Source organism: Acartia tonsa, chromosome 11 (genome assembly GCF_053477335.1).
Source record: "Acartia tonsa isolate MP-2025a chromosome 11, ASM5347733v1, whole genome shotgun sequence".
Classification (NCBI taxonomy): domain Eukaryota; kingdom Metazoa; phylum Arthropoda; class Copepoda; order Calanoida; family Acartiidae; genus Acartia; species Acartia tonsa.
In genome coordinates, this window is record NC_137270.1 from 23,334,840 (window position 1) to 23,406,928 (window position 72,089).

General features: G+C 32.1%; 3 protein-coding genes across 3 annotated transcripts; all 3 read left to right on the plus strand.

Moving 5' to 3' along the window:
* The first annotated feature begins 15,003 nt into the window (after nt 1–15,003).
* LOC145331198 (E3 ubiquitin-protein ligase HUWE1-like) lies at nt 15,004–27,748 on the plus strand. The gene is made up of 5 exons (XM_080175817.1): nt 15,004–15,071; nt 15,524–15,530; nt 26,305–26,403; nt 27,012–27,170; nt 27,538–27,748. Exons 1-5 carry the CDS (start codon nt 15,004–15,006, stop codon nt 27,640–27,642), a joined length of 438 nt encoding a protein of 145 aa, XP_080031943.1. The 3' UTR covers nt 27,643–27,748.
* Nucleotides 27,749–28,183: 435 nt separating this feature from the next.
* LOC145331827 (uncharacterized) lies at nt 28,184–29,091 on the plus strand. The gene is made up of 2 exons (XM_080176673.1): nt 28,184–28,298; nt 28,878–29,091. Exons 1-2 carry the CDS (start codon nt 28,273–28,275, stop codon nt 29,032–29,034), a joined length of 183 nt encoding a protein of 60 aa, XP_080032799.1. The 5' UTR covers nt 28,184–28,272; the 3' UTR covers nt 29,035–29,091.
* Nucleotides 29,092–53,340: 24,249 nt separating this feature from the next.
* Nucleotides 53,341–57,234, plus strand: LOC145332246 (uncharacterized). The gene is made up of 3 exons (XM_080177196.1): nt 53,341–53,450; nt 53,864–53,980; nt 56,501–57,234. The coding sequence occupies exons 1-3, from the start codon at nt 53,394–53,396 to the stop codon at nt 56,663–56,665; spliced, it is 339 nt and encodes a 112-aa protein (XP_080033322.1). The 5' UTR covers nt 53,341–53,393; the 3' UTR covers nt 56,666–57,234.
* Nucleotides 57,235–72,089: the final 14,855 nt, after the last annotated feature.

The window sequence follows — 72,089 nt, forward strand, 5'->3', positions numbered from 1 at the left end:
ATTTTGGGGGAGAGTACATACCACATTCTCAAGAGATATCTCCCCTAGGAAAAAGCTCCCCCCCCCAAAAAAAAAAATTTTAAACCCACTAAAATTAAAGAGGTCTCTAGGGGCTAGTTTGTCATTAAATTAAAAATATTCTTATTTTTCACTCTTAAAAAAAGCTAGCTTTTTTATTTGGATGAAAAAAATCTGATCTACATAAAATTATTGCAACACAGCACTGTTCTCATCTCCTGGCAGAATATTAAGAAAACAGCAAGTTTTTTCTCTGTGAAGCTTAAGATCCCAGGAATGGTTGGTCTAATTAGCAAGAATTAGCTAAATTATCTGAGACAAAGGAAGGATATGTGATGAGAAGGAAGACTTTGAGGGAATAAGGTAGATTTTCTTAGAATAAGGAAGAATGTCTTAGAATAAGGTAGATTTTCTTAGAATAAGGAAGAATGTCTTAGAATAAGGTAGATTTTCATAGAATTAGGAAGTATTTCTTAGAATAAGGTAGATCTTATTAGAATAAGGAAGAATTTCTAAGAAAAAGGAAGAATGTCTAAGAATAAGGTAGATTTTCTTAGAATAAGGAAGAATGTCGTAGAATAAGGTAGATTTTCTTAGAATAAGGAAGAATGTCTTATAATAAGGTAGATCTTATTAGAATAAGGTAGATTTTCTCAGAATAAGGAAGAATGTCTTATAATAAGGTAGATTTTCATAGAATTAGGAAGTATTTCTTAGAATAAGGTAGATCTTATTAGAAGAAGGAAGAATTTCTTAGAATAAGGTAGATTTTCTTAGAATAAGGAAGAATGTCTTATAATAAGGTAGATTTTCATAGAATTAGGAAGTATTTCTTAGAATAAGGAAGAATTTGAGGGAAAAAGGTAGATTTTCTTAGAATAAGGAAGAATTTGCTAGAATAAGGTAGGTCTTCTTAGAATAAGGGAGAATTTGTGTAATTAAGGTAGAATTTCTGAGAATAAGTAAGAATTTGGGTAAATAGGGTAGATTTATTAAGCATAGTTGTAATAGTGAGGAAAAGGAAGAATTTCTAAGAATTAGGAAGAATTTGTAAGATGGTGGACAGAGGTCACCTTCCTTTAGTGAGAATTTGTAAGATAGTGGACAGAAATCACCTTCCTTACTGAGAATTTGTAAGAAAAAGGAAAGTAAATAGCCTTCCTATACCCAAGGAAGGGAATTTCTGTCCTTTTTAGGAATGACTTCATTTTCTTCATATGATCCAAAAAAAAATATGCCCCTCCCCCAAAGAATTTTTTTATATTTTTCTTTTAAATCTAAAATACGAAAAATTGGTTTGATCAAACCTCTTGGGGCATAGCCCCTAGAGGCTAGGGGCAAAGCCGCTAGTTTTGTATAAAATGTTAATACTACTATATGTAAAGTATTAGCGGCTTCGCCCCTAGCTTTTAGGGACTTCACCCTATGAGGTAAGGGGAAGTCAACCCTCCTATATAGAAATTGTTTTTTAAAAATAGGCACTGCTACAGCCTACCTAAACAAATTAGGTGGGTGATTTTTTTTGTTTTTTGGGGGTTGGGGGTGTCCCAATTCCCAAAGAAAATAGTCAAAAACTAACATAGGATCAGTAAGTATATTCCCTGAAGATTAGAATCCAATCGGTTCAGTGGTTACCGAGATATTAAGGGACGGACAGACAAACAGACAGACGGACGGACGGACAGACAGACATCAAGCTACTTTTTATTATAGATTAGTAGGATTATTTGTTTGTTCGTTACGATCTCAATAACCCCAGAATCAATTCCATTTTAGGGTAGCTTTACATAATTTCCGAGAAGGTTTTAGGTTATTTATTAATTAATTCAAGTCTCGGGATGGTTTTAACCTATTTTACTGTCCACCTCCACTCCCCCATAGATGCTAGGGGCGAAACTGCTACAAGACAATAACCAATAAATTAATGTAATGTACATCCCCAATGATGATACCCCACCTGTATATTCCAATTAGTGGTTGAAACTCAGCTGAAAGAACCAACCAACCAAAATTCCCCAAAGTTGTTAAGTTAACGAATAATAATATGTTAACATAAAACTTTGGAGACTAATATAATAAACTGCCTAATTTCACCTTCCTCCTTGTATAAATGTAGTCATCATAATTTTAAACTATTTACATATTTCTTTATTGTGTATGTTTTCATCGGTCAAAAAATATCATGACGAAACCCACACATAAAAATAACATTATATGATATATGATGATATGTTTTTTCTTCATTTCAAAGTTTTCCATTATGTTCTTTTAAATCATAGAATTCCTATAAATGAATAACACTTAATTTTGATATTTTAATTATTTTATTTTATTCGATGAATTACTCTAATAGGTTCGACTCCCATGCGTTTAGAGTAAATGAAAAGCTTAAAAAGACTAAGGTGAACCAAATTAGGCTTATGGTTATTAAATTTGATTTAAAATACATATTTTCCTTTATATGTTACTCTAGGGGCACTAGATGAGGGGGGAGTTGAATTTGATCTACCAATTTTTTATTTTAGATTTAAAAAGAAAAAGTAAAAAAGAATTTTAGGGGGGGGGGAGATATTTTTTTGGGGGGTGAGAGAGTGACCCGCTCCTTATTTTTTCATTTAGGTTAAAAAATTAAATTGCAAAAAAAATTTGGGGGGGGAGTAATTTTTTTCTAGGAGTGATTTCTCTAAGGATGGTGGTTGTACCCTCCCCAAAAATAGTTATAGACCTTTCCAGGATCTGTGAGAAGATACCCTGTTAAGGAGAACCCGATCGGTTCAGAGGTTAGTGAGATCCTTCGGTACAAACATACAAACAAACAGACATCCTGTTACTTTAGTATAAGTTTATCCTGTTACTTTTGTTAAATTTGTTAGCCCTGTTTTGTACTAGTTATCCATGGCCTAAGTTCGACTACCTTGCCTCTAAGGCAACAGAAAAGCCCTTACTTACTACGGTGGACAAAATTAGGCCCGTGGCTATTGAATTTAATTTGATAATGGTATGCAAATCCTCTTGTTTTTATACACGGGTAAAGGAATATCACTTGGCTTCAACCAAAGTGTGTTTTAATCTCAAAAATAAAATAAAAACATACGCAATTTTTCAAATTAAGTTGAATTGCTACCAACATGACATGGTTTCGTTTCAATAATATAAAGGAACAGATGGAATCTGACCTTAACCCCCGTTTTATTCATTATTTCACTAAAGTTTTAAAAAATTTCTAAGTTCTAATCTTTATCATTTAATTATTTTTCGGAAAAGTATAACACATAAAAAGCATCCAACAATCGTAACGCTACACTTTCTATTGCTTCGTGTAAAATGTTTAATATGTGCATTTTACCTTACCTCGTAAGGGCGGGATTCTCCTTTGGTTTTTTAAGTGATCATCTAAAGAATCTAGAGCATCATATGCTTGGGATGTGATACTCTAACATCCAAGAATATTAGGTTAGGTAACATCCAACAGACAAACAACTCATTGATTGCGCGAATTTTGTCTGAGTAGTTCTAACTCTGCATGGTTTTCAGTTGCGTTTGTTTATAAATCAAGGCATACCCCCTACTCTAACTAATAATGTCGCGCACCTGACATAGCAGCAGTAGGTACCATTTTAACGTCTTTCGTTATGACGCTGTGTCTAGGCCGAGATTCGAACCTATCACCTCCATGACAACGAGCGGATGCGCATCTTCTATTTTACTATTACAACTGACTAACTTTGTAATTATTCTGAAGGCATATTTTGAAAAAGAATTTTAAATGACTGCTAACATCATATTAGCGAATTGTAATTAAAATCTTGTCAAGGTTTTGTTGCAGGTTTAGTCTTTTATTCATAGTTTCATTTTTATCTCAGCTTTTGTTGCTCTCTAATCCACTTTGCCTGTCTGTACGTCCATCTGTCCGCCATTCCGTCCGAACAAGGAATTGGGAATCATTTAGCTACACTGTGAGCTGAATAGCAGATTTTTTTGTAAATGTTCTGCTTACCAATAAGCACATTTTTTCTAACTTACATTATCTGTCGGTCTGACTGTAATGTCAGCTTGTCTGTACTGATCTGAAATATATAAAATTGTAAAGGAAATATGTGATTTTCTCAGCTGACATCAATGATATCAGCTGAGAAATTGGGCAAGAATATTCTGATAATTATTAAGCATCTATGTTGCAACTAATGCCCGTCTATCTGTCTATTATACTGTATGTATTTCTCTTTTTTTAACAATACCATTTCTTGACTATCTTTTTGGATAATAAATACCAAAGTCAACGTTTTAAAGCTAGACCGTAATTAAAAACCTTGATAAATATTTGATATTATACCTACTTACATGTTATATCCTAAAGCGAATTTTTTAACATTGGAAGTTCAGCTTCTATACCATTCATTTTATCCGGTGATTTCAAATAAAAGTGTTATTGGTCCCTAGGCCTATTTGTAGCTTCTTTAATATGGAGAACTAAATCGGTTTTGTGGTTAGTGAGATCTTAAATTGTAGATTAATAACTACACAAAATATTGACAGGGAAACAAATTAATAATATATTTGCGCTTGTCTTGTAAAACATTATCCTGGTAAATCTAGTTGATTAAATCAGTTTTTGTGCTTTTTTCATTGAATTATAACTTTGAAAATTGCATTAATAGAGAAATGTATTCATGAAACAAGTTGTTAGAACAGGAAAAACAAAGATTTGAGTATAAAAGAATAGTTTTCTTTTATGTATAGATATATAGTTATTTATTTATTAGAGAGATTTCCGCGGATATTAAAATGATTGAACCCATTGGTTTCTAAGCCATGCTGTAGACTTAAGAAGGAGGTAAATAAGTCTAAAATATGTCCATAATATGTAGCGATACAAAAAAAGCTAAAAATTTGTGAAATTATAGATTATTTTGATGTTTGGTATTATAAGTTATAAGTTTTAAGGATTAGTGGATGGAGGGCAAATTCTACCTATAAAGTAGATGCAACTCCATATAGTTTATAACTCTACAAAAATAAGTATTTGCCTTTTCAGGTAAGCTAGGATCTTAGGGATAAGACAATGAACAATTATTTTTTATGAATTCCAAATTATGAATATCTAAATTAATCCGCCTGTAAATTATAGTTTTTCATGCACAAGTTCAGACACTGCTAGTAAAAAGTGCCCAAGTTTTTAAAAGCGATGCTTTTCTAAAATTAGGGTCGGTCCGTCTGCTCTTACGTAAATCCGGAACGGATAACTTTTTTCGTTAATTTAGGCACGTTAGAATTGTCATATCGATTACAAACTTTATTTTTTATCTTTTTTAACAAAAAAATTTTATAATGATCCGACCGATTGATCTGATTTTTGGAATACTGATTCCTAAGGCATATCTATTATCAAGTACTAAAAATGTAAGTATGTCCTTAAACTTTATCCTGTTTTAAGTAGTTTTTCACTAAATTTTCTCACAATTTTGTTTCATTTTTTCATACATTTATATTCTGAATATTCAGTTCTGACACTCTACAAGTGTTAATGTTCGTTTGTCTTACCGTTTCAGAGCCACGCTTTTATGGATGTTGGCACCCTTGTTTTATTTCAAAGAATGAGATATCGTGTCTACAAAACTGTATGTACCAGTATATTAGTCCAATGACCAATGTACCTTCTGCCTACCTGGAAAATTTATCCCTCTCCATTGCAGGAGTGATAAAAAGTTACTTGGTGACTGTGTAACTTTGGGGCGATGCAGTTAGTTTCTTTAAAACTTTTAAAATGGCATTTTCGTAGCTGGTACTAACAAGAACCATCCCCCCCCCCCCCCCACCCATTTACTTGTCAATAAGAATTTAAACCAATCTATACAAAGTAGCTTGATGTCTGTCCGTCTGTCTGTCCGTCTGTCTGTCCGTCTATCTGTCCGTCTGTCTGTCCGTCTGTCTGTCCGTCTGTCTGTCCGTCTGTCTGTCTGTCCGTCTGTCTGTCTGTCCGTCTGTATGTCCGTCTGTCTGTCCGTCTGTCTGTCCGTCTGTCTGTCCGTCTGTCTGTCCGTCTGTCTGTCCGACTGCACCAATTTAGGGAGGCTCCACATGGGTCCCTGTATGAGCTTTTCTTGGTAGTCCTATCTGCTAGCTTTAACGAGATTTATTTATTTATTGGATCGGCAGCCGTGTCTTAGTTGCATGTAAGCCTCAGTGAAATCAATCTTTGAGAATTTTTATAATCAGTTGGCCGTCTGTACCTGTCCCAAATAAAGCAATATCTTTTTTTCTTAAATAATTAAATTTTTCTTTAAAGTAATAAAATTAATTAGAAGGGAGGTTGGATTTGGGAAGTGTGGGAGGGGGTCAAAGATAAATTTGAGGAAAATGGATGAAAGGTTTGCAATTTTCGTCTTTTAACAGTTTAAAACTTGTTAGCCTTTTTAAACTTATAACTTACATGAAAAGTAGCTTATTAACATCTTTTTAGTACAGCTATATTAGAGATTCAATATTTAAACTTTTCTGCAATCTATCTATTGAATAATAGATTGTTTTAGAGGGTTAATTATAAGGTTTTAGAGTTGTATTAAAATTATTTATGACAATTTTACAAAATGTTTATATTATTGTATTTTGATTGACAGTTTATTTATAACTAGTGGCTACGCCCCCTAGAGGCCTCTAGGGGCATTTAAGGAAGGGGGAGTTGTATTCGATAACCCATTTTTTATTTAAGTTATAAAAGAAAAAGTAAAAAAAATAGGGGGAGAGGGTTCGAACACCATCTCCATTTTTAATTTAAGTTTTAAAAAATATTTTTGAGGGAGACCGGAGGGGGGGGGTAATTTTCTTCTGAAAGGTTGGTGGTACCCTCCCTTAAGATATTTAACAACCCTTTCCAGGACCTATGGGCAGCTAACGTGTAAATAAGAACTATATCGGTTCAGCGGACAGTAAGATCCTCGGTACAAACAGACAGACTCTTGGTTTAAATGTTTGAACACTTCTAGTCTGAACCAAGCAATCAAAATATAAACCCTGAATTTAATGAAAGTGACCAAGGATTTTAAGCCAACGTATATAAAAGCGTAATGATTTAGTGCCCAATTTTCACTCCCACCCTTTGTAAACAACAGTAAGTTATAGATACTTTAAAGAAATGTAATTTAGTCGACACAAAAAAGATTTAAATTCTAAGTAAACACAAGGTTTTAGGTAGAACAGGGTATTTTCCTATAAAATTGGATACATTTTTACTTGTATCTTGTACAAGATTTTCATGATCTCTAATAAAGTGAAACTTGTACTGGGCTAAAGCAACGAATCCCACTTTCAACTCCTTTACCCCTTCCCCTCCTCTCCTACTGGTTAAACATACTGACCAATAAACAAGTTTATTGTTAGCAATTGACGACAATTTTTCCCTGTCATAATATCCACGTATATTCTACATCCATACCTGTAAACTAAGATGAAGAATATTGTAAAAATTGTCCTGCAAATATTCATACCTCCAATATTCCACAACTTTTATTGGAAAAATTGAGAAGTCATTCAGTTGAGGAAAAGGAAAGTTTTGGGTTGAAATTTAATAATCCTTTTTAACTTCGAGTGGTCCAACCATGAACGCCCCCCCCCACCTAATTCAACTAATCTTCAACGTTTAAAAATTGTGTTTGAAACCTTTGAAGCTTAGGTATCTCCAAACATATATATATGTGTCCAAATCTGCTGAACCCTTTATGTAGAAAAGCAATGTCTTTAACCCTTAACAGTCAGACCCCTTTTGCACCTTTATTTATCGGATGTGTTGTTGAGGGGGGGGGGCGGACGTTCAACACCCCCCCCCCCTGTTACATCAGCTCCTATTAGAGCTAGAGGAATAAAAAAACTTGTGCGATAGATAATTTAAGGCTATTGTTAGTTACTTGAAGCTATATTTTGCTTTTGCTTTTTTTACCTCCCCCCGCCCCCCTTTTATTTAATAATTATGAATTCACACTCTCCCGCGACGTTAAGGGTTAAACACAGAATTATATTAATGGCAAAAAATACCAAGATAACACTTTAATTACTGGGTAGCATTACATTCATTAGATCGTTAAAATAGATATGTAGAAATTTAAATTTATTCTAAACTAAGAGCGTCCTATTAAAAGCGAGGCTTTTCAATAATTAGGGTCGGTCTGTCCACCCGGAACGGTTAACTCTTTTATTTTTCGATTTCAAACTTTGCATGAAAATTTCTATAATATTTATGTATGATTAGAAAGCGTAACAACTATATAATCGTTACGTCCATAAAACATGTAATAAATATATCCTATTCATCTGATTTTTGAAATTCTGATTCATATTACAAAAAAGGTACAATGTAAAATATAAAGCCTTATCAAAAACAAAATATCATAGTTTATTAATATTTTAAAGAAAAAAGTTACATTATATTTGATTTTTAACGTTCGTCCGTCTATCTGTTCGTCCGTCCATTCGTAACAGTAAGTCAAAGAAAATTGTTGGACAAAACTGTCTACTGGAATATATTTATAAAAGGAACCCTACTAGTTATACAAACCTAACCTAGAACGGAAAGGAATAGTTATTTCTTTCATCGTATTATAAACGGCTTTCCGCGGATATAGAATGTACAATTATAAGATTAAAACCAGTTTTTTAGCCCCGAGATGCCGAAGGCACGGGCTAAAAAAATGGTTTTAATCTTATGATTGTACATTTCTATATTCGTAGGAAACTGGATATAATACGATGCTATACATAGTTTTTTCGTATGGATGAGAACCGGTTCCTGTCCACCGGATTCGAATGAATACGATAAATGTTTTTTTTAGACAGACCAACAATGAAATGAGCTTGTTGTCCTGTGGATGTTCATCGCAGGTTATACTTGATTACTATAGAAAAAGCAACCCTAAATTCGGCCCTTAAACTTTGAGGTTCATAAAGAAATAAAATTTCTTACACATATTTTTATGTTTCTCGGGGCTATAAACATGGAAATTGGCTGTGAGTTGGTTTAAAGCGAAGCTTCTCTGTAGTAAGGGTCGGTACGTCCGTAACGGATAAATCTTATCTTTATTTATTTATTTAAGTGTCCGTTTGTATGTATGTTCGCCTTTCTAAAACATTTATGATAGATATCTAAAAGAATTTTGTGCCTAAAAAATTCCCTGAAACAATGAGAATCTGTTATATAATCTACATAGTCTGTTGGTCTTTAGTTATTTTCTATTATTTTCATCATTATTACTCTGAACATTTGCACTATAAATAACATTGTCCGAAGGTCCATCGATCATTGTTACTTCCTCCTCCAGGTTGTTGTCCTGTTTTCAAATCATTGCAATAATGTTAAAAGATAAATACAAAGTGAATTATAGAGTTGCTTCGCTAATAAAAATGATAACACTTATAGTATGGTTTCTTAACCGATGAATGAACGGCTGATTAGAACCCGCTCTCAGCCGTACTCAAAAATCACGTAAAGCATCCAATTACAGACAATATGAATGGTGTATGACTGTCTTTGTTTGAATTGACGGGCTTCGCTTTGATGTATATCGCCATCCTTGTTATTCATACATATACAACCATTGGGTAATTAAATCCAAAAAGAAAACTCAACACATACAAAGAAGAAATGAGTTTTAAGTTTGGGTTGTTTAGATAAAGTTTACGGCATACCAAAGATAATCAAATTAGGCTCAGGGATCTAAAGGGATAAGACAATGGTCGATAAAATGATGTACATCCTAAATGATGCTATACAAAATTGCCCTTTAGTGGTTGAGCCGTTTGGACACTCAACTTGATATACCGACCAATCAAATTCAATAAAAGTCCCCAAAGTTATGAAGCCAACAAATAAGAAAACGTTATTATAAATCTTTGGGGACTAGTGTAATAAACAGCCAATGTCCTCTCCCTCCCTGAATTAGGCTACAGATTAACACACATGTTGTACTTGAATAAGTTGATTTTAGTTGGTAAAAGCTTTTCTATAATTAGGGTAATTTCATACGTCCGTCCGTAACGAATAGCTCTTTCTTGTTGATTTATGTATGTTTAAATTGTCCTATCGATCTCAAACTTTGCATGCCGATACCTTTAATAGTAAGGTACAATTACAACAAGAAAGTATATCAGCACGCTAAAAATTAATACTTGAAAGTAGGGTTGGGTCGTATATCCGATTTGTCCGGTTATCCGACCATTATCAATACCCGGCCGGATAGCAGTTATTGAAACTAACCGGATACCTAATATCAGGCTTATTTATAATGCCAGATATCCGGTTATCCAGCAGGATATCCGGCCAAAACAGTCCAATCCTACTTGAAAGTAAGTATGTCCATTTTAAACATATCAAATTTGAAACTATAGTGACTGAAAGAAATCTAGAATAAACCTTATTTTAAAATTGTCTGTCACAAAAAGGAGGGGAAGGGGGGGGGTAAAGGGGGTGGTTATTTTAGCCCGCTGTACGTTTCACTTTATTAGGGTACATAAAAATCTGATGTATAATCCAAATATCAATATATCTATTTCTGTCAAAAAAGATTACAGTGACTGAGTACACCGAGAATGTACGCATGTTCAAAAAGTACAAGAATGAATCAACATCTAGAAATTTGCTTTTGAATTTGTAATTGGTTTTACAAATATCTTTTTGTTTTGTACATTGTACATATTGCATATTGTTTAAAAAATGAAATAAATATTTTAAATGTAAGTAAAAAATTTTCTCGTATTCATTCGAATCCGGTGGACAGGAACCGGTCTTCATCAATACGAAAAAAACTATGTCTAGCATCGTATTATAAACTGCTTTCTACGAATATAGAAATGTAAAATCATAAGATTAAAACCATTTTTTTAGCCCGTGCCTTTGGCACCTCGGGGCTAAAAAAACTGGTTTTAATCTCATAATTGTACATTCTATATCCGCGGAAAGCGGTTTATAATACGATGACAGAAATAACTATTAATTTTTTTTGTAAAACTCGGAAACTGTATTTTTACACAATATGTAGTGTACACAACTGGACCCTGAATTAGCCTATGATCGAAAAAATATGCAACATTCTTTTGTTTATCAATCAACTCCTATCAAATTAATAAGGTGTATATTCACTTCCGCACTTGTATTATATTATCAAATCATCAGATCTGCATATCATTCCGGGATATAAAGGGATAAGACAATCGTCATCAAATTACCCCTTTCATAGATTACAATTAGTGGTTGAAACGTTTGGACACTTAACAAAGTGAACCAGCTAATCAAAATACTCTGAAAGTCCCAAGAGTTGTTAAGCTTACAAATAAGAAAAAGTTAATATAAAACATTGGGGACTAGTGTAATAAACAGCCCAATGTCCCTCATCATTATGCACCCCACCTTCTTTTCTAATTGCTATTGTGTCTTTCTAGTTTAGTCGGTTATGACTTGACGGTTATTTCAAATACATTGGAAAAAATTACTTAACTGCACTTTTAAATAGACAGCTGTTTTTTGGGGTATAGATTTTTCTGATTAAAGAATAATGCTTTAGAGAACCTAAAATTTCTATTAAATTTTTTTTTGCAATTTTAGGCTTGTTTGCTCTTAAAGGAAGCCTGCAAGAAATACACCACTTTAACTTCTGAAATACTGCCACTAGAAAAAATGTTGATTAATACCTAAAATTTGATGCTTTATTCACAAAAAAAAGTTATAGGATTAGGAATTGAAGGTACACTTTAAAAATTTGTATATAAAGAAAAGAAAACGTCCACCGATTTGTTATGGAAATTGATAGCTGAATTCAACATTAAACAGATGTTTATACATAATATACAATATTCTTTGTATTTGCACCAGCCAATTGTTAAATTCAAAATATCATACCAATTCAGTTTTTTGGCTTTAACAGCGTTGTTACATGGCTTTTGATTTTAAGAACTCCTTTTTAATTAGTTAGGTATCAACGACAAGCCTCCAATCCAGTGATTGCACTTTCCCCAAAAATAGTTATAAACCTTCCTAAGATCTATGAGACTCTACCCTGTAAAGGAGAACCATATCGGTTCAGTGATTATTGAGATCATTTAGTACACACACACAGATCCTGTTAAAATATAAAAACACTTAAATAGCAGATAACTCTAAAATAGTATGTAAATTCATGACCACTGAATACCTAACAATTTATTCATCTACCAGGGTCCGTATAAAACATCAATTTGGAAGCTATAAAAAATGACATAATACAATACAAATGACTAATGACAGGCCATTACATAGAATAAACCACCAATGGCAGACTAGTATACATTTTAATTGACCAAATGGTAGGCTATTTTTTAAAGGCACTATAAAAGCTTCAGCAATTTGTTAATAATTATTTATCACGGCTCAGAATCCAAATAATTTCTGCTTAATACAACACATTTGAAGCTTTTTATATTACCTTTTAATAATGACGTCATATTGGCCTTCCTTTGGTCAATTAAAATGTATACTAACCTGCCATTGTAAATTTAATGCGTGAATCGGCCTATCATTGGACTTTTGTATTGTATGATGTCATTTTTTAATAGGCACTATAAACAGCTTCAAACCAGTGTAATTCTTAGTTTGTCTGTTAAGAAATCGCTTAACCCTTTAAAAATTTACTTCTCTATTTTTTAAGCTTCTTATAGGTTTAGAAATGACTTAAGAGTTAATCATTATTAGATTTATTTCTTGGGATGGTTTATTCTAATTGTTTCTACTTTATTAGTTCTACATTCAAAATATAAATGAACATCCTTTCGAAAAAAATGAAGCATAACATTTATGTTGGAATTATATAACACCAAAAATAACCAAAAATCTTAAAACATTTTTATATGTTTCTACTCTTGATGAGACGCTCAAGGATAAGGGATACGTTAGTTGAAGATATCTATAATATTACATTTAATATCATAAGACATATACAGTTGGAAGTAATGATTTTAAATACAAACTGTTTAAATTTTTCCGCCATTTTAGAGTTTATCTTATATTTGTTTAAGGACATATATTTTAAAGGGTTTAACTACTCTGCAAAAAAAATATTCAATATCAATCACCCTTAAAAATTATCGACCTTTAAGGCACATATCAAACCCACGTACACATCCAATTACTTATGACATGACCACTTATCCTCAGTCTTTTGGCCCCTGGAGTTTTTTGGAGTGCCTTTAGCTCTCTTAGTAAGCTTTTCTAAATCAAATCCACTCAACTTTGCATGGTTTCCATAGTTCTATTAATTCTCGAGTAGAACAGCACAAATCATTCCTTGTGTATTGGCTTTAACATAAAGAATGTTATCTAAAGAAAGGGTAAGGTCATTTGACTGTAAATCATGCTAGTTAAATAAACACGTTCTCGGATTCGTTGGCTTAATACTATATAGACTTTTATTGAATATTGATTGTTTGGTTCTAATGTGCAATGTCTAAACTTATTAGCCAATAATTTAAATCTAGGTACAGAAAGGGGTAAATTTGTTAATCATAAATTGGGGTGTTAATAATGCTATTAGCTGATATTCAAAGAACCAATTAAAATTCGGCACAGGGTCAACGGAGTAGAGGCATACAGTTAGTTAACCCTTTCCCCCCCTATTCTTTTATTTCTATTCCAAAATTAATGCTAGTTTACTGAATGACCATGGAAACCGTCTAGTATAGGTCTGATGCATAAATTAAAGAAAAAATATTTTCATAACTGATTAGCGCCGCTTTTAAATGAATATTAATATATTACAAGAATGAGCTCATCCAAAACAAAGAAAACAAGGATAAAACAGTCCAAAATTTTGGAAAAAATTAAAGCTGTAAAAAAACAGTCAAGAAACCGCATAATTATTATTTTTTCGCTTGTTCCTTTGCCCCAGTATATATGTTCTATGAGATCTTTAGCTTGAAACAAACAAAAAACAATTATATGTAAGTGATATGCCTAATTGTTGTGGAAATCTCCAAACACTAAATTAGACGCCTACTTTACTAAATAGAATAGACCCCTATCTTATTCAAAACTAGCTGCTATTATAAATGGAACATGGAAAAAGATATCCTAAGTCTTGTAGAACAAGGTTATTTTTGCATGTTAATAATATGCGCTTGGTTTTAGTTTATGTTAATCTGGTAGATTTTTAGTTTAATTTCATTTGGCCAATTCTAATTTACTCATTTGTAATATTGCGAATTTTTTAGCAAGACGTAAAGATTTACTGGTAGCATACGGCAAAATACAATGCGCGTAAAATCGTAATTTTTAGCATTTTGCGTGCATTATTGAGTCTTGGCTTACATCACCTTATTTCAGGCTAGTTTTTGTCAGTTCTTATGATAGGCTATTTTATTTTTACGTTAGTCAATAAACAGTCTTTAGATTTTTTAAATATATATATCTTCTTTCGTAAGTTAAATATGATCCTAATGTCATTACAACGACATATTTATGTTGATATAATAACAATAAAAATTTCTACATGGTTTTTAGTAAGGAATTCTATATATAATATTGTTTCATATAATGTATAAGTTTAAGTAAATTATTTTTTAGGTAATCATATTTGGGTGTAGTAGATGTTTAAGAATTTAGCAATTGTGTATATCTTTTTTACAATCAGCGACTGAATATCATTAAAATTTATCTATAATACAAAGTAGAACTATGTCTGGCTAGCTGTCTGTCTGTTTGTTTGTCTGTACCGAAAGATCTCGCTTACCGCTGAACCGATCGGGTTCTCCTTAACATTGTAGCTTCTCCGGGAAGGAATATAACTATTTTGGGGGAGAAAAAATTTTGGAATAGAAAAAAATGGTTTTGAGATTCAACTCCCCCCTCCCCAAGTGCCCCTAGAGACCTCTAGAGGCGAAGTCGTGAGTATTTTTATACAGCAGTGTAGTTCAATGTTTGGCCGTTGATTTGTCCATCAGTCCTATTATATTTCTAAGGGAATGAACATCAAAATGGTCAAAGGAAATACCCTAAAAGCTAGGGGCCAGTATAAACAAAAGAACAAGAAGAACAAGAACAGGTAGAAGCAAGAATTACAACATTAGAAATTAACAAAGCACAGAAATAAGATATATTAAGAACATCTAAGAATCAGTCATAAGAGATAGATACCCTACAATATAAAGTAGTAAGTTTTTTTTGTCTTGAGCTAAATATCTCGAAAACTGATAGTACGAATGATTATACTTTTAAGAAAACTTTATAAATGTCTTTGCAGGTTTGACCTTTTTCACCCTTCCCCAGGGGCTAGGGGCGAAGCAACTAGAAGACTATACAGTGGATTTTCTTTATTGGTCAGCGGAAAGACTGACAGGCACTTCAGATTATATAGTAGCTTTGCTACTAGTGAAAGCTCTGTTTATATCATATTTAGGGATAAAATATGTTTTAATTTAAGTTATAATTACAGCTTTTAAAAAAATTCTATCTGCACGAAAACAAGAACAATATTATTAAGTAATTTTGATTCAGGAACAAGGTAAAGCCAACAAGCGAAATTAATAAAAAAAATATTTTGGGGGGCACATAGAATGGTCGTCAATTTTACGATGAGCCCCAATCCCCTCCAACGACAGCTGAAAATCGAGTATAGGTTTCGTGATTTTTTCGTATTAATTTCGTTGTTGGTATAAGCTGATTTTGATTAAGTGCCATATTGCTACCAGTTGGATAATACGTCAGCTTTATATCGAATCTTAGTCAGAAGGTGGTGGGGGGCTATCTAAACCCCAAAACACCAAAATCTGCATTGATGCATTGCAGCAAAATTGTCTGACTTCTCAAATGACACTAATACGAAAATTTTTACTAAACAAAGTTTCAATTCATTGTTTGTCGACGAATAATTTCAGCAGAATTTTGTTTAAAAATGTTATTATGACTATATTGATTATTGAAGAGAGGCTGCGCTCCCTAAAAAAGGGATAGCTTAAAATTAAATTGTTTCATCTGATTATTAATGCCCTACATACTTTCATGAAAGAAAGAGTGGCTACGTTCTTTGCAATAGTATTTTTTGTTATTAATGAAATCCAAAATGCAAGGATTGATAGATACCCCTAGATGCCCCTTATTTCACAAATAAAGATTTGGACTTATCATGTTAAAAAAATGAATTTTAGCGAGGCTACTCCATAAAAGATTATGCCGGTTCTATCTTTCTTATAACACTAATTTAAGCGGTTTGCGATGTCTTAATAGAAAATATAAAAATTGGCTACTTTATAGAATACCTTTTCTTCGCTCCTGTCAGGAAAATAGACTAAAACCCCTCAAATACATTTAAGAATCTGCTGAGATCTTTCCGAGATCTTTAGCAATGAAATTTTAGCAAACTTAATAATTCCTATTTTCGTGAGATATATCTGTTGAAAGACAGGACTTGTAATTAACATTTTTATATAAGGGGATGAAAAACAATATTTCATTTTTGATATTTTTACAAAGGGGATGAAATCTTTTTTTCCAGTATGACTTCGAAACTGATTAATGTCCGCTGCATTAGAACCGGTTCTCAGATTCACTGAAAAACCATGAATAGCATCGTATTACAGACAATTTTCTACGAATATTAAAATAAAATTTTTATAATTTTTTGTTTTAATATCCGCTATAAATAACTATCTTGATATTTTCTAAAACAACGCTCATGAATAAAAGAGCTATATTAAATCTATGATTTTTTAAAGAGTTTTACACATTTTATGAACATACCAACGGCCGCGCCTCAAGCTTTAGGGGGCCCATTGCGGAATTGACTCGTACTACGGAAAAAACTTATTTGTAGAGTAGTTTTGCAACTGAAAAGTGACAAAAAAAGTAAGATTAAAATTGACATTTAGATGTATAATCTTTTGTCAAAAAAAACAAATTTTTCAACAATATTTCTAAAGGTGTGCTACTGTTTCCACTAATGTGGCATACATAACAGGAATATGTAAAGGGATAAGACAATGGCCGAAAAATTTATGTACATCCCCATTGATAAGACACAAAATTACCTTCCTGTATAATACAATTAAAATTAAAATTCAAGTTAGTGAATCCAACGAATAAGAAATTAAGACTTTGGGGACTAGTGTAATAAACAACCTAATGTCCCCTCCCTCCCTGCATATATGTTTAAGAGTGACAATTGCGCTGTAGTAATAATTTGCGGTTCTTCTGTCATTTAATAATAACAGCGGCTGTGCACCTTATATTTAAAATAGCTTGAAACCTTTCTAAATAACTTATTTTTATTGTAGAATGAAGAAATAAACAAGCGATTTGTGGAATTCATAGCCTAAAATTTCTAAACTCTTTTTATAATAGAGATGCACCTTTGAAGCCAGAGAAAGGTTCATGTATTAATCTAAAGAAAATCCTTAGATTAGATTTTTTATAATAGCGTAAAACTTTCCTGAGACTTAACTAAAACTTTTCAAAAATGGATACATCAATTGATATATTTGTAAGCTACATATTAAGAGACAGACAAAAAGCTTATTATTGTATGTTGCACCAGATTTTCATGTACTCTGATTAAGTAATGCTCGCAGCTGACTAAAAAAACAATACCCCCCACTCTCTCTTTACCCCATCCTTCCCCTCCTATTGTATGAACGAACTGACCAATAAATGAGGTCCATATTAACAACCTAAATTGGCGAAAAATGTATATCCTATAAGCATTAACCTAATACATTTATATAATAAGATATCACTCATTGTAAACGTATTGGACAGCTTCATTATGCTTATTTTGTGTTACTGCATTGATTTTGAATAAAATTGTCCCTACCTTTGATTTCTTAAAACAGCGTGTAAAATGTAAATAATGATGGGTTAAAAAGTAAGAACAATTCTTTTTAGATAAAATTCTCTACACATTTTTCAATGTTGTAAACTTACATTCACATGGACATGTGTTCTGAAAGAATGGGAACGTAAAAAAAGAATATTAAGATGTGTGTTTGTGTATGTTCATTAATATCTTAAAAATCAATTGATTTTTAAGTAGTTTTTAACCTTTTTGTGTTGGAAAAAGTGCTATATAGCACTATAGAGCCTACCCCTATGAAAAATAAATAAAGGGGGGGGGGGGGGTTAATGCAACCATCTTGTAATCAGTGAGCAAATGACACTTAGAATTCGAATTTCGATCTGAACTTTTGCATGAGTAATCCTTGATAGGTCTATTTTCCCTAAATCGAACAAAAAGTTGGAAAAGTAACGGCTAGCGGCTCAGCCGTTCAGCCGTTTTTAGCCTATTTTCAGGGTAAATCCATCATCAATTACGTAGGAATCAACTTTTTAAAACATATTTTTGGTTTAATTCATGTTTAATAAATGTTTAATTGGTATTAAATGATGAGCTAACGCTCGATCATTTAATACCTTGGGATTTAAATATCCATTTATGCTAAATTTTGTTTGCTTAAATAACTCATTCTTAAAACTTCTAGCACCAACAACTACCGTGTAGAACCGTTTGATAGCGTTTTGGAGTAGAAAAGAGTATTATGTTGAGAGAGGTTTCGTGACTAATTTGTAATATAGATATCAAAAAAATGACAAAACAGCTGAGCCGAAAGCCGTTAGCGGTTACTTTTTTAACTTTTTGTTCGATTTAGGGAAAATAGACCTACCAAGGATTACTAATGCAAAATTTCAAATGGAAATTCGAATTCTAAGTGCCATTTGCTCACTGATTACGAGATGGTTGCATTAAAAAAAAACCCTTTTATCTGATAATTTTTTTTCTTGCAGGTAAGTGAGAAATAAAATTGACTTTCTGAGAAGAAAAAAATATTCGTGTTCAATTTTAAGATAGTTCTTTTTCTAAATGATTTCTCCCTTTCTGACTTTTACAGGATTTAACTTATTCTTTTCTTTTCCACAAAGGTTAAGGAAGGGTTACAAAAAGACGAAAAAAAGTACAAAAAATTGTCAAATATTACTCTCAGTAAAAAACTAAGTTTAAATATAAGGGCATAGGCCGGGTGTCAATATAATTGACAAAAAAAAAACATCTTATTGTCAAAATACAGAAACAGTATTTTCAGTATGGCTACGAAACCAATAAATATCCGCCGGATTAGAACCGGTTTAAGTTATACTGAACAATCATGTATAGCAGAAAATTTCACGAATATTAAGATAAAAATACCAATAGGTATATACTCTGAAGAGTAGAATCCAATCGGTTCAGTGGTTAACGAAATCTTAGGCTTCAGACAGACAGCCAGACGGACAGACAGACATCGTTCTACTTTGTATTATAGATTACTTTGTAAATTGTGTTGTCGAGCACTGAAATCGTCCACGTTCCTTATTTTGAAAAATGATATAAGATAAAGATAATATTCTTAATATATACCTTTTAGACTAGGTTAGTTTAGGTTACAGGGTAGAAACGCAGGGTTAGAACACTGCGATGTAAGCCCCGTAGGTGCCAGCAAAAAGGAATAAATACCTTATTTCTTATTTATTTGATAAAAGGGTTTTAAAGTTCCAGTGCTTGTTTGGGGAAAACATCAGTATATATGTTTATTAGATATTAAACAAACACAATATGATGTATTTGATCAATTTTATTAACCAATTTTGTTTATTTTGTATCAGCAGTATTTTTTCTCTCCAGCCTACAGCATCAAGCTCTGTTTTACTTTTATCCAGGGAGGGAGAGGACATTGGATTGTAATTTATAGTAGTACCCAAAGTTTTGAAATGTGCTATATCATCTGCTGGCTTTAAAACTTTGGTTACTTTTATAATACAATATTATATTATACAATAATTGTAATATTGGTGATGTATATAATTTTTTTTTATGTCTTATCCCATAATATTCCTGATATTACCAGAAATACACATTTATATTACAGGGACCAGGGGATGTGAAACATGAGAAAAATAAGCAGACGGATGAAGAAAGTAAGTTATCATTGGGTCATATCATTGGTCATAGAAATTTTTAAATAAATTTCAGACATATTAATTAATCATTCACTTGGACTGTAAATTATATGTATGTACTTATTTCAAAAGTTTTATAAACATACACGGGTAGGCTAAAAAAATTCCAGGTTTTTGAAAATACCCATTTAAGCGGATTGCACAGCCTTAAAGTCACATGTCTTGGTATACTAGAAAAGGTAAAAATCAAATTTTCTATTGGGGGCTTTTTGAGAAAATCCGCAAAATATTTTTTTTTTCATTTTCACCTAAAATCCTCTAAAAATAAGGTAAAAAATGTTAGGGTAGGCTTTTTAAAACTGTTATTGCTCAGCCCATAGTTATCCTAAAAAAATGTTAGACATACTAATGGAAAGCTTATCTCCTCTAGTTTTCAAAATGGCAAACATTTTTAACGTGCATTGTATTGTTTTGTGTCTATGTTACTAAATGTAAAAAGTATCATCAATTACATTAACATGTATATGGGCATGGTTTGATTGTGCACCCCCCCCCCATAATTCTAGCTAAATATTGCAACCTGAATAAAAACCTTGGGTACTAAGTTGAAAAACCTTGGGTACCAGAGTTAATATTGTTTACCCTTCTCCATCCTACAGAAAATACACAAACTCCATCCCTCCCTGACTGGTCTAAATTAATTGAAAGGGCAAGACTCCAAGGATCTAAAGGGATAAGATAATGGTCGATAAATTGATGTACATTTCCAATAATGATTACCTCTTATGCATATTAATATTAGTGGTTCAAACATGTGGACACTCAACTTAATCTAACAAATAGAAAAAACCTTATTTATTATATAAAAATTTGGGGACTAGTGCAATAAACATCCCATATGACCCCCTTCCCCCCCCTCCTTTTAAAAACCCAGAGAGGGGACATTGTACATTAAATTACACTGGTACCCAATGTTTTATAACAACTTTATTTTATTTACATGCTTAAAAACTTTGGGTCTTTTAATTGAATTTTGATTGGTTGGTTCCAAACTATCAGCGTTAAAATTTTTCTATTATAAATTTAATCTACAGAGGGGTTAATTTTGGGGATTTACATCAATCTAAATTTCATTGTCTTATCCCTTAATATCACTGAAAATTCCTAATTGTGCATGAAAATGAGCTGCGCCTGTTTACGGACCAAGGCCTTCCCCCATATACTATTGCTATTATTGTCAAGTGCCAGACATAGCAGCAGTGGATATTATGACAGGGAAAATTTGTTTAGGTATTTTTGCAAAGGTTAGGTTATATTTCAAGGGGCAATTTCTCTTGGGGGGTGGTGGTACCCTCCTCCAAAATAGTTATAAACCTTCCCAGGACCTGCTAAAGGAGAACCTTATCTGTTGAACAGTTCTAGGTCCTGTTTAAAAAATTTACCAGTAAGGTCAATGAACGGCACCTATGTGATTTTAAATAAAGACTAGGATGAAAACATCTGTAAAAGTGAAACATGAAAATAATGGAGGGACAAACGAACAACGTGAGTTAAATAGCAGATAAAAAAAAAAGAAAAAAAAGATTTTTGTTTTGATTTCTTTATGATCAGAGCGAAGTTCTTATTATACGTAGCCACCGTATCCCACCAAGTAGAAATACCTCATCAACTGCCTAACCCCTGTGAGGGGCTTATTTGTTAAAAGCGAAGCTTTTCTATAATTAGGGTCGGTCCGTACGTCCGTCCGTCCGAGATAGATAGCTTTTATTCGTTAATTTAGGCATGTTAGAATTGTCCTATCGATTTCAAACTTTTTAATCTTTTAATTGTACATTCTATATCCGCGGAAGGCTGTTTATAATGCGATGCGAGAAATAACTATTATTTCATTCGTTGGCGTAAAAACCTTTGGAACTTTTAATACCTCTTGATTGGGTTAAACAAACCTTGAGTGTCCAAACTTTTCCACCAATAATTTTTAATTTATCATCTTTGTCTTATTTCTTAAAATCCCTGGATTTATGGATAATCTGTACCGCAAATTTTCCAACAATCCGCAGCTGCAGCCGAGTTGTACTAAAACTGCGAATCTACCAAGCCTGACTTTATTGTCTGTCCTTATATTTCACATGTATCAAAGCAACGTATATCTAAATAAATAAAACAAGGATGACAATATTCATAATTAGAATTATCCTTCAAAATAAGTACGCAATTGAACCAGGGAAGGATGGGACATTGGACTGTAAATTGTACTGGTACCAAAAGTTTAATAAACAGATTCTCTCATTCGTTGGATAAAAATTTAGTTAACCTTTAATAATTTCCATTGGTTGGTTTAAACTAGCTGTGTCTAACCACCAATTATATCAATCTGCAGAAGAGGTAATATTGTTTATAATAGTTAGAGATGTACAATAGTGAACTGTTTATCATCTTGTCCATTAAGATTCCTAGTACAGACAGACGAACAAGCTACCAAGTGGCGAAGCTTTGCTTTTAACAAAAGGAGGGTTAGAAAACTAACAAAAAGCAAAGTCTACTTTATCAGAATTGATATATAAAAAAGATGTTATTTAGGGATGGAGAAAGCAATTCTTAAAACAAATTTTCAATAATAGGTTTAAAAGTGGCGCAATAGCAATATTAATTATGAATAAATATCATAATCAATATTGAATAAATTTGTTATCTCTAGTCTCTAGAGTAGGAAAATGGTCCAGTACCAAACTGGAACATTTGTGAAGCTTTGCTTAAAAGCACATATAATTTGTACCAGCATTTTCCGAGATCTTTAGCTTCAGACAAAAAAAAAGAACTACTTGTTGCTTCGTTCCTTGCCTCTACGAAAGGGTAAGGCAGGTCATAAAATAGCAAAATAGCCTAAAACCACTCCAAGATATTACAATAGTACAAATCCCAGGTTCTACGAAGTACCACAAAATTTCACCCTTTTTACCGGAAAAGTGGTAAAGCTGGTCAAGCTGGTAAAATTTACCAGTTTCGTGGTAAATTTTACCAGCAAAAATTTTAGCCAAGAAATTAGTAAAATTTTACCATTTTTTTTGTAAAATTTGACGAAACAAAAAAACCCGTTTTTTGTGTTTTAAATTAATTACAGCTCTTCATAATCAATTGTAGTACTTTAAAATAATGATTTCTATACAATGAAGCCTAAATTTAAATTTTTTTTTTTTTTAAATTTTACCACATTTGGAAGTTTTACCAAAAATGTGGTCAATTTTACAACTTTATTTTTCAGGTTAAGTCCGAATTTTCGGACTTAGACAAAAAAACGCAATTTGGTCAATTTTTACCAAAAAGTTGGTCAAATTTGACAAGGTATTTTTTTAGGCTAAGTCCAGATTTTTGGACTCTGACAAAAAAAATGAACTTGGTAAAATTTGACCAACTTTTTGGTAAAAATTGACAAGGTAAATTTTTAGGCTAAGTCCAGATTTTTGGACTTTGACAAAAAAAAACACTTGGTAAAATTTGACCAACTTTTTGGTAAAAATTGACAAGGTAAATTTTTAGGCTAAGTCCAGATTTTTGGACTTTGACAAAAAAAAAACTTGGTAAAATTTGACCAACTTTTTGGTAAAAATTTTTACTTTTTATTGAATTTTTTCGCATAAAAGAAGCTAACTTTTTTTTAAAACCTTGAAAATTATTTCATCATTTCTTTTAAAACATCCTCCCGCATCGTCAAAAATATATCAAATTTAATATTTACTTATTAGAGCTAGCTTCATACAAATTAAAATTAAAAGAAAAAAAATTCAGGTGTGTGTGTACGCAGATGTGCCGTGTGCATTTGAATTTATCGATTTTTCATCTTTAATATAAATATAAGCTTTCGTATATTCCCCTGAATGTTTCTAAAAGAAAGACAGAGATTTCGAATTATAGAGTAATTTCACTACAAAACTTATATTTTTAAGTTTTGAAATTTATGGAACCTCTGTGCGCGCATGCGCACTATTGATAAGCTTATGATTATTTGAATATAGAGTGCCAAAAATAATTATTAGTTTTGATTCAATTTAATCAAATATTTTGAATCAAGAAGTAAATTACTACTCAATTTTCTCTAAATATTTAAATTTGTAGAATTTACAATTTGTTTGGAAGATTTTTTTTAAGCAAGATGTTTAAAAATGTGGCAAAATTGTGGAACAACAATGTTTCATGATTTCTATATTTATGTTGTCTTTGCCAACCGGAAATACCACCGAGATGGGTTTTTAAAAGATGAATGCCACATTTTTTCGGCGTTTTTTAGACATTAATTGATTGAACGTTGACGATAGAATTTCAAACAGAGTATATAACATAAAAATACTGAATTTTAAATTATTTTTTTAGCAATTTTTCTAATGTCTAACACAGCTCTAAAAAGATGCATTAATTAATATGCAGCAAAAATGGATTGAAGATAATCTTTTTTTTCTATGAAGGCCGTACCATCAAAAGCGAAATAATTAAATAAATCATTGTATACTCTTTTATATTTCGCGAATGTCGCGCTTGTTATTCATAGCGTAAAAAATGTCGAAAAAACGCGGCATTATCTTTTAAGAACCCGGCCGGAAATAGATTCATATATATATGGTTAACAACTATATATATTTAAATATTTTTTTTAATATTGAATGCACTATATTTTTTTTATATTCTATCGAATATATTTTATATGTCATTACAAAACTATATTACATTCAATATTAACATTAAAAAAAAATAACATCAATTTAAACTTTCGTAACCCTGTAATTGGTTATTGGCTTCAGGAGTTCAGTTCTATATAAACCACGGTCCACGCTTGAGCTAGCATCACCAGCATGGCTCTGCCTAGGCTTATAATTAGAAAGGCCAGGGTATTATTATTGGTTGAAAAGTTTGTACATTATTATTACAGGTATTGTGTCTTTAAAGGGACTGTGAACGTAAATTTTTCTCATCTTAATATCAAATCTTAACATTATCTCATTCATAATATCTCACAGATAGAGCAAAACGCGCTTTTGTTTGCTTAAAAACGGCTTTTTCCGACGATTTTTATAAGGTACAGGGAAAGGAAGAAATTTTCCGTATTATATAAAATGTCCATTAAATTGATTTTTTCTCCCATTATAACTAAAATTAAACTTTTCACATAGTTCTAGATTTTTCCTAACAGTTAAGCTGACTTTTAACATAATCCTTGCTTTAAACCAATGTATAGTTACTTAGAAATTGATAAAATAAGCAATATTTTTTATTGAAAACCAAATACAATAACAAAGCCAGAAACAGGTTTTTTATTATTATCCAATTAACTTTAGATGGCCCATCTCTTGCCCACCTTTAATTACAAATTTGTAAATAATAAAGACGCAATATTTTTTTATAAACAGTCTGATAAAAGTGTAAACTAATTCTCCAAAGTGGGTTATTTATTGTCCAACACAATAAAAAAGGATATTATTATTTTAAATAACCTATGAGATTCAACCCTTTGTAGACAGTGAGGTATTTTTTTTGTCAATAATACGAATTTAAAATATGTCTTTATTACCTAACTACTACGTTATAAAAAACTAATTGGCAATTTTATAGCATAAAATAAATCCTTAACAGTAAGTAAATTGTTTCAACTATATATGACAAGTTAAATATCCCTACAAACATTATAAGAATCAAAAACGTTCAGATTTTCCCTGTTTTTTCCTTTTTCCCTCTCAAAATACCATAAACTCAAGGCATTATTCCTGGATATTTTTGTTAATAGGACGTTTTTGGTTGATCAGTGTAGTGAAATGTGCTTAGTAAATGTTAAGATTTGATAATCAGATGAGAAATTTTTACGTTCACACTCCCTTTAATGGCTTTTCACATGTCTTATTTTATAAAGTAGGAAGGCTTTTTTTTGTCTGAAGCTTAAGATCTCGGAATTTCACCTTGCATAGAGCATTCGTAAAATGTACTGGGGTGCCCTTTCTTTACTGTTTAGTTTTAATAAGAATTAAAAAATAAACAATATTAGGGTTACTTTTCCTAGGAGTGAGAATATATATATATAGTTATAAACATTCCCTGATCTTATGAGAAGCTAATTGAATAGGAGAACCATACAGATCGATCCAGCGGTTTGTAAGCTCAGCATTGTTAATTTTTAAAACATGCATTTTTAAACTCTCTTTACAAACTAGAATGGAAGAAAATAAAACCAAACAAATCAAATACATATAAGACCGATCTTTATTTATCCATCTTTCTTTATTACTTTAAATATATAATATTTATTTCCATATTTTTATTCTGTTCTTTACTTAGGAATGATAACTTTTTAACCTAACCAAAATATTCAGGGTCTGCTATATTCCGGGCTGTTCCTGTACCACCTGGCGTCGTATGAGAGCGGCGGCGAGGCGCTGGTGTCCTGCGGCATGTTGGAGTCACTCCTTAAGGTCATACAGTTGGCCAGCAGTGAATTGGAACACATTACTTTTGTTACTAGGTATGTTTTTCATGGTTTGATATACAAGTATTACACTGAAAGCTAGGTAAAAAAAACAAGGTTGACATCATCCATAATGTATATCATAGAAATAAAGAAAAATACGCACAATTTATAAAAATAAGTTTCTTTGTCTTTTAAAGCATGACCGACGGACGTAGTAAATTATATACTGGTTTCTCGCCGTCTGTCTTGAAAAGGATCGCATGTTAAAGATTGCATCACAGACGTATAAAGCGGACAAACAAAGCGTATTATAATAAAGTAGATTCTTTATAATAAGAAATATATTCAAAAGTTTAGAAAAATTTGTTTTTCATTCTTTTTCCAGCGTGGCTTCGAAACAAATTAAAATCGATTAGAAACGGTTCTCAGCCATAATGATAAAACATGTATACTGACCATTTTCCAAATAAAAATCATAATACAAGTACCAGTTTTGGTAGCCTAAGCCTTAAGCCTCTCAGGGCTAACAAAACTGGCTTTAATTATATGATTTTTATTTGAATATCCACAGAAAGCTATCTATAATACGATGGAATAAAAAATATTATTTAGGGCTGTAAGAGTGATAGATCAGAAACTATTCATGACGTAGCGGCCATAGCCGCTCAGGAGGAGCTGGCGGCGGCTCAGGATGCGGATGCTGTTGATCCCATTGCTGGTCCTAGTGGCTCAGGTTCTAGCTCTAGGCTAGCTTCTCATCTTATTCAACAGGTATGCATTGTTTATTTATACAGGGATCTTAAGGGATAAGACAATGGACGATAAGTTTTTTAAGTTGCAAGCCAACGAATGAGAGATGTGTTGATTAAACCTTCAAGACCAGTAAAACTTACAGTCCAGTGTAACTTCCTTTCCTGGCATTTATAGAAGTTGAATAAGAAATGATAAAATATTATAAAGATATGCGAAAATGTAAAAAAGAGATAGGATATATGAAGAAATATTGATTTTAATCTTATATTGTATAACACAAACTTTGCTTAAATAAAAATAAAATCCTATAACGTAGCCCTATACTATTGAAAATAGTTAAATATAACAAAACATATTATTAATATCAATCTATCTGATTATTTAGGACGTACCCAAGCCTGGTTTGACCTGCCTACCCCAGCGGGCTGCCTTGCTAAAATCTATGCTCAACTTCTTAAAGAAGGCTATTCAGGAATGGGTTATTAAATGATTTAAGACGAAGTAAAATATTGTTTAAGTTTAAAAAAAGATTGTACTAAAATAATTTACGTTTCTGTAGACACAACGGGAAACATGGTTCTTATGGGATAGGACAAAAGACGAAGTATTGAAATTAAATCAAGATTTACCTAATAAAAATTAGGTACTCAAAGTTTTTGAGTTGTCGAATAAGTAAACTTGTTTCTGAAACTTTGGATACAATTATGATATTTACACCATTTTACCCTCCCTGCCTGGGGTTTAGGTCTAAATTTATCTAATATTAGTACTTGTTTGGGACAGGGATCTAAAGGGACAAGACAATGGCGGATAAATTGATGTACATCAGCAATGATGATACACAAAATTACCCCTTCTGTGGAGTATAATTAGTTGTTGAAAGCTTTAGACACTTAACTTGATTAATCAACCATTCAAAATTCAATAAAAGTCCCTAGAGTTGTTAAAGCAACGAAGAAGAAAATAAAGCTTTGGGGACTAGTGTAATAAACAGTCCACTTCCTTCCTTCATTTAATCCTCCATAACTTAGGACTTAGGAGGGAAGTTTGCCCAACAGTTTGAAGCATATAATCAGTAATGCCGAGTACTATGGCCCCAGCCTGTTCTTGTTAGCCACGGATGTTGTTACTGCTTATGTTTTCCAGGTAAGCTTTCCCTTTATTTTTTCTCGTTCTGCGTTTTCAAAGATGTTTAGTTAGATAAGTTTGCTGATTTTTTTGCCACGTGTCAAGATGCCTGTAGGAAATGAATGAGGGGGGAGAGGGGGAGTCGAACCTACACACTTTTATTTTTGCTTTCAAAAGAAAAAATTTAGGTGTGAGAGTAAGGGGGGGGGGAAGTTCTTGCACATTTGCGTAAACAGCGAGTATAGGCTTTATCTTTGGGACGGACGGACAGACAGACAGACATCGTTCTACTTTGTATTATAGATTAGATATTTAGTAGGGAGGGATGGGACATTGGGCTGTAAATTACACTAGCCCCCAAAGTTTTCAAATAACATTTTCTTATTCTTTGGCCTAACAACCTTGGGTACTTTTATTGATTTTTTATTGGTTGGTTCATTAAGTTGAGTGTCCTAACATTTCAATCACTTATTGTAATCTACAGAAGGGGTAACGATGTGTATCATCATTAGAGATGAACATCAATTTATCAGCCATTGTCTTATCCCTTTATATCCCTGTAATTATCTAATTAACTAATGAGCAATTTTATTCCAGGTTGAATATCAGTGATACGAGGGAATGGGGCCGGTGCCCAGCAAATCCAGGAGGTTGCGCAACAGTTTTCAGCCAGAGCAGTAGAATCAAAAACACTTGTGTGTTTGGCGGCGCACCCAAGGGTCCTCAGCTGCGAGACATTGAGAACGGCTGCTGATTATTAGAATTATTATTTTATGTTCAAGTTAAATAAATATAAAAATACAACAAAAAATTTTATAATTTTTTCTATTTTTAAAAGCGAAGCTTCTCTATAATTAGGGTCAGTCATTTTTTACCACTTTCTCACGATTTTTACCACCTGATTTTACCACAATTTTTGGTCAATTTTACCCGATTTCCGGTAAAATTTTACCAATTTAGGACAAAAATATTACCAGGTGTTGAACAGTTTTACCACTTTTTCGGTAAAATCTTACAGAAATTTGCGGTAAGATTTTACCAAAAAAGTGGTAAAAATTGGTCAAAATCTGGTATAAATTTGCGTCCTAAAATGGTAATATTTTACCGGAAATCTGGTAAAATTTGACCGAAAATTGTGGTAAAAAAAGCTGGTAAAAACCGTGAGAAAATACCACAAAAAGTGTTTTTACCGTAAAAGTGGTAAAAACTAGTTTTTTTTATGGTATTAATTAAAAGCTGGGATTGTCTGGATTATACAAAAATTAACCCCCTTCCCTGACTATATAGCATTTACTATTTACATATTTTATAATGTTTACGTTCAACATGAGAGTAACAAAAGAGTAATAAAGCAGTAAAAAATATTTTGATGCTGTATTTTTTAATGCTTTTTTAAAAAGGGAAGCTTTTCTATTATTAAGGTCGGTCAGTCCGTAACGGTTAGTTCACGGTGAGCTCTTTACGTTAATGTAGACTAATTAGTATTTTAACGATTTCAAATTTTGCATGACGATTTCTACAACAGTTAGGTATGAGGTAGAAATCGTAGCAACTCTATAATCGTTACCAGAATGTCCTTACGTTAATTTAAGTCATATTGATTTTAACTTTTTTGACAACAATTTTTTATGAAAAATATCCTCATATATATCTGATTTCTTGAACACAGGTATATTATATAGGTATGCTAATATTCATTTGTCCTACCGTTTCAGTGATTCGCTTTTATGGATGTTGTCATCCTTGTTTAGGCTATTTTGGGAATTTGTAAAAAGGGCACACCCCTCCTCAACCAAACTTTAGATTAAAAAAATTTCCCAGACATTCGGACAATTGGGCATTATAATAGGACCTAGTGCGAGTTAGAATCAGTTGAGAATAAAATCCCAGCCATTCCTTCTTGCCCTTTACAGCTGTTTTAAGTTTACCACTCATATTTTCAATATTTTCATAAAAATTCCTCTAACAAATTAATTATTCTTGCTTTCATTGTTGATTTAGACACATCTTACAAATATGATTTGTGAATATTAATAACACCACTTTACAGAGCTTTCCAAAGCTGTCTGTAACATTTTTGTAGTATAGATACTTTTTGATTTATTAAGTCTACAAGTCATAATTACTATTACTACTAATGAATTTCTTATCTTTTCCATACACAAACCATCTAAACACCTACTTTTTAGTTATTACTTTAAAAAGCTTGATAGATCATTGACCTTAATGTCATTATTTTGATATTTATTTATTATATACACCATAAAATGACTTAAAACACTCCTAAGCTGATTTAAACCTCAAAATGATAAAATAAACCACTCACATTTGTAAGGACTTGTGACCTTCAGAATACCTGGTATGTTTAATTTATTTTTTTTTGTTTTTTCTGTTCATTTATAATTTTGAAAAGTTTGTAATGATTACCACTGAAAATTTATAGAAAAAAATATTTAAAAAATGAAAAGTTTTAAAGCCAAATAAATGATGTCTTAAACTTGATCAGATTACATTGCTTTTGAAGAGCATTCAATGACAGCAGCTAGAAGGTGATTACCATAGTTTGGATTAGACATAGAGCTAATCTTTCTGTTCTTCCAGAAGTTTTCTTTAAAATGAAAGTGAAAACTTTCACCAGCTTGCTCTGTACATACTCCAAGTCCATGACCTTTCAGGTAGGGAAGCTTCAATGTTGGTACCAGGTGATCAAAGATAGCATGAACTTTGGGTGTTACTGAAATCCCAATCTTCTTATAGGCAGATTCAAAATCAGCAACTAATCCCTCAACCTTATTAATGTCAACAGGGTTGGTGCCAAAACATTCAGATACTATCTTGTCAAAACCATTGATTGCATCAATAAAGAGTTGTACCTTCTCTTTTACTATGATCTTTTCAGATTCAGATGGAATTTCATCATAGATTTCAGGGATGTCCAAGAGTTTGTATGCTTTTGATATAAGAACTCTGCATGCATTACCTTCAAATATGTCACCATGATATCCCTTTGCTACCTGGTTAAGCTTTATAGGCCACAACAAAGCTTTTTCTTTTGTCAAAAGTGGGCAAAGGCCTTTGAAGAAAAGATGATTCATAACACCAAGGATAGAGTGAAGTTCAGGAAGTATGTACTTCTCAAGAACTTCAGTAGCAGGATCTTCAGCAATCAGACAAGCATTAACAGTACTATGACTGAGCTTAGCAAGCTTGTGATTGCACTTCAGTTCTAGACAGAACTTTTTGTAGTCATCAGCTAATTGTCCAAATGTCCTTGTCTGAAGTTCAGTGTGTTCTTCAGCCAAGTCTTTAAACTTGATGAAACAGTAGGGACATGGCCAAGTGCTGACTGAGTTCTGGAGACCAAGAGTTATAAGCATAGCTTTGTAATCAGAGACTATTTTGAAATGTATCTCATTTAGTTGGATTAGATCAAACAATATTTTAAAATTGTTGCTATCCTCTTTGATTTCGGGAACAAGAGCAAGCGCTATTACTCTTTTGACACCTGATAACTTCCCTTTGTGTAAAGTTCCTCCATCTTCATAGGAAGATCTTTTTGAGGAAGTAGTAGCTTTGTTCTCAGGGTCATCTGTCCAGGTATTATCTTCAGGAAGAATGGTAGCAAGAACCTTAAAGAAACCTCCTCCCCCATCTAGTGTAATAATTACATTAGGCATACCTTCAATTCCTCTTTCCTTGCACACTCTCTCCACAACATCTTTTGCATTTGCATACACTACTGTCCTAGTACCCATTTCATCACCTTTAAGTTTCATGTTAACATCTTCCTTTTGATAAAAATCTTTAAGAGATGATGATAGATCTCTCTGGTGTTCTTTAAAACCTGGAGGTATGCATTTTTTCCCTAAGTTAGTTCTACACCAGTTAGCCATACCTTTCATCTTTGTATTGGAAAGATTGCTAAGACCTTGTTGTAAAGTTTCTAAGCTTTCATGGGTTATGATAGGTGTAGAGATTTCTTTAGGATTTACAACTACTCTGGTATTTTTTGCCTTAGATGATAAAGAAAGGGATGCATTTTTAGATGTTCCAACTGTAGTAGTTGCCTTGGTGACCAAAATCTCAGAGACTACTTTTTCAGCTACTGTATCAGGGAAGTTATCTAAAGCTCTGACAACATTGCTTGATGCTTTAGATACCTTACATGGATGCCTTATCCCTTTTCCTATGACTTGGAAGCAAACAGCACAATTTTTCTTATTATTTACTGGTGTTTTAGTGGGTGTTAATGGATTTATTGGGTCGCTTTCTTTGGCTGCTACCAAGCCATCAGTTATAACTGAATTTGGTATCTTTTTAATGCCTCTACCTACCTTTTTGTTCAATGGAATAGTAGCATGAGATCTTGCTTTGAGACAAATGTAACAGTTACAAAGCTCTGATGTTTCAGTAACAGCTCTTGTCTCTTTTCTAAGAATGATATCATTGTAGTTAGGCATAACTGGTAACACATGAGAAAGATTTTCATCCTTGTGGATTTTATAAATAGTTTTTCTGCAGCTATCACAAATAACCCTTGGGAAACAAGGATTATTTATATCAAAAGATGGATAGAATTTCTCTAGAATTTCTCTTATGTTATCAGTAATAGACCTAGGATTTTTCACTTTGTGGCCACAAGGTGCACATACCTTACTCCTGTTGAATTCATGGTTTCCAGGTCCATGAGGGTGAGCCATTTCCAGATGATTTCAGGGCTTCTTCTAACTGTAAAAACCTTAGCTGAACATTGTTTAATATCTGAAATTAAGAGTATTTGGTTAAAAGCAAAATAATTTTGATATAAAAATAATGGCATTTAGACAGGAACCTCCACCTGGACCCTTCTGATATGATAGCATCTTTTTAGCATGGCTCCAGGCTTCCTAGGAACATGAGCAGAAGCACCACGAGCAGGTAGCCATTATGCTTCCTATCTACAAATATAAAAATTAATATTGTGCCAACTGTGTAAATATCAGTTTACTGCTATTTAGGCGACCAATATAATTATTTATTTCATCCAATTATGCATGCAAGTGGAGCTTAATCTAGAAAAAGCCTATTATTGAAAGCCTACAAATGATGCACCACAGGGAGGAACTAAGTGAAAATTTGAAACAGGCAAGCCCCAAGAATGAACTGATTGGACATTGAAACCATTTCATCCAATTATGCATGCAAGTGGAGCTAAATATACAGCATGACCCTCGAAAAAGTATTTTTAAGCATCTGCAGCCCTTATTTCTCAATGAATTATTAAAAAATGCACATGTCCTTGTTCTCCATAGTATTCCACGTAAGTAGATATAAAAATATTTTTTTTACCTCCATTAACACCGGAGATTTTTAGAGCTAAAGTTTTGAAAAAGTGACTGAGAAAAAGAATTTTTTTTTGTTTCTCTTATTTTTTGGATGGTTTCATTATGTTTTTCTGGCAACTGAATAATAATACACAAAGAAAAACAAGTTAACTAATCATTTCTTTTTTATTCCACCAAAAAATATAAATTTTTAATGGCAAAAAATACTACTGAATGAATTAATTATTTGCAAATTTTAGGTTATTTATTAACCCTTATTTATAGAAAAGGATTAATTATGACAGTTGCTCCGCCTACTTTTCTGACATCTCCATTATTTAATAGGGGGTAAATTAAGCTTTTTAGACTAAAAAATCATTATGTTTTTTTTTATTTTCTTTATAACTTTTTTGTTATTAAAGTTAGGATTGTGAAACAAAAACAATTTTCCTGCTATATTCATAGAGATTTATTTGGTTTTTTAATCTTAAACAATTTTGCCTAATAAGTAAGTTTTTCAAAATATCATTAAACTAAAAAGACTCAAAAAATATGTGTAAAAAAATGCTTTTTACTCAAAAACTAAATTTTTTATTTCATTTTTGTATAAAGTTTCTGCTAGTAACAAAAATAAAAGGATTTCTAGCTTAATTTTGCTAAAAAAGTCGTTTCATGTTAAAAGTTACTTTTTCCTCAGTCACTTTTACAAAACTTTAGCACTAAAAATCTCCGGTGTTAATGGAGGTAAAAAAAATATTTTTATATCTACTTACGTGAAATACTATAGAGAACAAGGACATATGCATTTTTTAATAATTCATTGAGAAATAAGGGCTGCAGATGCTTAAAAATACTTTTTCGAGGGTCATGCTGTAGAAGAAGCCTATTATTGAAAGCCTGCAAATGATGCACCTCAGGGAGGAACTAAGAGAAAATCTGAAACAGGCAAGCCCCAAGAATGAACTGATTGAACATTGAAACTCACATGAAGGAACTGAGAGGATATCAAGGAAGCCATTCAATAGGTATCATGAATAAAAGTAATCTTGGGAACATGAATTGATATGAACATCAATACATTATGATTGAAGATCTCTTTTTAAGTAGAAACTCTGATGAGTCTAGATTTCTCTAATTAGAAATAGTAATTATGACTTGTAGACTTAATAAATCAAAAAGTATCTATGCTACAAAAATGTTACAGACAGCTTTGGAAAGCTCTGTAAAGTGGTGTTAATAATATTCACAAATCATATTTGTAAGATGTGTCTAAATCAACAATGAAGGCAAGAATAATTAAGTTATTAGAGGAATTTTTATGAAAATATCGAAAATATGAGCGGTAAACTTAAAACAGCTGTAACGGGCAAGAAGGAACGGATGGGATTTTATTCTCAACTGATTCTAACTCGCACTAGGTCCTATTAGAACGCCCAATTGACCGAATGTCTGGGAAATTTTTTAAATCTAAAGTTTGGTTGAGGAGGGGTGTGAGGGGTTTACAATCCTTATCTAAAAGTAACAGGATATCTGTCTGTCTATAGCTTAACATCTTCTTAACTGCTGAAACGATATGGTTCTCCTATTCAATGCAGCTTCTCATAGGTCCATGTAATGTTTATAACTGTTTTGAAGGAAGGTGCCTCCTTTTTACCTTAATTAGTAGCGAAACTGCTCTTTAGGTATTTTGTTTAGGTCTGTTTGTCCTTCTGTCTGTTTGTCGGTAATACTAGAAGAGCCCAATTTGTATCACTAACTTTTTGAAGGGAGGTAGAAGATGTTAGGCAATAGATTATAATAATGTTTACTTATTCGTTGGCTTAACAACTTTGAACACTTCTATTGAATTTATATTGGTTGGTTCACTAAGTTAAGTATCAAACGGTTCATTAACCGATTGAAATCTACAGAAGGGGTAATACAGTATATCATCATTGGGAATGTACATCAATTAGATATATATTATTCTTTTAACTGAAGCAAGAATAAAGGAAAGTGAAACACTCTAGAGAAACAACTCTATTACTCTACCCTCTCCCACAATATGTGCCGAAAAATTGTTTTCTTCTTACAAATGTTTTTGTCTGAAAGTAATGCTAGCAGGGAGGGAGAGGATAGTGGTGTTAGATTCAGGCATCTAAAGGGGTTTATACAATGGCCGATAAATTGATTTACATCCCCAAGTATAATGCACAAAATTATCCCTTTTGTAGGTTAAAGTTAGTGGTTGAAATGTTCGAACACTCAACTTGATTAACCAACTAATCAAAAGTACCCAAAGTGTATAAGCCAACGAATAAGAAAACGTTATTATAAAACTTTGGTGACTAGTGTATTAAACAGTCCATTGTGCCCTCTCCTAATCCTTTTTCTCCCTTAGATATTTACCAAAGCAATCATTAGATGAAGTTAAATATGTGTTGTCCATTATCTTATCCCTCTGTGCTAGAGTTATAGGTGTAAATTTGTTTATAGACGCAAAAAAAAGTTATAAAAACGTAGCTTCTCTATTTATAATATAAAAAATATATTAGAAAATTACAAAAATAAAATTGCTAAGAAACTAAGAATTCAATTTTATAACTGGGAAGGCCAAGTTTCTCACAAGGACTCTGGCAGGAAATTGACAACTTATTCATACGTACTGTACTAAATCAATCTTTACGTGGACTAATTTAACTAAATTAGGTTTTTTTTAGGTTTTTTATAATTCATACAACCCCCTTAAGTTATTCATTACAATAGAATACAATTTTAAAATTTATTTACTGTGTAAATATGCATAAATATGACGTTTTTACTGACAATTAGGTTGATTTTTACTCAAAGCATTTTTCTTGTAGACAATAAAATGATTATAACTTTCGTTCTATTTAAGATAAATTGATGAAATAAAAAGTATTTTCAATTTTATTATGCTGAGAAGTCACTTATTGGTTTTAAGAAATAATAAACCCCTTTGAGTTGGGGAGGGGGGGGGGGGCGTTGAGTATCGAAATAATGAAACTAATGTAAATTTCTTTTTATGGTGGGTTTTAATGATTCATATAGCAGCCAAACTGTTTTTAGGCAATACCCCTTTGTCTGTCTGTCCCTCTGTCTGTCTGTTTTTTTGTCTGTCTGTCACTCCACTTGTCAGTCTATCTGTCTAACTGCCTCTTTTTCGGATTTCAATGAATCATCTAGCATAGCCTAATTCTAATTTGTTAATGCCTCAAAAACTGTCTGTCTGTCCGTCTGTCTGTCTATCCCTCCATCTGTCTGATCATTCACAGGTTCTCTATTGGATTTTATTTAATGAATTGTCTATTATGGTCAAACTGTAATTTGATCATTCTTCTTGCCTGTCTGTCTGTCTCGTCTATCTGCTGAGTTTCTACCATTGGTCTAACAGACTGATTCACTTAATTAATTAATTAATATCCTATAGTAGTACATCCTCATATAAAATGTGTTCAAGTCAATTTCAGGTTCCAGATATGAACCTGCAGATCCTGATCCTGCAGGTCTCCAGAAATCTTTAAAAGGCTCCTCTGGCCGCAATTTTTGACTTAGAGACGTAAAAGGGGGACATAACTGAAGCTTTTTTGATGCTGGGGGGGGGGGGGTTTCTCCGGAACCACTTGATGAACCGTTCAAATTTTTTGGACTTAAGCTTTTAGGGGTATGAACATATTATGGTTTCAAAGTCAACCCCCCTACCCACACCCCCAAGCCCCCCGGGGCTCAAAACCCACCTAAAAATGAACCTAACCTTAATTTTCTCAGAAACCATTTGACCAATAGGGATGATTTTTTAAACTTAAGCTTTTATGCTTATAAACTAACTTCTAGTTTAGAAGTCACCCCCCTGCAACCAACCCCTAGCCCTCCGGGGCTTAAAAAAAATCCTATAAATGAACATAACCTTATTTTTCTCAGACACCATTTGACCAATAGGGATGATTTCTTAAACTTAAGCTTTTATGATTATAAACTAACTCCTAGATTATAAGTCACCCCCTGCCGCCAACCCCTAGCCCTCCAGGGCTCCAAAAACCCTAAAAATGAACCTACCTTTATTTTTCTCAGAAACCATTTGACCAATAGGAATGATTTCTTAAACTTAAGCTTTTATGGTTATAAACTAACTTTTAGATTTTAAGTTGCCCTCCTGCCGCCAACCCCTAGTCCTCCGGGGCTCCAAAAAATCCTAAAAATGAACCTAACCTTAATTTTCTCAGAAACCATTTGACTAATAGGGATGATTTCTTAAAGTTAAGCTTTTATGATTATAAACTAACTCCTAGATTATAAGTCACCCCCTTGAAAATAAAGGTTAGGTTCATTTTTATGGGTTTTTTTGAGCCCCGGAGGGCTAGGAGTAGGCGGCAGGGGGGTGACTTCTAAACTAGAAGTTAGTTTACAACCATAAAAGCTTAAGTTTAAGAAATCATCCCTATTGGTCAAATGGTTTCTGAGAAAATTAAGGTTATGTTCATTTTTAAGGGGGTTTTGAGCCCCAGGGGGCTAGGGGATGGGGGTAGGGGGTTGACTTTGAAACCATAAGATGTTCATACCCCTAAAAGCTTAAGTCCAAAAAATTTGCATGGTTCATGAAGTGGTTCCGGAGAACCCCCCCCCCCCAGCATCAAAAAAGCTTCAGTTACGTCCCCCTTTTAAACGTAAGCTTTTCTTATATGTCAACATAACAGTTTTCCCTGCTGACTGCCTGCTGCGGCCGCTGAAATTTATATTTGATATTTCTAATATAAAATTTACTTAAAGATAAACATTTTCTGTAAAAAAATTGTTCTTCTAGCTTCAAAAATAAGAAAATTACAGCCGTTTAAAATTTTTAAGTAAAAAAGGTTGTTAAATAAAAAGGTGAACTAAGCAAAAATTGACTTTGACTTATAAAAGGTCGGAAATTTATTATCAAACAGGGGACTTGCACAAAAAAGATTTAGCCCTCTAGGTCTAATAGGAACTGAGATAATAGGGGGGGAGCGTTGAACGCCCACCCCATCACCAACCGATTAAGGTGCGGCAAGGGGCCTGACTGTTAAGGGTTAATAATACATATTTAATAATTCATATTAAAATCGATAATACTGTAAAAATGGTTGAATGCTTGTTTCAATAGAAAATTAGATTTAACTAATAATAATGTTGAATCTTGTACCAGGAGATAAACAAATAACCTTGTGTTGCAATAAAAAATAAAAAAAAATATCCAATTTACTTATGAAAAAAAGTGTAATACTGTATCTATAATCTTTTTGTACATAAATGATAATAATATCAGGTTATATTCCATTAATTTATAACCACCTAAATTTTTTGACACTTACAACTTTTAACAGCTCCCTTTAACCAAAATAAAGGATAGTTTATTTAAGTATGTCACCAAAACTTCATTACATAAGTAATACATTTTTACAAACTTTAAAAAGAGGATTGGGAAATATCTCCCTCCCCAACATTAACTTTAATCACTATTGTAAACAATATTAAAAGTTATAAATATATATCAATCAAGATCTTTAGAGGTATTAACTGTGGTTTAATTACATATGTATGAGAGCTCCTTCTTGTGTCAATCACTTTTATTTACTGATTAAAATTTGTACAGTACAGTTGTACAGAATATTGCAAGATTTTTTTTAGTTAAGTCTGGAAATTAATGATTAACTTATCTAAAAATAGATAGCATAGAATTATCTTAATCAGTGGCTTAATTTTATACACCCGCCTTAAACACCTCCCCCCCCCCCCCCACTCTTTATTTTAAGGGGTGTAAATTTATTTCCTTTACACCCCCTTGGAATTTATAGAGGGGTGTATCTGAGGGTGTAGGCTCTTGTCAAGAGGGTGGACATGGGTGGACACCTAGGGAAGTGTATCCATCCCCCTTAATTTTACAAGGGTGGTGTAAACAACCCCTACACCAACCTTTTGCACGCCTTTGATCTTAACTATACTTTTAGTGTACATAAAGTTGTAAATTCAGTAACTATTCTACAAAAATTACCTTCCTAAATTGATATATGATTTTCAGGGTAATCTCCGGTGGACTAAACATTAAAATTTTATGGAAAAAAAGATATCTTTGGAACATGCATGACTTGAAATTATCCCCCCTTTGTACTCAATACGCATTTTTTATTCTAAGTGCGTCAATTTTGCGTTTAAAGATACCCTTAGTTTAAGCATTAATTTCTCCAAAAAATGATGAAAAAAGATAAATTTTTTTTTGATAAAATGATAAAAGTATATGTAAAATGAAATAACCAGCAAAAAAAATTACAAAATTACGTTAAATAGAACGAAAATTAGAGCGTTTTGTATGCCTTATAAAATGCGTATTTCTCATGAAAATTGTAACGATTTAGTATGTTGAGTAAAATATTTACAAACTTCCTGCTTTTATAAGAAGCTAGAGCCTTTGTGTTCTAGATGAATCTTTAATGAAAATATTAACAAGAATAACTACATTCAAAAGTAGCGAAGCACAATTGATTTTAAACAGAAATAAATGAGGTATGGACACTTATGACTAGAAACCTTATTTCTCCAATAAAAATTTTATTTCCCAATTGCGTTATTGATACACGCACGGACAAAGTATATTATAGAGTATAGGAAATCTTCAAAAGGCAATTTTACAAAGCTATTTTTTTTCAACGTACAGAACGAACGGGCGGACGTGCATTTAAAATTATTGAGCAGCTTTGCATAGACGTCCAAGCTTTTTATTGGGGGGGGGGAGGGGTATAAATTTTAAGGGGGGGCTAAAATGGCCGAAATTTTTTTTTACCCCCCCCCAAAATTTTTACCCCGGGGGTAAAATTTGCTTGGGGGGGGGGGGGTAATTACCCCCCCTGAAATCTGTTGGCAGGGGTAAATTTAGTTTACCCCCCCCCCAAAATTTACCTCCCGGGGTAAAATTTTTTGGGGGGGGTAATTTAAATTTTATTAAATATTTAGTATTGATAATGCGCGCGAAGCGCGCAAAATTTTTTTTTATTAGAGATTTTTTATTTTGGGGGGGTATTTACCCCCCCAAAATTGTTTAGGGGGGTAAATACCCAGGGTAGGGGTAAATTTTAAATGAGGGGGGGGGGGTATTAAAATGAAAATAATTTTGGGGGGGTTAATCGTCCCATTAGCCCCCCCCCCCTTGGACGTCTATGCAGCTTTGCCACTAAAAGGTTGACGTTAGCATATATTTATATTTTGCAATATATTAAATATTTAATAGAAAACTCGCAATTCTATAAAAATAATTTCCTTTCTAGATGATTTCTGTATAAAATATTACAACCTTTGATACAACGAACTTTGTTTAGTAGGAAATTAGTTGCGACCTTTTTTGAGTCTAGACATTCTTTCTACACTTGCATTATAACAGTTTACATGTAGCATCAGTAAGAACCATATCTAATAACGTCCCGCACTTTGTTGACAGAGATTCAAACCCAGTACCACAGCTTCTTGACCTTTCATCTATACTCAATATCATTTTATCTGAAACCTAGGTCATCCTTATATTAAAGTAACAGAATCTGTGTGTGTGTCGAAAGATCTCGCTAACCACAGAACCAATATGGATCTCCTTTAAAGGGTAACTTCTCATTGGTCTTGGGAGGGTTTTAGATATTTTGGGGGAGGGTACCGCCCCAAATAAAATTTAAAGCTTTTTCCTTTTAATCTGCAATTGAAATTGCCTCTAGAGGCCTCTTGGAGTGCATCCTCTAGTAGTATGATAAAGTATAAAACAGAGAAACTATAACATATAATATTGAGACAATCAGACGCATGACACAAAGTTTTTTTGACAACTTTCCAATAATATATATCAACAATGTTGGACAAAAATCATCGAGAAAAAAGCACACAGAGGATCATATGTAAATGGAATTTATAGGACAGACCCCTTCAGAAAAATATAGTTATAATAAATATATAATATTGAGACAATGGGACACATGACACAAAGTTTTTCTGACAACTTTCCAATAATATATATCAACAATGTCGGACAAAACCCATTGAGAAAAATACACATAGTAATAAATGTAAAAGTTTAATGACAGACAAAATCCAACTATAAAAATAAAGTATTTAACCCTTACAGATTGGGCCCCAATTCCCACCTTATCAGATTGGGGGGAGGGGGCCGCCCTCTATCTTGGCTCCTGTTACATATAAAGATGTAAAAAATTCTGGTAGTTCATTTGTATTTTTAGAGAAAATTACTTTTTCTAGTCATAGCTGTCAGACCGCTCTTTAGCCGCTTTTTAGCAGCCAGCCGCTGAATTTAAAACAGCTGTAGAGCGGCTAATTTTGCAACTAGGAAGATCAAATTTTAGGACGAACTTTTATTTGTCATAACAAAAAATTACTTTTTCTGATCATTGCCAAAAATTGGCAAATAACGGAAACTGCCATTTTCGGCGGTTACGGTGGTTAAATGGCGGTTGGCAGCGCCAATTAATATTTTATCTGTTTATTGTAGCTCAAGGATTTACCTTTGTTTTTTCCGTTGCTTAAGAAATTTATAATTAATAAACCAGTTGGCTTTTCATTTGCTTCACACAGGTCCTATTATGGTTTCTGATACAAAACAGGTATCATGCAACATTTTAGTTCATTATGAATCCTTTAAAAAATTGACCATGGGGTTTGTCCGTTAATAATTCCTATAAAGTTCTGGTTATAGATAATTTTAAATAACACTTGCTTCAACCCTAGCATTTCTGATATCAAGTAGACATATAACTTAATAGTTAATTCTTGAAAACAATTTCCATGCGGGATTTGTCCAATAATGATTCCAATAAAGTATTGGCTGTCAATAAGAGTCCATTTGTTTACATCTTTATATAAAAAAGAGTTCATATATTACCTCGAAAAATTTATTTTATTTTTTAACTTTTATCTCTTTCGACTATATGACTTAAATAAAAACTGAGATATAATCGAAAATTCGATATTACACTGACATGATTACATACTTATCTTAATACTTATTTGCGTTTAAAGTATTAATGTGCCAACAAAAACAAAGTTATATGGTCGAATAATCTTCTATTCGGGATGCCCTAACCCTGCGGAGATATGCCTTGTACTCCGAATAATCTAACCTGACCTACTTAAAGTAAAAAATTAGTACACGAAAAACTCGTAATTTAGGGTAACCGTCATTTTGGCTAATAATTTATTTTTGCATTATCGGAAAAAAACTTGTAATATATTAATAACTATAGTATATAAATCTGAAATTGATCTATACTATTTGCTACCTAAGGTTTTGTGTATAGTTTACAATTTGGGACTTGGGTAGTTTAAAATTATTGGAAGAAAATGTTGATCATTATTTTTTATTATCTACTAATCAACTATTGAAGTAATAGAATAGAGGGGGCACGAGTTATATGTAACTCTACCCCTACAGGGCGGGGACCCTGTGCCGACTCTGTATTGGGTCTTTGAAATCAGCTAATAGCGTCGGAAATATAAATACACAGCTAAGTTCCTACAAAAGGGAAAGCAATTTGCAAGCAGATGAAAAGTCTCCACATGACATGGCCAGGTAGTTATCTGGATTATTTATTTTCAATTCAAGAATTATTTTAGTATCACTGAATGAATACACACTTTTAACCTTGATAGAGATTAATTAAAAATTAAGCTATGATAATGTTTTTTTTGCAACAATTTTTACTAATAAGATCCCTAATTAAATTAAAATTTTCATGAAACTACACATAGATAGATAGATAGATAGATAGATAGATAGATAGATAGATAGATAGATAGATAGATAGATAGATAGATAGATAGATAGATAGATAGATAGATAGATAGATAGATAGATAGATAGATAGATAGATAGATAGATAGATAGATAGATAGATAGATAGATAGATAGATAGATAGATAGATAGATAGATAGATAGATAGATAGATAGATAGATAGATAGATAGATAGATAGATAGATAGATAGATAGATAGATAGATAGATAGATAGATAGATAGATAGATAGATAGATAGATAGATAGATAGATAGATAGATAGATAGATAGATAGATAGATAGATAGATAGATAGATAGATAGATAGATAGATAGATAGATAGATAGATAGATAGATAGATAGATAGATAGATAGATAGATAGATAGATAGATAGATAGATAGATAGATAGATAGATAGATAGATAGATAGATAGATAGATAGATAGATAGATAGATAGATAGATAGATAGATAGATAGATAGATAGATAGATAGATAGATAGATAGATAGATAGATAGATAGATAGATAGATAGATAGATAGATAGATAGATAGATAGATAGATAGATAGATAGATAGATAGATAGATAGATAGATAGATAGATAGATAGATAGATAGATAGATAGATAGATAGATAGATAGATAGATAGATAGATAGATAGATAGATAGATAGATAGATAGATAGATAGATAGATAGATAGATAGATAGATAGATAGATAGATAGATAGATAGATAGATAGATAGATAGATAGATAGATAGATAGATAGATAGATAGATAGATAGATAGATAGATAGATAGATAGATAGATAGATAGATAGATAGATAGATAGATAGATAGATAGATAGATAGATAGATAGATAGATAGATAGATAGATAGATAGATAGATAGATAGATAGATAGATAGATAGATAGATAGATAGATAGATAGATAGATAGATAGATAGATAGATAGATAGATAGATAGATAGATAGATAGATAGATAGATAGATAGATAGATAGATAGATAGATAGGTCTGTTGGTCTGCAAATGATCTGCTTGCAGACGTGTGTCTAATTACTCGTAATGAGCATTTTCCTGTGTCATGGGCTCAGCGCGTTTAAACTCGTTCAAAGTTCATTTCTCAAAATTGTCTATTTGTTAACATGATAAATTAACTTTATGTAAAGGACTCAACCGTTTTTCACACAAAAAGCTCACAGTTCACTCGAAGCGACAGTACGAGAAAAAAATATCCCAAACATAAGGCCAACTGTTTCTAAAATGTCCCAATGAATTTAGCGGAAAAACGTAAATCTTAATATAAATTGATTATACACAAATTATCCCTTCTGTAGATTACAATTAATGAGCCAACCAATCAAAATTCATCAAAGTCCTTAATGTTGAAGAGCCAACGAATAAGAAAACGTCATTATAAACTTTGGAAACTAATGTAATAAAAAGACCAACGTTCCCCCTGCCTTAGAGGCCTATATGGGCTCTGAGGAACAGGGAAAGTTGACGAAAACAAATTATTCACAGTGATTTTTATTTGGGAGGGTGAAGAAACCCTCCCCCAAAATATATATAAACATTTCCTTGACCTTCACTTGAAAGGAAAACCATAAAGAACCAGCGGTTAGCAAGATCTTTTGCTGGGGACAGACAAACATTGCGTTACTTTTATGTATGTGTTACATTGATATAATTTTAAGGATTGAGCCTAAAATTTAACAGAAGAGGTTGAAGATCAACCAGATAATTGACAACATAGATATTCAACAGAGAAAAATTAAGCGCAGATACTTTTATACTGTATGTTCACTATCAATACAAGGCTTCTCTTGTAATTAAAGTACTTGCTTATCCGTTCTTAAGATCTTAAGTAATATAAAGACATACAGCCTTTTGCCTAGTATACGTATTAGAGAAATTAACTATTTTTAAGACCCTGAACTACCTAAACTGTTAAAAATAATATTTTTTCGCTTTTTTCTAATAAAAGTTAGCTGCAATTTTAAACAAAAAAGAAGCTCTTTATAGTGCTTAAAAAATGACGTCAAACAATAATAAATGACCAATGATAGGCCAATACGCAGAATAAATTACCAATGGCAGGCCAGTATATATTTAAATTGACCAATGGTAGGCGAGAATGACGTCATTTTTTATAAACACTATAAAAAGCTTCAGAAAATAGTGTTAGCTTATTGAAACTACATTACTGTTGTGACAAATTCAAATCATAAAAATCAATCTATTGATAGCAAAGCTTCTCTGTAGTTCCTTTTGTCCCATCTCCTCTTGTGATTCTATCTTTTTTAGTTAAACTACTTCTAGATGTTTATAGAAAACAACTGAAGATGCTAAATATTTTATTTTCTACATCTTTTGTATGATTCTATCGTGCGCTAAGTCATTGAACAGTTTTAAACATAATTAAACCTTTAATAAGAGCAGGGAAAAGGGATAAGTTAGTAGGTTGTAATTTTAATATTTATATCTATGATTTGTTATACTATTATATACCGATTTAAGGTTTATTTGTCTGAAGCTTTATATAGGTCCCAGGGTGGTTTTAAGCTATTTCATATTTAAATTGAAGTCTTTAATGGTTTAAGGCTTTTTTCAATCTTAGAATATCGAGCCCCTGATGGTAGGGGCGCAGCAAATAGTCTATACCTTTAGTGCTCTTAACCCGCGGGGCTACCCAGAACAAACCTAACCTGACCTAAAGCAATACATAAACAAAAAAACAACTACTTTTCTTATAATTGATAAAGAAGGAGGGGAACAGTCTCTCTGAGATAAATATCTTGCCGATTAATACTTATCCCCTTAACCCTGATTTAACCTAATAGATAGATAGCTAGTTAGATAGATAATTAAGTCTGTAATTAAGCAATTAGGCAATGGAAACCCCTTGCGCTAAATTGTCTGCATGCATGGACTTGCACTGCAAAAATAATTGCAAAAATATACTAAACTAGCGACTGCTGCCATTGCTTCTGAGTCAATAAAATTGAGTAAAACCTTACCAAGACTTATATTTAAATTCAAAAAAAAGTTTTTAAACAGCTTAAATGACTTTACTCAAATTAGTTTTAGTTTTAGAGATGCCTTGCTTATGATATTATACTTTGTTGTCCTAGGAATTAATATTCCAAAAATAAGATCAATAGAATAATAATATCTTACTAAAAGTTGTTGTCTAAAAAGATGAAACGAGCATTTTTTAAATGGACGTACGGAATCTCGGCTACGATTATAAAGTTGCTATGCTTTCTAAATCGTATCCAACTACTACAGTATTCACTAAACCAAGTTTTAAATCAATAGAACAATTCTGTTATGTCAAAATTAACGAAAAGAGCTGACAGTTACGGAAGGGCGGACGGATCGACGCTGATGATAGAGAAGCTTCGCTTTTTAAAAATATTTCTTACAGTGTTAGATAGAAAGTAATTAAAGTTAGGAGAGGAAAAAAGAGTTATTTCAACTGAAATGAGATTAAACCTTTTTAATATCTTGAATAGACTTTTAGAATAGAGCATGTTTGCTTTTTTGTTAAGTTACTATACAATCTCAAATTCCCATCAATAGATTCTTTATTCTTGAAATGTTAAAGGAGAAACTAATTCGTCCAACTTTAAAAGGGATTGCAAGCAGACGAACCCTTTTGTTTATTTATATTTATATACGATTAATTCCAATAGTACGATCAACAAAATTTTCGACGATATAATTTCGTGAAAGATAACTTTATCCAAAAAATTCAATTAATAAAGTCTGACTTATTATAAATGTTTTGTCATAAACTTCACAGTAAACGATTGATAGAATTTTTACACGATGAAATTTACCTAAGCAAAGCTTTATCCTTATTTGTAAATATATATTTTAGCATTTTTTTTATGAAATGCGACTATTTAAAGCAGACTCAATAAGCAACTAAAATGAAAAAGTAATAAACCTTACACATCTTTACACTTACAAACTAATAATATATCCAGATTCTTCCTCTACTGTTTTCTTATTAACTCATTTAGAGAGTATCTACTAGATTTTATCTACTCCTATTACATTTTCTCATCATTTCCTTCGTTAAAATCACTTTCCTACTTGTGGACATTTTTTCTGTTTTAATTAAAATTAGGTGTCTATTATGAAAATCTATTTCTCGAGAAATCTAGTTTTGAAGCTAAACACTTACTTTTAGTTTCGACCTTGAGGCTAATTTTGTTACTTTATGCCCCTAAATCGACATTTAGGTTCTTGTGTTTTAGATTTAATAGCAAGGTGTATATAGGATACCAGAGATAAGACATAAGAGATAAGTCAATGGCCTATAAATTGATTTACATCCCAATTGATGATACACAAAATTACCCCATCTCCTGATTACAATTAGTGGTTGAAAACGAAAGCAAGAGGATTTGTTTTCTATATGTTTTAAAACACATTGAAAATTTAAAAAAAAAAACATTGGTTCAATACCTCATAACACCATTGAACTGACCATAAAACCAAATCCTTATTTGAAAGTAAAAATATTTCAGTTGTTTAGGTTAGGTTAGGTTAAGTAAGGACGATCATTAGTGGACTATAAAAATATAAGGAAGGGGTATTAAATGGTCTAATAACGAATAAGGAGAATTTTATTAATATAACCTAAGTTTATTCATTCTGAAGCATATGGCAAAAATTAAATAAAGTAAAATCCTTCAAAAAAAAAGTTTTTTTATTTAATTTTTGACCTTCGCAGAGCCTTCAACAGATGGACAAAATTGCATTCAGAGATTTCATATTTTAATCTCTATGATAGGATAATGCATTGGATGAAATAAATAGAAGAACAGGATATATGTAAGTATCCTTATATAAAAGTAACAGGATCTTTGTCTGTCTGTTTGTTCTGAAGGATATCGCTAATTGATGAACCGATATGGTTCACTTTTACAATGGAGCTTCTCATATGTCCTGGTAAGGTTTATAAATGTTTATAGATAAATTATTTCTCAACTTAGATATTTACTAAAAAAACATTTTAAATGCCGCTAGAGGCCTCTAGGGGTGTAGCCGCTTGTGTTGAGACTCATTTGCAAAACATTACGTCTATCTCAAAAGATATTTGAGTAATTCCAATTGACACAACTAATTTGAAGCTACTAAAAAAGTGAAAAAAAGGTTTTGATAATTAGGTTTTTAATTCAGAAATAAAATAGCCTAAAAACTATCTGTAAATTTATTCTGATTATTTTCCTAAAATTTGGTTTTGTAGTTAGTTATTGAGATCTTAACAGACATAAGGTGCTACTGGAAGACATATACAAAACATAAAAGAATAACTATCCCCATCTTTGAGCAATTCGCATGTATATCAATCTCTATAAAAAAACTTTGCATTCAAAACTTTGATTTCCAACTATATAATGCAATTAAAACTTTTCAACAAATCAAATAAATTCAGCGGAATGCCTATATATATTTGCAGGTTTTGTATGGTATTTGTCTGATTGACTGTTTGACTGTCTGTTTGACTTTCTGTTTGACTGTCTGTTTGACTGTCTGTTTGACTGTCTGTTTGACTGTCTGTTTGACTGTCTGTTTGACTGTCTGTTTGACTGTCTGTTTGAATGTCTGTTTGGATGTCTGTTTGAATGTCTGTTTGACTGTCTGTTTGACTGTCTGTTTAACTGTCTGTTGGAATGTCTGTTTTTCTGTCTGTTTGACTGTCTGTTTGAGTGTTTGTTTGACTGTCTGTTTTACTGACTGTTTGACTGTCTGTTTGACTGTCTAATTGACTCTCTGTTTGACTCTCTGTTTTACAGCCTATTTGACTGTCTGTCTGACTAAAAGTATAAATATTGTAATATGTATCAAGAGTCCATTTTGATGTGTGTATATGTTTGTTTTTATTTTATTGATCTTAATTCAAGGATATTTAATAAGAAGGATAACTATATACCTATCTATCTATCTAATCGTCTGGATATTTAGACATCAATAGCATTATCTCTCCATCTATATATTATTTTAGAATCATAGTTATCTATCTACAAATCTTTCTATCCCTCTATTTTCTGAGGTATTAAGTCATATTTGCAGAAAGGCAAAAGTTCTACATATGTAATGTTCAAAGATTTGAATTTATATTCTGAAAGATAATTATATTTATATCTTTTAAGGATAATTAAACTCTAGGGCGAAGAAGATTGGAAAAATAGCCCTAATCAATCCCAAGACAGTTATTTACATTGCCTGAATAGTAAAATCCTTTCAAAAAGACTTAAACAAACTTAAACCCCCAAAAAAGGTTTGGTTGGGTTAAGTGGCGTGCAAAGGGTTTTGCTAGAAGGATGCGCAATGGGTGGACAACTAGGTGGATGTATCCAACCCCTTTGCTTTTGCCTGGGGGATTAATACACTTTTTATTCACACATCTTGGTGGATGGTAAAAATCCAAAGGAACCCAAACTAATAACACTATCAGAAACTATGCTGAAAGTCTTATAAAGCATACTATTCAATAACATTAATATGAAATAAGACGAATCATATTTTTGCAGATTTAATATTCTTAAAAACAAGCACAAATATTTTTGGTTATGTAATATCAACAAGTTTGTTTGTTTATGACATGTTTGTATTCGTTTCATAAAAATAGATAGATAGATAAATAGAGAAAAAATAAGGATTCTAAACAAAATTGAAAGCATAATTTATTTTTGTAAAACTGCTTAAATACAGATATTGTTTAAGGGCATACTTACATTTACAGGACTTATGTACATAGAGATTCTCCGCTTAAAACATTATACCTAGTTGTATTAGGAATCAGTATTTCAAAAATCAGGTGAATAGTATAGTTATATCACTTAAAAATTGTTGTTAAAAAGCAACATGTTTTAAAATGGACGTACGGACTTTCTGGTAACAATAATAAAGTTTCTACGCTTCGTAAATCATACCGAACTGTTCTAGGAATTATCATGCTAATTTGCCTCAATTGAATAAAAGAGATAACCGTTTCGGATGTACTGACGGATCCTTTACATTGAGGACTTTATACAAAGATTAAATTTAAAGTATATGTTGTCTTGTAACCTATATATTTAAAACATGTCAACACACAAATAGGCAAATACATGCATTAAACAAATAAAAGCACAGACTGACGAACATTATAATTTTATATTAGCTTCCTTACTACAAAAATATGACAATACACTATTTTCAGTTTTTGTGCAAAATACTGAAAAATTTACAAGATAAGTACATCCTAACAAATTTTAATTATTTTAAGAATAGATTCTTTAGATTGCTGACAAAGGAGAGAAGGGACATTGGGCTGTTTTTAACACTAGTCCCCAAAGTTGTATAATAACGTTTTCGGGTTATTCGTTGGCTTAACAACTTTGGGGGCTTAATTAAATTTTGATTATTTGGTTAATTTAGTTGAGTGTCTAAATGTTTCAACCTCTAATTGTAATCTACAAAAGGGGTAATTTTGTGTACCATCTATGGAGATGTCCTTCAATCTATTATTAATTGGCCATAGTCTTATCCCTTTAGATACTTGGTTATCACCAATCAGTACATTTCATAGGTTCTAACATGAAAAATTTATACAAGCCTTTGATTACATAGCCTTTGTCAGCAAATCCTAACTGTGCATATATGTGTAATGCATCTTTAGAGTTATACTATTATAAGATTTCAAGTAGAGTTAGGATAGTATGTCCCTAATGGGATCTTAAGGGATAAGACAAAAAATGTATGTACATCCCCAATAATGATAAATTATTCTACCCTTCTGCCGACTGAAATTATTGCAATTGGTTGAAAAATGTTGAAACGTCTAGTATGAATCAATAAAGAATTGTAGTCTAATGCAATCTAAAAACTCTATAACCCAAAGTTTGTGCAAAGTTAAAATATCTTGCTAATTTCTTAATATTCTCAATTCACAAAATTTTACAAGACTTTAATAGTCAAAATGCATAATAGGATAGATGGATAAATAAATAGATGGATAGAAAGGTGAATTGAGAGAATTGGATGGTTAGAATTATGGATATATAGATTAAGGGATAAATTGTTGGATAGATTTGTTGGATAGATTGATGGATAGATTGATGGATAGATTGATTGAAAGATTGATGGATAGATTGATTGATAGATTGATGGATAGATTGATGGATAGATTGATGGATAGATTGATTGATAGATTGATTGATAGATTGATGGATAGATTGATGGATAGATTGTTGGATAGATTGATGGTTAGAATGATAAATAGATTGATTGAAAGATTAACGGATAGATTGATGGATAGATTGATTGATAGATTGATGGATAGATTTATGGATAGATTTATTGATAGATTGTTGGATAGATTGATGGTTAGAATGATAAATAGATTGATGGATAGATTTATGGATAGATTTATAGATATATTGATGGATAGATTGATGGAAATATTGATGGATAGATTTGTGGATATATTGATGGATGGATTTATGGATAGATTGATAGATATATTAAAGGATATATTAATGGATATATTGATGGATATATTGATGGATAGATTAATGGATAGATTGATGGATAGGTTGATGGATAGATTGATGGATAGATTGATGGATAGATTGATGGATATATTGATAGATAAATTGATGGATAGATTGATGGATATATTTATGGATAGATTGATTGATAGATTTATTGATATATTGATATAAATATATTTAGATTAATGGGTAAATTGTTGGATAAATTTATTGATAGATTGATGGATAGATTGATCTAATTTAAATTTATAAAGATTTTAGATGGAAATAGAGATCTTTATCTAATTTAGATATTTACATCTATTCAGATTACAAGCATTTTTAGGGTCCGATTTCATATAGTATATTTTCAGTACAAATATTATTTTTCGAGTTTTCAACACAATTACATGATAAAAATATTATAAACCCAAATGATTAGTTTCAAAGCAGTTTTTAAAATTCATATACCCTCGTAATTTTCTATCTTTAGTACTTTTTTGGAATATTACGCACCTATCACCATCTATTTTCTATTCTTGCTAAGTAATTTTGCTAATTAAAACATTGTAAAACTCTTCCAAGCAGTTTCAATTTTGCAACACTTTTAAGACTTTTCAGTTCAATGTAATTATATGTTTTTTTAATTGAATTGAATTTGCTTCGCCTTTGCATTTAGGTACTTAGAATTTGAATTGGGAGGGAGAGGGGGTGGGGGGAGTAAAAGGGTGCTCCCTCCCCTCTAAAAAAGAAAAATTAAACTTCTGCATGTTACTTTTAACAAACAATGCAGTTAAGCTTAAAAGTTGTAATAATTATTGAAATAAACATTTTTGTTTAGATTCTAGTTTTGAATTGATAGGTGGTAAAAATTGAAGTTTTATAGATCCTATTCTACATTTTTGGTTTATATATGTATATTTAATAAATACTGTCTGGTTAGTTATGCAAGAAATTACTCAACCATTGCATTGGTTATAATGTGCAAATAAAAAGGATGATTCAGAAAAAAATATTTTCTTTTTTTCGTAAAAATATTCTTTTATAATGTTAAAATGGTTAAATTCGATATTTTAAAGAGGTTGTAGGAAATAGCCCATGTCTCGTCTCATTTATTTCATTTTTTACGAAATACTACCACCCAATACCGCACACCCTTATGGGCTTATTCTTATTTAGAATGAGGATGGGAGGCGTTTCTTTGGGCCTACATTAAATTAGCTAAAAAAGCATCAAAATGTTTAGGACACTAATACTTGCGACTTTTTCTTAGGAAACTTTTTTTTATGTCTCTCTTTATTTCATAGTTGCCATGCAGATGAATTGCCAATCAGTCCAGACCATAAAACACATCTCCACATGATTAAAATGAGGAAGGAAATTTGATGAAAAACATCTTTTATCCACTTTTTAAGAAAGGCTGCTACTGCAGAAATTAAGACTACGCCCAAATATTGCATGTAATACATAATACTTGAAGAAGATCTACATGTTTGTTCAGTTACATATTTTCTTTCAGCAAGTCAACATGAGAAATCTAAGGATTGTAAGTTTTTTTTTTAAAACTAGAACAACCATGTTCCATTAGTAGCACAACTAGTTAATAGCAACAATTAATAGCGGCCTCGTTCCTAATCTTTTTTCAATCACATTTATTTTTTTGTATTTTATTTTAAAGAAGAAGGAAAAAATCAGAGGGATAAGGATTTTTTCTTTGAATTATATTCTAATAAGGATGTCATACCGCCTTTTCAAGTAGCATGATCAATCCGGACATTTAGGAGATCTTAGGAGACATCCATACATAAAAGACAACCTGACATTATTTTACTTTATCACATAGAATTGTCAAAAAGTGTAAAAAAACTAAATTTAAGGTTTTTAAAATGAAAATAAATGAAAAAGCCATAGTGAATTATAAAATAGTAGACAAAATATTTGTCAGATTTTCCATTTCAGGGATGTTTGATCTTTCTGGTGACCGTAAGTTTGTCCTGCTGGATGTCAGATGCTGCTCCTCAACAGCTGGAAACAAACATCATACCAAGTGGGGAGAGTGCCGAGCCTCAAAAACAGGTGTAACATTATTTGTATATTATATACTTGCAGTTATAGGTCTTTAGCAAATGGGTATTTTACATAAAGTGCCTGTGATTCTTTTTAAGTTTTAAAAAGGGATAAGGAATGTTAGTTTTTAAAAGCGAAGCTTTTCTATAACTAGGGTCGGTCCGTCCGTCCGTCCGTAACGGATTGCTTTTTCGGTAATTTAGGCATGTTAGAATTGTCCTATCGATTTCAAACTTTGCATGGTGATTCCTATAATCAACTCTATAATCATTACCAGAATGTCCGTACGTCCATTTTAAACATGTTGATTTTTTGATTTTTTAAAAACAAATTTTTACGGGATTTAATTATCCGATTGATCTGATTTTTGGTATATTGACTCCTGGGACAACAAAGTATACTGTTATAAGCGAAGCAACTCTATAATCAAGTCCTAAAAATGTAAGTATGTCCATAAACATTATCCTGTATCAAGCAGTTTTTTAACAAATTTACTTACAATTTTGCTTCAAATCTTATACATTTATATTCTGATTATTCAGTTCTGACAGTTATATAAGTGTTAATGTCCGTTTGTCCTACCGTTTCAGTGCTTCGCTTTGTCATCCTTGTTAATCCTATGCTTAACTCTACCTTGTTTAAAATTTTTTTTCAAAAATAAGGGGGAGGGTTATATTTGTGCTCAACAAGATATACAGTGTTTGAAAGCGTCAAAAGTTTTCTGGGTTCAAAACACATTTAACCTTTTTCACTGCAAATAAATATATTTTGTTAAATTTGCTTTCACAGCTTTTTCTTATTTAATAATTTATTCTTTTAAGAACAAACTATACATAATTAAATCACATATTAATTTAAAGGAACTATCATACATTTAAATTTAAAAAAAAACATAAACAATTTAAAGAATAATAAAAACATTAATCTAACTACACAGTAATAATAGAGTTAAAAATTTGTAATTAGTAAATTGTCAAAATATATGACATTGGACCCGCTAGGCTCGGGTAGGGTGAGGGGGCTACTCACAATGGGCTATAGTGTGTACAAACATATAGCATTCATCAGTATTTTTTTTCATTAAATACTGGATAATAATGTTCATGGTAAGCATATACCAAAACAAATAATAATGATCCCATGTTACTCTGCATGGGCAGACATATGATAATAATAGTGATAATCAACAAGATAATAGATTTGTAGTTAAATATATTTATGTTATTCTTCAAGTAGATATGTTCTTCAAATTGATGTAGTCAAGATTCCACGGAAATAAAGATGGAGGAAAACCGTCTGCTTTGCTTTAAATGAAGTTTACTATTGTCACTTTTTACACTATATACAAGATCCACATAGACAGGTATCAATGCTTCTCAGTGCTGATTTCTTATGCAGTGTATACCATGACTTTGAATTGAAGGGAAAGTGTCAGAGATCACTGCAAGTCGTCGACAGCAAGACGCCAAAGTTTCAATAAAGAAACCCTCTACCCATAAAAAATGGCAGCTGCCTGGCATGAGTAAAACCAGGAGATAATAACTGAAACATCAGGAGTTATGTAAAAAACAAATTAGTTATCTCCAAGCTAAATTGTTTTGTCCCATATTTACCAATGTGATGATGCGAAGTTAGGTTCAGATTACAGCCAAGCGTCACCCAGCGGTCAGGCTTGGGAGGAGGGAGAAGGGGTTAACAGGTTCTTGTAGAATGATGTAGGGAGGTTCTTCCATAAGGAGGGTAAGGAGGAGGGTTGGTCTGCAAGTAGGGTTTGTGGGGAAGTATATTCCCCAACAGTTAACACAGAAAAACATCTTGGAAACAAGAAAAAGAACTTTTCTTATATTTTAAGCTGGCTTCACTGAATGGTTTTGGTATGTGGAAATTTCTTCATGCTGGTTTTCTCACTTCTTTACATAAATTGGTTTCAAACACATTTTTTCAACCTGTATTATATATAAGCTGACTGTGTATGAGAAAGACTGAATAATTACAGCCATAATGGGAGCAATCCCTTTAGCGTCCACACTCTGCAAAGGCTACAACATTCACAGCTAAGCCTTAACATACAAAAAGGAAATATGGAAACATTATGTGTAATTAGATATAAATAATTGATTATAACTAAACTTCTACTGACAGCCATAGGATTGTACTAAAGGGACGTCCAAGCTTTTTTTTTTTTGGGGGGGGGGGGGGGAAGGGGGTACAAAATTTTATGAACGGTGTCCAATCTTTTTTTTATTTTTGGGTGGAGGTGGTAAAATTTTTTTTAAATGTTGGGGGGGGGGTAATCACTCCTCTACCAAAACCCCACCCCACCCAATTGGACGTCCCTGACTTACTACATTTTTAATTTTCTTTGTCGTCTGAAAATTTATATAAATATAGGTAATAAATAAAGTTCAGTTATTATATAATTTTTGTGAACAATTTAAATGTATTTTTTATTCTTTTAGCAAGGTTTAAAATAATAAATTTATTTGAGTGGCCTATTGTAAAATATCTTCTTTAATATTTTCTATTAAGGGATATTTTGACCAAGACAAAAAATGTGCAACAGTCATAGCCAACTGTACAAACTCGAAGAAGCTGAAGGAAGTCGTCATCCATTTTTATTGTCATTTTGCCTGCCAAGCTTATGGGTGTGAGTGTAATACTGACATTCTTAATCATGATATATCATATAATTAATTTCAATAATACGATACGATACTAAGAACTAGTTCGTATTCACCGGATATCAATCGGATTCGAATCCATACTGGAACATAATTTACAGTATGGCTTCAAAACCGATTAGCATCCGCTGGATTAGACCCTGTTCTCAGCTATACTGAAAAATCATGTATAGCTTGATATTTCATATAATTAATTTCAATTCTTCAAACAAATTGCCCAAAAAAATTTCATTTCTTAAAATTGTATGAAAGAATTTACAGTGTGGCTTTAAAACCGATTAGATCCGGTATAAGCCATACTGAAAACTCTTGTATATCATTGTATATAGACAATTTTTTACGAATATCAAAATAAAAATCATAAAATCATTACCAGTTTTGTTAATCCGGGCGTTCAGGTCTAACAAAACTGGTTATATCTTATATTTTTTTATTTTAATATCCGCGGGAAGCTGTCTATACGATTAAAAAAAATAACAATTTTAAACATTACATTATCTTCCTTTAATTTTAAAATTTGAATGTAAAAAATTGTAATGTAAAAGTTTTTTTCCACCAATTAAATTCCTATTATATTTTTTATGCAGTGTATTTTTTATTAGATAAAAATTACTTACATTTTTTTTGAAAATATGATTAGTAAAAAAAGATAAAGATAGTTTTAGATTCAGCAAGTTAGAGTTTTTTAGTGAATTAAAAGAAATGATTTATTACAATTATATCACAAAGAAATAATTTTTTCAAAAAATGGTTCCATTGCGTATTTTTGTGTTCGAATCTTTCACCATTTTTCATCCTTTACGTTTAAAATCTCTTGTCAGCTGAGGCACATTGATATAAAGGATAAAGACAATGGCTGATAAATTGATGTACATCCCAATGATGATACACCTATAGATTCAAATAAGTGGTTGAAACGTTTGAACACTCAACTTAATGAATGAACCAATCATAATTCATACTTAAGAACCCCAAAGTTTTTAAGCCAACGAATAAGATAACGTTATTATAAAACTTTAAAGGGGCGTCGTAGCTCAGTGGTAACGCACTGAGTTACGGTGATGAGATTTCGAGTTCAAGTCCCCATGGGGCAACTCGAATTCTCAGTTGAACATATTCACACAACTTCCCCTGGTTGTGTAAGAAGGGGATTATTGAGTAAGTTTGGATACTCGATAGTCAAGTACATAATATCAGTACTACCCTTATCCCAAGCTCCTCTGCGGAGAGCGTCATTCATTACGGTGACTTAATTTGGGACACCTGCCATACTCGGCGAGGGTGAGGTAATAAAGAGTAGCTCCCTTGAGACAGCGGGTCAAGGCATAATGTACTTGGGCGTGGAGCTTGATAGCCCCAGTGGCTATACAAAAGTGTCTCGTCCTTCTCCATGACTACTTAGGTCCAAACACTAAGAAACTATGGCTACACACACACACACATTATAAAACTTTGGGGACAGCCCACTGTCACCAGTCTCTCTAGCTGAGGCACCAATTCTTTCAATTAAATTAATATTAAATTCTCATCAATTGTATTTATAGGCAATGATTAAATTTATATTTTTATAACAAATTTTGCTAAAATGCAATTCAGTTAATTTTTAAGGATTTAAATAGTAAATTAATTTAGTTCTTGAAAATTAATAATAACATGTACATTTTGCTATCTTGATAATTTTAGTTGTCTGGACTAATTTATATATTTCAATATCTTATGAGCGAAATTCAAACTTAATAATTTAAATGTACATTTTCTATGTTACTTATAAAGTTACATTTTTAAGGTTTATTTTCTATCTTTCTTTTATATTTCACTGTCTCTCTTTCCCTATATACTGGCGATAACGTCTCTGGGGGCATTTAGATGGGGGCGGGGGGGAATTGGTCGATTCCCCCTCTCCACTTAAAATTTTAGTTTGAAAAAAAAATATTATTTTCTTTTTAAGGGTGGAATGTTTTTCTAGAGGTGATGGAGTTTGATGGTATCGTCCATCAAAATAGCTATAAACCTTCAATGGACCTATGAGAAGCAACACTGTAAAGGAGAACCATATGGGTTCATCAGTCAGCAAGATCCTTTGGTACAGACAGACATACACAGATATTCTGACTTTCATATAAGGATTTCTCTCTTATTATTTCTCACTTTCTCTCCAACAATCAAAATGTAAAGCATAACCTAAAGCGATCTAAAAAGATAAGACAATGGCCGATAAATTGATATACATCTCCAATGATGATACACAAAATAATCCCTTCTCTAGATTAAAATTGTGGTTGAAAGGATTGTAAACTCAACTAAATGAACCATCCAATCAAAATGAACTATAGTTGTTAAACCAACGATTAAGAAAACTTTGGGGACTAGTATAATAAACAGCCCATTGTCCCCTCTCTCTCTCTAAGCCAAACTACTATAATATCTAATTCCTAGGTTCCCTAACTCCCTTTCCCAATAATTTAGTTAAGTTGTTAAGTATTTGACTTTGGTGTCCCTATGATAAAGTAAAAATATATGATGGTCAAATACAAACAGATTGTGAAAGAGAAATACAAATTTTGTGTATCTTAAAGGTTCCAGAAGCAATCAATATCCATGTGCATTTTGGAACATTTTTACACGAAGATTTTTTTCTTGAAAAAATCTAGGGAAGCATTGAAAAATAACATTAAAAAAGATTGAATAACTTATTAATGCGTAAAAACATGAAAATCTCAAACCTAATCATCATAGTTAATTATTTCTAGTTCTTGTAAAAATGTTAATGTTTCCACTACTACCAAAAAACTTTTTTACCCTTAGGATTAACATTATTAATGTTTTTTTTTAGTACTGGAAAAATTATCTCTGTTGTTTTTATATCCTTATAATCCAAATGAAAATTGTTGAACAATCTTACATACATAAAAAATGTACATATGTTGCCGTTGACAGCTTTACCTGGCAACAGAAGTTTTAGAGTACCTGCAACATCCTTTAACTTTAATGAACGTACAAACAGACAGTAAAAATGTGCTGTTTTTAGTCTTAAGTTACATTAAGTGGACACATTGAGTATTTGATTTCAAACCCAAATATCTGACTAGAGGGTTGGAACTAAATTTAGTGTTTCTACAATCCTACATTATTCAAAATAAAACACTTTAGGTTCAAGACTAAGAGGCATTTTAAAAGAATTTTGATAATATATTATATCTAGTAAATACATATTAATTATCATAAAATGCCTTGGTAATCAAAAAGACCTTTTGGCTAATTCATGATATACTAACATTACGCAGGGAGGGAGTGGACAATAAGCTGTTTGTTACACTGATTAGTAGTCCCCAAAGTTTTGTAATAACGTTTTCTTATTCGTTGGCTTAGCAACCTTTGGGGACTTTAATTAAATTTTGATTTGTGGGTTCATTTAGTTGAGTGTCTCAACGTTTCAACCACTAATTATAATCTACAAAAGTTTTTTTAAAGTATCTTTATTGGGGATGTACATCAATTTATCGGTCATTGTCTTATCCCTGAACATTACGTAACTTTAGCCAATTGTGTCTGTTTTTAGTGGGTTGTTTTGTAAGTGCTCTGTGGAGGGATGGCTTTAATTTGAATTTAACGAGATGTTTCTAACCATTTCTCAATGTCACTATGACAGGAGCGTAGCTACTCTTTTATGTAATCAGTCTGTAAGTACGTTTCTAACCATTTATTTCTACCATTTAGTATGGAATTGTACAGCTAGTCTAAAATTTGTATAAAAAGGGTTTTCTTTAAGACATAATTAACACTTAAAATATTTCTATATGTTCTAAAGCTAACCTTTAAAAGAAACACAAACCTACAAACAGACAGATATGTAAGCTTCTAGAGGAGCCACACTTCAAAATTGAAAAATGTACCCAATGTTCTTAGGCCAAAGATTGATATAACTTAGTTATCAAACTTTGGGTACTAGTGTATTTAAGAGTCCAATGTTCCCTCCCTTCCTGTATATTATCTATATTACAAAGTAGCTTGATGTCCGTCCTTCAGTATGTCTGTCCGTCCTTTAAGATCTCGGTAACCACTGAACCGTTTGAATTCTACTCTTCAGGGAATATACCTACTGGTCCTGTGGTGGTTTTAGGCTATTTTCTTGGGGGGTGGGACACCCCACAATCCCCAAAAAAATGTAGTCTGTAGGAGTAGGTAGTCTGTAGCAGTGCCAATTTTTTAAAAACAAATTCTGCAGTAGGTAGCCTGTAGTAGTGCCTATTATTTTTATCAAATTCTTTATAGGAGGATTGACTTCACCTTACCTCATAGGGCGAAGACCCTAGAGGGCAGAGGCGAATCTAATATTCATTATAATAAATTAATAGGTTATCTTAGTCTTTTTCTCGGGTACATTTTTTAAATTTTGATTGGCTAGTTCAAAACCAGCCGGTGTTAAAACTAACCAATAATCTAAATAGGAAATTAATGATCATCATTGGGGATGAACATCGTCCATCGTCTTATCCCCTGATAATGTTTATTTGTAACTGCTTTGGTCTTCTTAGTGCTTGGTTCTCTTATGTATACAAATGGTCATTCTAACTCACTTTCTTTTCTTCAATAGGGTTGGAGTGGGTGGCAATAGATAGTCCACTAGTAATCGGTTCCAGGACAAACGCAGGAGTCCCAAACGTCGGAGTGGACAAACGCAGGAGTGCTAAAATATTAATCTTATTAAGTATTTCTGTACAGATTAGGTTAGGTTAAAATATGAATGAACAAATAAGCCCCCGGCAGGGTTTAGGCATTTAAAAAACCTATAAGATGGTCTAAAATAGGTTAGGTTGGATTAAGTGTCTACTCCGACGTTTGTCCACTCCGACGTTTGGGACTCCTGCGTTTGTCGTAGGACCTATTAATCAAGGAGGGATTTTGACTGTAAATTATACTGGTACTCAAAGTTTTATAAACTTTTATCAAATCTTAATTGGATGTTTCAAAGTTGTTAACAATAATTCTTATCTACAGAAGGGATAATTTTATTAGTCATCATTGGTAATGTATTATATAATGTAGTAAGTGTTTTTGTCTGAAGCTTAAGATCTTAGAAATGACATAACCGATTCGATTTTTTATTTTAAAAAAGCTTTACATTGGTGCTGTGATGGTTTTATGCTATTTAAAGTTAGATTCAAGTATTAGGATGTTTTTCTTGTTATTTTTCTTGCCTATTTCTGCCTATCCGAATAGATGGCCATAGATGCTGAGAGCGTAGACGCAAGTTAAAAAAAATATCAGAACTTTAAGTTTTTGTAGCTTTTTTCTTGCAACACTTTTAACAATCCAAAAATCTGGGTATCAAAATACAATTTTCAGTTATGTGACATCTTAATATATGGAAAACCATGGTTGAGGGATAGATAATGGAAGATAAGAAATCTTCCCCCAATTTAAAAGTACACAATTTTGTGTTTGTACACAGGGATCTAAAGGGATAAGACAATTGTTCGATAAATTGATGTACATCTCTAATAATGATTATCAAAATTACCCCCTCTGTAGATTACAATTAGTGGTTGAAACGTTTGAACACTCAACTTAATGAATCAACCGATAAATTGATTTACATCACCAATTATGATTTACATAGTTACCCCTTCTGTAGATATAATTAGTGGTTGAAACATTTAAACACTCAAGTAAATGAATTAACCGATCAAAATCCACTCAAGTCCCCAAAGTTGTTCAGTGAATGAATAAGAAAACGTTATTATAAGACTTTTTGGACTAGTGTAATAATCACCCCATTGTCCCCTCTCTCTCTCTTGGTTATATAGCATGCATAAAGATACAGCTTGGAAAATCGGGGAAAGATTAATTAAATTATCTATCCCTTATTTATGATTGAAGCCTAAGTTTAAAGAAAACATAAAATATTGAAATCTCTATTTAAAATAACATTCCAAAAAATCAAATATTTGTCCCCAAAAACGGCTATAATTTGTTCATTTTTGGGATTTTTAAGGTTTTGAAGCTATTCTATAATTTTCTCTATCTTTGAAATGGGGTATTCCTGTCCAGTTTTTTGTTTAGGAATGAATATTTATTCACGAATATCAGGAATGGACAGGAATATCATTCTCATTTAAACAAAAACTCATTTTTATGCTAAATTATATATATTGAAAATAAGTGTTCTTTTCAAAACATATTATAAATATGAAAAAAGGAGATTATTTTCTTTCTTTTATAGTAATTAATAAAAATTCTAAAATCTTCCAAAAAAAATTAAAAATCTTCTAAAAATGATACCCGGGATATAAATGATCATACCCGGGAAATAAATGAATATTTACATCCACTATTTAAGGGGTTGTTTATATGGGAATGAGTAATTACACTATCTTTATCACTTCCTATATATTTCTACTAGCGGCTACGCCCTGAGGAGCATATTTCATATTTGGGTACTTTAGGGAATGTGAGGGGGAGGAGTCGACCCCCAACTTTACATATAGTTTTCAAAAATAGGTGTGGGGGGGGGGGAAGTGGTGGTTGGGATATTAAAAATTCTTTCGTTCTCTTGTTTTAACTGTCTATCACCTTTTACATTACAGATCTGCCTGTTAAAGGTTAGCTTTAATACATTTAGAAATAGATGTTAAAATACTCGAAGATTACAGATCTGCCTGTTAAAGGTTAGCTTTAACACATTTAGAAATATTTTGAGTGTGTATTTAAAAATGTTTTTAAAGAAAAGTTTAAAGAAAAAGTGACAAATTTGATTTTAGTGTCCTAATCGGTGTAAAAACTGAGAAATCAATTTATAGCAGATCATTTTAATCCAGTTTTACGATGTTTTTCTGTTTTAAATTTTAGCTTTCTTTTGAGATAAATTGATTAATACAAGAAAAACAACCTTGTACTTTTTGTATTGTAACAAGGATTACACCATCTATAAAAGCATAGCTCTAAAACTGTAGCACATACTAACATTAACACTTGTAGAGTGTCAAAACTGATTAAGCAGAACACAGAAATTAACATGTTTAAATTGGACGTACGGACATTCTGATAACGATTATAGAGTTTCTAAACTTTCTAAATCCTCCCTAACTATTATATGAATCATCCTGCAAAAAATCAATAGGACAATTCAAACATGTCAAAATTAACGAAAAGAGCTAAAAGTTACGGTAAGACGGACTTGCGGATGGACAGACCCTATTTAAAGAAAATCCTCGCTTTTGAAAAGTATTTTTTATTAGTAGCGAAACTACTCTATACATCACTTTATCTGTCCGTCAGTCAGTCCGTCCGTAACGCTGTGGGGGAAATAGCTTCCGGACAAAGTAGTGCAACTAGTATGTAATTTACTTTAACTGTCGTCAATATGCAAAATAAAACAAGGTTTCGTATTTTCTCCAATAATCTATTCTTGATTTTAATAAATACACTCTAAATCTACTTGTACGTATTCCCATCCTCAATTTTTTGTGCTTCGCTACTTATATTAAATTCCAAATGCATAGACAGACTAATTTCTTTTAGTGAGGGTGGGGACAATGGGCAGTTTATCACACTAGTTCTCAAAGTCTTATAATAACGCCTTAATATTCGTTGGCCTAACAACTTTGGTGACTCCAATAGGATTTTCATTGGTTGCTCACCACTAATTGAAATCTACAAAAGGGTAAAATTGTGAATCCTCATTGGGGATTTACATCAATTTATCATCCAATGTCTTATCCCTTTAGATCCCTGAAAGTCTTTCCTATTTCAAATGTTAAAAATCTAAAAAACAAACTTATTTTGTATTGTTTTAGCAATTACATAAATTGTAAGAAAACTCGTTAGTATAAAAAAAAGAATAATCTTCTTAAACAAGCTTATTTACTAAAAGACAAGAATGCTTATTTCCATAACATATGAAAGTTTGATTGCCTATTCATTCGACATAATCTTGCAAACTTGATAAACTAAAACAAAAAACGCGACGAACCCCAAACTGTCCCACTTTGAGAAAGACGATTCCAGTGACGTCATATACGTTTAGGGAAGGGGGGAGGAAAAACTCTCTTCCCTTTTCTCCCATCTCTTTGGAAGAGATTTTCTTCCCCCCTTCCCTTTTTCTTTCCCGAAACGTATTTGACGTCACTGGAATCGTCTTTCTCAAAGTGGGACAGTTCGTCAAAAACGCGCTTAACCCATAAACATGTGCCCATCTTTACCATGAACAGTAGAACTTCCTGACAAAAGACGTGCGATGATGGGTTAAAATTCTAAAAATCATCGTTCATCCTATTATTTAAAAAAAAAATTGACTAATGCTTAATTTTTCCACAACTACTAAGCTAGATAGATTCCCGGATTGTTTTAGGCTATTTCATTTTAAGATTAAAGTCTTTTGTACCTTTTTTTGTCATCTATAAACTACAAAGCCTCTAGATCCTAGGGGCACAGCACTAGTATAATAATATATCAATGTTTGGTATAGTTAATTAAAAAATTATTATCTAAGCCTTTTAGAACAATGTCTGCAATGCCCATGAACAGTTAGGACTTACTGAAAAATAGACGTGCAATGATAGTGTTCAACCTCTAAAGATCTTTGGCCATAAGTTCATAACCTTTTTTTTACAAATATTTGATTTAGGTAATCATTTAATTATCTATTTTTAAAGCAATGTGACGTCATATAAATAAGGGAGATAAGGGAGAAGTGGGAAAGCAAACCCCTAAAAAAAAATTGATTATACGTCACGTGGTTGATTTTTGAGACACTTAGTAAAGTTACATTGTTAAGATAATCAAAGCCTTTTAGAACAATGTCTGCATGTTAAAAATGGTCTTCCATCTCCTTAAGCTAAAGTAAATGACTGCAATCCTTAGTCGGAACAAGGATTATTTCTATGAAAATTAATTAGTAAAACATTAGGAGAGATAAAGGGCAAAATTATCCAAAATTTATATGAATGTGGAGCTTGAGTAGGCCCAAAAATTATATTCTAGGTCCAAACTATGGCTAATTAATCAATTCTTAGAGGCCTGAGACATTTGAGGATAAGTTGATCTACTTCTCCAATGATTATAAACAAAATTACCTCCTGTAGAAAACCATTATTAATAAAAAGTTGGGATTTTAAATACCAGAATAATTTGCTGTCCAATAGCTAATTGTTCTGTTGTCTTTGAGAATCTTTTAAACAATAGTTTCACTACTTATGGATTATTCTTTTATTCGGGAGACACGAAATTTGTTATGTGTGACGTCATAACAATACGTCTAAATCCATATCTTTTTTTGGGGTTTCCTTTCCCACTTCTCCTCTCATCCTTCCTTTTTGGAAGTATTTGCATGACGTTACAAATGACAATTTCAGTAACTCCTTTCCTTTGTATAACAAATCTACTAATTAATTTTATGAAAATATTTCTCTGTTTGTTTTTAGTTTACTTTTGTAAAAGTAAATAATTATGTTAATGTACAATGTAAAATAAGTGTAGGTCAATTTAGACTTTTTGGTGTATTTTTTGGCGGAAAAAAAACAGTAGTCTGTAAATTTTCACAACAGCACAAAAAAATGCAATCAAAAGCTAATAAAATTTTGATTTAAAATTATCCTTTTCTTGTAGGTTTTAGTAAATAATGAAAATAAACTCTTTTCATAATTTATACACTCGTACTAGTGGCTTCGCCCAAAGAAGTATTGGAAAGTCCCCATCTTATATAGAATCGATCGTTATAATATTTTTTTTTTTTTTTTTTGGTGGGTTTGGAGTAATTTTTCACCCTAGGGTGGTTGTTTTCCCACAAAGCTTGTTTGTTTTAGTTTGCAAAAAGAAAACAAATTTCTTTCTGGGGGGTGGAGACGTCCAATCCCCCAAGAAAATAGCTTAATACTACCACAGGACCCTGAAGAGTAGAACCCAATCGGTTCAGCGGTTACCGAGATATTAAGCTTCAGAAAGACAGATAGACATACACCATTCTACTTTGTATTATAGATGACTAGTTTTGCTTGTAATTAAATACTGACCAGTACTTGCAGTGTCCGAATTTACCCGAATTTCTCTAAAATACATTTAGCACTTTTAGAAACAGGCAATTCTAACAGGAAGGGAGGGAGCATTGGGATGTTTATTACACTAGTCCCCAAAGTCTTATAATAATGTTTTCCTATTCTTTGGCTTAACAAGCTTGGGGACTTTCAATAAATTTTGATTGGTTGGCTCATTAAGTTCAGTGTTCAAACGTTTCAATCACTAATTGCAATCTACATAAGGGGTAATTTTGTGTACAATCATTGGGGATGTAGACCATTGTCTTATCCCTTTAGATCCCTGCAATTCTAAACATGGGTTCTAGGTTTAGTATATTTATGTAGAATCACAGTATATCAGGGCTCTTAAGACATTAGACGATAAATTGATACACCCACCGATTATGATAAACAAAATTGTTTTTCCTGATATTATAAATTATGAGAAGTTTGATTTACCAAACAATCAAGATATAATAAAAGTACCCAAAAATCTTAATTCAACAAATCAAGAAAGTTTTAATAAAACTTTGGGTACAGTATCAGTATAATTGACAGTACAATATCCCCTCCTTTCCTGCAGTATATAAAACTACAGCCCACAGACAGCTAATCCGATATTTGTCCCAGCAGTTCATATTTTATTGTGATATTATTAATTGAACTAGACGTTAGAATCGGCTATAGACTCAAGAAAAGCGTTTATAAGGACACTTCTTCATTATGTTTTATTTGCTTTTAATATACATGCCCTTTTAAGCCTATTATCAGGGTATTTACATGTAATTTAATGTGACCGATATTTACGTTTACATTTTCATTAACAATAACCTGAATTAATGGTCATCCTAAACAACTTGGTTTTAAATTTTAATAAAGGGGTGATAACTCTATCTTTGGAGGGTTAAGCAAATGTTCACCTTTCATTTCAAGCAGAATGAATTAAATGAAACTTGCAAATAACATGCACATGAGGCATATTCAATCGGTTCAGTAGTACTGGTAAGCGATATCATATTATACATCCTATAATATAAAGTAGTAAGGTTTTTTTAAGTTTAAGATTTCGTAAAAAACTGATCCGAATTTGTTATACTTTTCAGTGAAGCTTTATAAATGTCTTGAGGGTTAGACTATTTTTCGGACCTTTCAAATACTCCCCAATAGGCAACTAGTTAATACGTGAAATAATGGAAGATTTGGAAACAAGGTCGTGTAGTGTCCATTTAAGTGGATCTTCACTAAATACTATATGTTCTTACAATTAAGTTTGCATTTTACTTATTTGATATTAGATCTGGTTTTGAAAATGTGAAGTAGGTTGTGCTAAAATTCCGTAAAGGTTGTGAGTTTTAAGTTAAAAGCAGTAGTTAAACGTTAAAAAATTATGTTAACTTTAAAAAAAAATTTTTTCTATATTTCTTTTCAATATCAATACACACATTTAGTGAATATTGTCCTTCTACTACTGTTTATAAGCCTTAAAACTCACACCTTTACAGAATTTTAGCACAACCTACCCCCCACCCCTTAGTCCTTTTTTTTATCATGACTTTAAATAATAAATAGATAGATAAAGGTGTTATCCTCTTAGAAAATTTGTTTTCAACTTTAAAAATTTGAGTACCCCCCCCCCCCTCTGACAGCGAACTATGAACTCTGGCCGCAGCGCTCGGCTCCCAAGCCTGCCTAGCCGCAGCACTCGGCCCCCTTGCCTGCCTAGCCGCAGCGCTCGGCCCCCTTGCCTGCCTAGCTGCAGCGCTAGATTTGATAGTTGGTTTGTAAAAGCTTACTAAATCTTATTTTACTGTTCTTTTTTTCTAATTTTAGCTGTATCAGAAGAATACTAGGTACCTAAAGAAAAGTGTTGAGATTCTAAACAATCTCTTTTTGCTAAAACATCATTTCTTTCCAATGTTTACATTAACTAAGGTAGATAGATATATAGATATTATACTTAAATCATTTTTGGATAGAAATATTACGGAAATGATACGTTTGTATGGCTAGCCATGTAAATTTGTAGTGCTTTACTTTTATGGATCTTGTCATCCATGTTATTTTAAATTTATCCCTTAGCTAATTAGTAGATGTTTTGAAATAGTATTTACACACTTATTTTTGCTGCGCTATACTTAGGGTAGTTATCCTTATTAAAAGTAAAGTTTTTCTATAATTAGGGTCGGTCCGTCAGTCCGTACGTCCGTCTGGAACGGATAGATTTTTTCGTCAATTTAGGCATGATAGAATTGTCCTATCGATTTTAAACTTTGCATGATGATTACTGTAGTAGTTAGGTACGATTTAGAAAGCTTAGCCACTCTATAATCGTTACCATAATGTCCGTACGTCCATTTTAAACATTTTAATTTTTAACTTTTTCAACTAATTTTTATGTGATACAATAATACGATTGATCTGATTTTTGGTATATTGATTGCTGGGACAACAAAGCACAATATAAAAAGCGAAGTAACTCTATATTCCAGTCCTAAAAATGTAAGTATGTCCATAAACATTATTTTGTATCAAGCAGTTTTTCAACAAATTTACTACAATTTTGCTTTAACTCTGTTAACATTTATATTCTGATTATTCAGTTTTGACACTCTACAAGTGTCAATGTACGTTTTTCCTACCGTTTTAGAACTTCGCTTTTATAGATGTTGTCATCCTTGTATTATTGTAAATTTTTGTGTAAATACCAAATTTGACCAACATTTGTTTGCTAAACAGTTGAATAGGGGATGGGTCAATACATGGTTGTATGTATATATACATTGTAACTTAAATATTTCTTGTAGCGAAGCTACTTTAAAAGTGTCTTTTTGTAGGTTTAACTATTCTCTTTGATGGTTCCATTTTTTCTCTTTCTCTCTCTCTCTCTCTCTCTCTCTCTCTTTATCTTTTAAACTATTAAATCTGAGGCGTTTATAAGGAGGTTGAATACAACCCCCTTACAATTTATTGGGATTGTATGCACCCCTCTAGATGTCCATCTACTTACACCACTCTACACCTCCAGACAAGGGGGAGTAGCGGGACAAAGCGTCTCAAAATCAGCCATGTGACGTCATAAAAATGAGGGTTTATCAATCTCTTTTTTAGGGGTTTTCTTTCCCTATCCTCATCTCATCTCCCTCATTTTTATGACGTCACATTGCTGATTTTTTATACACTTTGTCCCGCTAAAAGGGGGATGTCTTGTAAAAAGTTCCATCCTTCTTGTTGTTAATATTACACCCCCTAAAGAACGCACCCCCCTTTAATTTTGGATCTAAATGTCAATATCATAAGGTTGATGTAAAAAATTTTGGGTGTGCTTCGTACATCCCCCTGGCAAAACCCTGTGCACACCACTGTATTTAAGAAATTATAATCATGTGCTACTATAAGGAGATGTATTGACTGTTTTGTTGTAACTGACACTCAATATTTACAATAATTCTTATTGATCAACAATAACCAGGGATCTTAAGGGAAAAGACAATGAACAATGACTAATGTACAGTGTACATTAACAAGTAATAATTGACAAAATAACCAGTGAGTAAGGAGACAATGGATCAAATATTCAATTTTTAGGAGTCTCAGACTTTGGGTACTGGGTTAAAGAGAATGTGCTACAATTTAGCAGCTTCTGACTGAATTTGGGATTGGTACCAACGCAGGAAATGCCGCTACTTGCTGTTTTAGTTTTGAATATAGCAGACGGAGAGTAGTTTAAATATAAAAAGTTAATAATACACAGCCCCCCTCCCATACTCTATTTCACTCCCCTCTCCCCCACCTCCCTTTTTTAAAGTAGACGATATGGAAAGGGAGAAGAGAGGTGGGGGCAAGGGGCAAGGGAAATATCCCTTGCCCCTTGCCTACACCTCTCTCTTCCCTTTCCCTGTCATCTGGAGAGTTCCAGGGAGATTTTTCTAGTGATTAATTACAGAATGGTTATGTCAGTCTGATATACTGGTAATCTAATTTTCAAATGATTTTTTTTCTTGAAATTTGTTTCTTAGTTTATAGTTTTCAAAATTTTATTAACAAGCCTTTTACAATTTCCTCAAAATTTTCTGGATTAATCTGGATTTCATGGCCTTTTTAATTAACTCCCTGCAAAATAACCCTTTCTTTAAATTAAAATGATTGGTGGAAAGGTTTAAAAACTGCTGGTTTGCATAACCCAATTAAAATCTATCAAAGTCTCCAAAGTTGGTTAGCCAACAAACAAGAAATCATGTTTATTAATTTTTGGGAACCAGTACAATTTGCAGGACATTGTCCCTTTCCTCCCTGAAAATACCATAAAGAAAACTTGACAATTCCAAGGGGAAAGTACAGGATCATAAGACACAATAAATTGATATCAAATATTTAAATTTTAGGATTTTACTGATAAATTAAAATTTAGTAAACACAATGAGACTATAACAATTATCTCCACGAGTAGAGTTGTTGTCATTATTAGACAAGCGATAAATGATGGGATATTGATGTTAATTCTGTCTTGGCGAAAACCTATTATTTTAAAGTAGTAGGGATTTTAGTTTAGGTATAGTAAAATTGTCTTTCAACTTTGCATGGTGATTCATTTTAAATTATTTAAAATATCGTTTTTGTTGTCCTAAGAATCAGTATTCTAAAAATCAGATTAATCGGATAATTATATAATTCAAAAGGTTGTTGTCAACCAAACTGTAATAAGGAATCATCATGAATAGTTTGAAATCGATAAGATTATTATAAAATGTCTAAATTAATTAAAAGAGCTAACCGTTACGGATCCTAATTATAAAAAGCTTCGCTTTAGAAAAGGATTTAAAATATTGGAAAGAATTGAATGTAAGAAGGAAGAAATTATATCGATATTCAATCGTTTCCGGCACAATGAATCACTACTATACAACAAACAAATGTACAAACAAACATATAAACAAATCAGGGAAGTAAGGATGTGCCAATGAATGACCAAATAGCCTACAATCTTATGTCCACGTGCAAAATTTTGCCTTAAGTAGCTGTTAAATATTGGGGAGAAATAAAATAAATAGACATTCTGTCTATTTCAAACTTTTAGCAAATTTTCTTTTTTACAAAAAATATTTAATATATATGGACTTTTAACTAAACTTAAGCATCAAATTTGTTTTCTAGGTCATTATAATTATGCATTAAACGTTGATAAAACTAAAGAAACAAAATTGTCCTCAAAATTGATTGACGACCCTACTGTATGTAGAGTTACACGTAAGGATTGGAGGAAGATTATTTTATTTTCCAATGTCCTATCCCACCTGCCCTGAATGTTTGTGCACATGGTTTCTATCAAATGACCATTCACACTTCACAAACCCAATAAATATTTGTTACCCCCCCCCCCCCCCACACACAAAATCCCCAACCTTTTACGGAGGAAGGGGGCAATGG

What these genes read in the sequence shown, in the direction of transcription:
- LOC145331198 (XM_080175817.1), top strand. Translation starts at nt 15,004, where the DNA reads ATGGTCAAAGGAAATACCCTAAAAGCTAGGGGCCAGTATAAACAAAAG. An exon ending in TGTTGGAGTCACTCCTTAAG is followed by an intron (nt 26,404 to 27,011) that starts GTCATACAGTTG and finishes AATATTATTTAG; the next exon opens with GGCTGTAAGAGTGATAGATC. An exon ending in CTTCTCATCTTATTCAACAG is followed by an intron (nt 27,171 to 27,537) that starts GTATGCATTGTT and finishes CTGATTATTTAG; the next exon opens with GACGTACCCAAGCCTGGTTT.
- LOC145331827 (XM_080176673.1), top strand. Translation starts at nt 28,273, where the DNA reads ATGTTGTTACTGCTTATGTTTTCCAG. An exon ending in TTACTGCTTATGTTTTCCAG is followed by an intron (nt 28,299 to 28,877) that starts GTAAGCTTTCCC and finishes ATTTTATTCCAG; the next exon opens with GTTGAATATCAGTGATACGA.
- LOC145332246 (XM_080177196.1), top strand. Translation starts at nt 53,394, where the DNA reads ATGTTTGTTCAGTTACATATTTTCTTTCAGCAAGTCAACATGAGAAAT. An exon ending in ACATGAGAAATCTAAGGATT is followed by an intron (nt 53,451 to 53,863) that starts GTAAGTTTTTTT and finishes TTTCCATTTCAG; the next exon opens with GGATGTTTGATCTTTCTGGT. An exon ending in GTGCCGAGCCTCAAAAACAG is followed by an intron (nt 53,981 to 56,500) that starts GTGTAACATTAT and finishes TTTTCTATTAAG; the next exon opens with GGATATTTTGACCAAGACAA.